The 64853-nt window shown below is 35.2% G+C and overlaps 2 protein-coding genes across 3 annotated transcripts; both read right to left on the bottom strand.

The window, feature by feature from the left end:
- Nucleotides 1–23519: 23519 nt before the first annotated feature.
- LOC110462437 (sodium-coupled monocarboxylate transporter 1-like) lies at nucleotides 23520–29865 on the bottom strand (the record flags this gene model as incomplete). The annotated part of the gene is made up of 7 exons (XM_021516387.1): nucleotides 29533–29865; nucleotides 26725–26793; nucleotides 26347–26398; nucleotides 25946–26013; nucleotides 25210–25290; nucleotides 24830–24903; nucleotides 23520–23657 (listed from the first exon to the last, which is right to left on the bottom strand). Coding segments are annotated over exons 1-7 (815 nt in total), but the record flags the coding sequence as incomplete, so codon positions are not given.
- A 13360-nt stretch (nucleotides 29866–43225) lies between these two features.
- On the bottom strand, nucleotides 43226–57988 carry LOC110462495 (inositol 2-dehydrogenase-like). 2 transcript variants are annotated; one of them, XM_021516461.1, is made up of 10 exons: nucleotides 57734–57988; nucleotides 54443–54522; nucleotides 53512–53715; nucleotides 52615–52685; nucleotides 49191–49299; nucleotides 48224–48351; nucleotides 46477–46715; nucleotides 45944–46063; nucleotides 45280–45325; nucleotides 43226–44728 (listed from the first exon to the last, which is right to left on the bottom strand). In XM_021516461.1, the coding sequence occupies exons 1-10, from the start codon at nucleotides 57857–57859 to the stop codon at nucleotides 44625–44627; spliced, it is 1227 nt and encodes a 408-aa protein (XP_021372136.1). In that variant the 5' UTR covers nucleotides 57860–57988; the 3' UTR covers nucleotides 43226–44624. The 2 variants fall into 2 exon arrangements, with proteins under 2 accessions (XP_021372136.1, XP_021372135.1); XM_021516460.1 differs by having other exon boundaries at nucleotides 45280–45353; nucleotides 45972–46063.
- Nucleotides 57989–64853: the final 6865 nt, after the last annotated feature.

Raw genomic sequence — 64853 nt, 5'->3', positions numbered from 1 at the left:
TTCTCATCCTATTTTGTTTTGAAGTAGACATCAAAGGGATGCATATGAATGCCAGTTATTGTGACGCCTTTTACGTAAATCATTTTACTTTTATATACGCATTAGTGCGTTAGCAACTCAGAATAACAAGTAAAAATATCGCCTTAAATATTGATATTTATTACATAATGTATTGATATTCTTAATGGCCGGGGCTATATACACTGTACATACACATTACGGGTCAGTTACCTGTTAATTGGAATGCGCCAGAATAGTGTGCGCCTTCAGCTTATGAAATGGCTATAGATATACAAACCGAAATCTGTATTATAAGATATTTGAGATATAACAAGGCATTTGATCGGTCAATCTAAATAAATATGTAAACACGATATACCGCCTCAAATTACAGTTGGAGTATTCCCTTATTTTATGATACGCGCGGTTAGACTCCAGATATCGCCAAATCAGTCACTACCTGACTAAAGGTTAAACATGGACATAGCCATCCCCACTTTTCTATTTTTCGTTTGTACGTAATGTGAACTTTAAATTGAACCACTTATTTTTAAGTATGGCAAATATTCGTTTTCATTTTTTTTTTATCAGAAATCATGATATTTGACAACCCGACAATGGTTTTCCCTTTATCTTAGATAGTACTATTGCAGACATTTTGTTTTATTCTTCATATCATATAATATTTCCAAGAATAAATCGTATACCCGTCCTACCCAAGTATCAAGGCAGTCATTACAAAGATAGGAGGAATATGGACATTCCTCCTTGGGTGTTGCATTTGATATAAGAACAATGGCACAGCCACAGCCTCTTTTCTTTTCTTTTCTTTTTACTTTTTTTTTACCAAAAAAGGCCACAATTCTTACTTAACTTCTAACTTCTAGGTTGTCGACAATGCTACTTTTCTGAACCTCTAGATTATCTGGTATCAATATCCAACACAAAAGGAGTTGAGAAACACCATTGGACGTTATATTGGAATAAGTCAAATTCATACGTATATCTACAGATCATTTTTGCAATTATAGCACAACATTAAAAATGCATTCGCTTAAATATTCACACAATTTTCATAATGTCATTTTTATGAATCATAAATGAATGTGTTACATGTACCTGAATATGTATTCGATAAAAAATGCCAGGTATATTACATAACATAACATATAGGCTATAACATATAAACACTCTGTACAGGAATCATATGCTATCGTATGCTTGAAAGATAAGCCTATTATAACGCATTTGGTAAATTTTCTCTTGTAATTAATACTGAAAAATGTTATGGATGAATTTTAATTAGGGTCATCTTAAGATATATATTGAATGTACGGGAATAAATTGATATATGAAATTATGATCAAACCTTCAAATCGTTTTGGTTACGTGTAGTTTATTACGAAATGCGTTGCCGATTCGATTTGATCAAAATTCGGTGCATTGATACAACCTTACAATTAGTGCATATACGCGCAATACGTAGCCAAAAAACCTCTTCAATAGGCATTTGTCTGAGGATGATGCCATAGTGTACTAGTCCTCGAAACGTAACAAATATCCATTTCACTGGTTATGCTCTATGAACCTTTATAAAAAATGCCAAACGTCACCGGGGTTTGATCTGTAAACACTTTGTCCACTGTCGGTCCTCCCCCATGAGTAAAAGCCTTCTAGGAAAATATGATAGATAGTTAACCTTACGGTAACCATATTTATTAAATTTCACTAGTTAAATATCATGAATTCACCATTCAATAAAACACATAGCTCTTATAGAGATAAAAGAAATATCATATCTTCACATGTGAAGAAGTCACTCTTAGTATTGTCCAATCTGAACGGTACATTCTTTTCTCTGCGTAGATTTTAAGTTTCAAATTTTTATGAAGTGACGACAGAATAAGTGGTTGTGTTGTCTACGCATTATTGTTTTTACAAAACTACACAATTAATATCAGTTTTGCCTAGAAATCTTACCAGATAATATCAGCAAATGGAAAAAAATGATTGCATTGAAAAACAATACAACATGGCGCTCTATGTTGTTGTTAAGCGTGAGACGTCATTAGAACTCCGCGTCAAAAAACACGCTTCAAATTCCCGCGCTTTTTTCGTGTGGTAATATTTGCGTCACGTAAAGTGAAAAATATGTAAGAAATAAACATTTCATTGTTTCTTGCCTTTTCAATACGACATATTAACTTCATTTTCAACAAATAACTAGCATTGTGACAAAATGTGTCTTCGTAGCAGTCTCNATTGACGCTTTAATCAAGAAGATGGTTGATATTTTATCCACAAATACATTGTAAAAAGTAATACTTGTAAAAATTCTGACAAAAGACATAAATGGTATTTTATGTAAATCATGTTACATTTGTATGTCCCTTCTATCTCTCAGAAGATGACGTTATTACCAAATCTTTTACATTTAAACATGCAGTTAAAATTGTTCATTTGTGAGCTGTCTGCTATAATGATGTTGGGAGTTCCGGCGGAAGTGTACATGTACGGTATGCAGTGGTACCTATCTAAAGTTGGAGAATACATAGGTGATACATTTATTTGTTACGTTATAATACCGCCACTGAAGAGGCTATACATCACAAGCATGTTCAATGTAACAGTATTTATTATATAAATCATGCATCATTAGCTCTCAGCGCAAAATAAATATTCGCAATGTACAACGATGATAGTAGGAAGGATAGGAAACGACATAATTCCAATTGTTTGAATGGGGGCAGCAGATCAATTTGGGTCTCGTCCATGTCCCCTTCGTAGAAGACACTGAAGACAAAATCCGATTCTGCAGGGGGCGCATTAGTCGCTTCTTACGATTATGTAGTGGGATACAGAAAGCCTATTCTTATTAAATATCACTAGTAGGACTGAGACTTGCCATGTGTGGCTACATGTATACACCTAATTATTCCGGCCAATAGCAGGAGTGAGACACGACAGGTGTAATTACACCTGCCAAGTCCTAGTTCTTCTGAGCAAATCCACAGCAGTGATAGACTTAATAACATATGTCATCTATGTGTTGTGAGCAAAAGATCACAAATCCACAGTAGCGATAGACTTATTAACCTATGTCATGTATGTGTTGTGAGCAAAAGATCACAAATCCACGGTAGTGATAGACCTATTACCTATGTCGTCTATGTGTTATGAGCAAAAGATCACACATCAACAGTAGCGATAGACTTATTTACCTATGTCATCTATGTGTTGTGGGCAAAAGATCACAAATCCACGGTAGTGATAGACTTATTAACCTATGTCATCTTTGTGTTGGTAGCAAAAGATCACAAATCCACCATAATTATCAATATAATATACATGTACAAACAAAGATGAACTTATGTCTTTGTAGTATTTATCTACCATACCTGTATTTATCAATACAATACTGCTGTTGATAATGTTATGCTTAAAGTGTTAAATACCTGTAAAATGTCCTTATTTTTTCAGCCAATATTAAAAATAATCTTATAAACATAAAATGTTTTCAAACAACCTAGACATGACGGAACTTTTGAAGATAATTTGAATTTGAAAAGAGAGCATATCTGGATGCACATTGTTTAATAAGGATTACACCTTTTCAGACGTTTTTTCAGTCAGAAAGGTTAAACACATGTATACCAATAAAAACAGAAACGAGACTAGGTCAAATTGACAAAAAAATTCAATTCTTATTCAGGCACATAGATACTATCATCAAATACTCTTCATAGATGGAAAGGTCCTGTAGACCTATTTCAAATTTATGAATATTTTGCTACCTCTGGATCATTCATTCCTCCTTGAGAAAGGGTTTATGTTTAGGCTAAAACAAAACAAAATGTGTTTCAGGCAACATTCCAGAGAAAAATAGGGTTGGTCAGTAAGAAGGCAAAATTTTACAACTGTAAGAAAAATGAATTTCTATGCATTTCAATGGCTATTATTCTGTCAAGAATGTGGTCAGGATCCGATAACCATAACAGGAAGAACGTGCATGTGATCTTTGCCGGACTATTAAAAGGATCTTCATGGATACAAAGTAGGTGATAAAATGTTCCACAGGAACATTTAAGGTAGGTCATGATCAATTTATCCGCACTGTAGTTTGCATGGGGACATAACACTTTTGGGTGTATTTTGTTTACTTTAAGTGGGAACAAATTCAAAGTTGGTTGGAATGACTATCATGTGACTGAATTTTGATGGTATGAAAATTAAGAACCTGGCCCTTTCCTAGGGCCTGAAGGAAGAGGCCAAAGAGGACAAATTGGCTGAAATTTCAACAATCTCCTTCTTCAGATCCAGATATGCTAGAATCAAACGCTTTTCATGGATGGAAAGGTCCAAAGTTGCTATTTCGGAAATTGTTATTTCATTACCCTCGTGTCATTCATTCCTCCTCTATATCATTTTTTTCTGAAAATTGTAAGCGATATTACCGTATGTCAGACAATTATGTACCCGCCATAAATGATAAATCAATAATATATGTTGGTTACTCCCAACATGAATTTATCTCAAGGAATTCAAAAGACCTTTTTTAGTTTATGAACTACAACAAAAAATATAATTGCATTACAACTCGATCAGGTCCATGTATCTTTTGTATAACTTGGTGAGATCACTGTTGTATATTGATCATTTCTGTGTTTTAATTGCAATGGCCCTGTTTATATCTATTGCAGCATCTGGCTTCTGAATATACTGGTACAGTGGTATCATGCTTTAGGTTCAAAATATGTTAACGATATAATGCTTGCTTACATTAAAATGTAAATGATTAAATCATTTTATCATTTGGTTATTCAAAAGGAATTGATATTGTAGCCATTGCTTCTCCAATATTGGAATATTGAGAAATTGAATGCTGGTTTAGAGTTACAAAATGGCAACTATAGTTATATATAATTACTTAATGTTGATGTAGAATCATCTCTCATAACTACTAAATACTGATTTAGAATCATCTTTGAGCTAAGTTTATTGCGTTTGCATGTCACCTGCAGACCAGGTAAAGCTTGCAAATGAGAGATGTTGTAGCATCATCAGTTCTTTATTGTTCGTCTGTGTGTACTTAGAAATTGAAAAGATTAATACACTCGTACTGACTGTGGTTGCTCCTAGGGTCCTGACACTCCAGCATGGTGACCTTATAATATTGAAATGGTTGAAACTATTGTCCCTAAATGAAAAACACCTACTGGAAATCCAAAGACAACTAGCAAAGTTTCCCCCGGGTCTGCTACCACCCAGGAATACAATCATGCTAGCCCCTTCCAGGGGTCAGACATAGCCAATATATACAACATAGTAATTAGTGAACTTTAGTTTGAAGGTTCTTTCGAAAAAGGAAATACAAGCCCAATTTATGTCTCAAAGTAAACATTGTCATTTTTTACTAGCCTGGGGCATTAAGCATGGTAATTTAGGCAAACATGTAGATTTTCATGAACTGAAAAAAGTACATTGCTTTATTATTTTTTAGTTCCCGAAGGGTTCTCGAAAGAATATAGGTTTGCACTACGTCCGTCAGTCCGCCCGTCCGTCCGAGAAGGTTGTCATGGACATATCTTTATTATTTCACCTGGAGTAACTAGATTTGGTGTATAAGGACATCTTTGGATGGCAGAGTGATGAGTGCAAGAAGGTCACTTTGAACTCACTGTGTCCTATATGATTTTGCATTTGACCTTAACTTTTGATAAAATCGGACTGGGGCATATATTCTTTACTATTTCACCTGGAGTAACCAGAGGAGTGCAAAGTGCAAGATTTAGGTCAATGTGGCGTATGACGTGACCTTTAACCTTTATTTTTGATTTTTTTTTTGTACGGGACACATCTTCTATGCTATTTTACCTGGAGTAACCAGATTTGGTGAACAAGGATATCTTGGGATGGCGGAGTGAAGTAGGTCATTATGACCTCACTCTGACCTATATTCTTCCTGACATAATTGTACTGTTTGTGTATAGAAATTCTTACCGGTGGCCATGGGAGTCTATGGATTGCCTTGCAATATTTTGCCTTGTTAATAAATAGTTTCAATGCACAATAGATCCTTTTCTTTCATTTTGTATTGAGAAAATTTTGCCCTCAAGGGATCAGGCAATATATTGAAAAGGGTGTTAAAATAATAGTAAATTAGTAACAACAAAAAGCCCTCCATAGAATGTCTGACAGGTTTTCTTAATTAAAAATTATTGAATATTGATGGTTTTCGCACTTGCGGGAAGATATTTTTCTCCGAAAAAAAGAACAAATTCATTTCGTAAAAATATAATAAACAGGTATGATAAACCGATGCATTGTAATGCTTTTTCTATTCATAATACACCAGAGAAATCGAGGTGAAAAAAAATCTTGAGATCTTCCTTTATTTTAAATGAAAGCAGATACCTTATCATATTCCGAAGTTTCAATGCGTGTATACAAAATTGAATTGGCTATATCGCATTGAAGTTAATCATTGGCAATCATTTGCATTTTGTCTATGTGGTATATTATGAAGAAGATGTGAAAATTGATAAGGCTTATGCCTCTTGTTTCCTCCCACATTTCCTGATTATTATCCAGTATAAGTAACTCCTGATGTATTCCAGAGGCTTTACTGAAATATTGCCTAAGCAGTATTTACCAAGCTTTGTGGTAATGGACAAAGTCTTCATTTTATTTTAATATCATTATCTCAATAACTGAAGCTTAGTCGTCCGAAAGAAAACAAAATAGAAACAAACTTACTGAGTACCTAATGTTAAGATTTTTAATACTTTTTGAGCTTCATGATTTCCATAATGCAATGTGTATAACTCTAACATTCCAAACCGTATCACTAAACTACCCATTGATTGGATTCAGTTACATCAGATAATAATAATAATAATATACAGCATTTATATAGCGCCCTATATAATTTGTAAAATTACTGTAAGGCGCTTTACAACATATGGATAATAGTAATAGTTATAATTGTGAAAACAAAAAACTATCACTTACTATCACTTTCATACATTTAACAAGCAATATGCACATAATTGAACAAATAAAAGGGTGGTATTTACATGACGTCTTTGCAAAGATTCTAAAATGCAGACGTGAAGAGGTGAGTTTTTATGTCCCTCTTGAACTCGGCCAGGGTATTTGACTTCCTAATAGCAGATGGTAAGCTATTCCACAACGTAGCCGAAACCTCCCAAAGCATCTGCTTCCGTAGATCACAGTACGAGATTTTGGGACACACAACAAAGATTCTGACTCCGACCGCAGTGATCTTGACGGCTGATACAGGATAACAAGTTCATGTAAGTACTGAGGAGCTGTTCCATTCAGTGCCTTGCATGTGTATTCCAGAATTTTGTACTGCGACCTGTATCGTACAGGTAACCAGTGCAACGAATAAAGCGCAGGTGTGATGTGCTCTCTCTTTCGAGTACGAGTAACTAGCCGTGCTGAAGTGTTCTGGACCCTCTGCAGACGATAAGTTAGTTTGTCAGATATACCACAGAGCAGGGCGTTACCATAATCCAACCGAGAGGTAACAAGTGAATGCACCAAAATCTTGCATGCATCTGCAGTTAGAAACTGCCGAATACAGCCGATGTTACTGATCTGGTAGTAACAGGATTTGACAATAGCGTTCACTTGTTTCTCCATGTTCAGAGAACTGTCAAAGTATAACCCTAGGCTTTTAACCGCTGGAACAGTCTCAATAGTTCTGGCACCAACCTTGAGCTGGAGAGCCATTGTTTGTTGACACTTTGGGGAAAAGACGATTAGTTCTGTCTTTTCCTGATTAAGTTTAAGCATGTTGGCGTTCATCCAGATAATGATATCTGTCAGACAAGATTCCAGACTTTCTGAGACTGTATTCCAACTGTCCTGTGGTTTTATGACCATGTACATGTGTGTGTCATCAGCATAGCAATGATAGCGAAAGCTATGGCGACGAAAAATTTCTCCAATCGGTTTGGAGTACATACAATATTTTCGTGGTCCTAACACCGACAGATAACAACTGTGGTATTGTAGGAAAAGCCTACGTGTGTCACCTCCGGAGTAAAATATATTAGTATGTATGTGTTACAAAGCTCGGCATAATATATACTTCATTATTAATGATACCTAAACATTTAGCATTATTTCAATAACTCTTTATACAAACAATCAATGTGTGGAAATATCCGCCGAAAAAGTAGATTTGATGGAAAACAAATTTGAGTGTTCATGCAATCCATAAGCAATTTGTTTCCGAAAATAAATTACCTCGTGACCTTACTTGTAGTTTTACCAGAAGTATGGCAATAACTCGGCAATATCATAACAGTATTATCAAAAGAATTTCCAAAACACGAGAAAAATCTCATATTCAATCGTTTCAGAGAATTTCAATTTCAGAAAGAAAACAAATTATGTTATATATCAAAAATAACGTATCACATATGATATCAATACCCCTTTACCTAGCAATATCGTGGACCATTGTACAATCGCAATGTGATACCTGGGTAAAGTTATATATCATTTTCTGTTGTCGTATCAACAGCGATTCCTTTTCGTGAAAAAGAAGAGGTGGCAATTATAACGAAGAGGCGTGATTTAGTTTTCAATCGTGTTTTATTTAAATCGATTAATTTTATAAATAGACCGCAGTATACACATACAATATTTCCTGAGAAACCAAAACGGTACTCCTTTACTCAAATCCCCGACCTCTGTGTCGACGTCGGAATTCTAACATCTCGCTATTTAACAATTTTTCCGTATATGATAAGTACTAAAACTAAACATTGCATATTGAACACTATAACCTATTTGCCTCACAGTACTTGTTCAGTTAAAGTACACCGTAGCAAAAGTGGCAAACAATGTGTTCGTCGAACAAATGTTTATATATTGACAACAATAGATAAATATCTGATAAGAATATATACATATATTTGTATATATATGATTGATTCTCTCTCAGCGACCATTTGGAAAATACTCAGTGACACCTGGCTAAGATTTCATGTTTTCCCCCTTAGTGAACTTCGGTTACAGCCTGTTGCAGATGTCCATTTACCAGTCGCAGTTAAAACGTGTCTGTGTATGCATGAAGGGACTTATGTGGGAATTGAATATAGGTTATTGGTAAAGTACTTAATTATTTTTAAATTTGGATAAAGATAACACTTATCTCAGATAAAAGATGATGTAACACATGGGGACCCTATCTATTAGATATTCCATGTACAATGTTTGCATAGATATTTGCAATAGGATAAACACCGCGAACTTGGTCTTATTATTTGGTGATAATAAATTAACAAGAGATCCCAGGGATCTTGGCGCCCACCATCGTATCATATTTATTAGTTCTATGTCAGTTTAATCTTGTCTCTTATCTGTTTGATCAGTTTGTCTGTTCGCCATTTTAATCAGTCATCTGATCAATCTCGAACGTTAACATGCACAACTAAGGACCAAGGAGAACCTAAACATCAAGAGAAAGATTCCTCCAGTACTTTATAAGAAATAGCGACAACAACCTTATACTGTAACAAGATGGCTGCCTGTCAACACCTTGGTTTTCAGATCAGTCCAAAAACTTGATATGCTACTAAGAACAAAGAGAAATCCTTATTTGAAATTTGAGAAGGATACCAACAAAACCTTTTGAGCAATAGCACTAACAAAATTTACTCCAAAATTCAATATTGATTTTCCAATCATCCTAAAAGTTCAAAATGCATAACAAGGGAACATGGAGAACATTCATGTGACATTTGAAAAATAACAACACTTCCTGTACATCCTGAGAAAAAGCGCAAACCAACTTTAACTCTTAATATCATGATGGCTGCTTGTCGGCCATCTTGTTTTTTTTTATCAGTCCCAAAAGTCGATATGCATAACTAGGGTCCATGAGAAACTTTCATGTGAAATAAAGGAAAATCTTTCCAGTCCTTTCTGAGTAATAGCACTAATAAACTTTAACACTCGAATTCAAGATGGTCTTAATTTTGTGGCAAGTCCTAAAAACATATATGCATACCTAGGGATCATGTGGAACTTTCATGTGAAAACTGAAAACGACATATCCAGCACTTTCTGGGAAATAGCGCTTACAAACTAAAGCTCTCAAATTAAACATGCCTGCCTGTCGGCCATCTTGGTTTTCTAATTATCCCCAACATTTGATTTGCATAACAAGGGACCATGGACAACCTTCATGTTAAATTCGAGAAATTTCCCTCTAGTTAGTTCTGAGAAATAGTGCTAACAAATTCTAACTCTCAAATTAAAGATGGCTGCCTGTCGGCCATTATTGTTTTGTGATCAGTCTTAAAAGTCAATATGCATAACTTGGGACCATGGGAGACCTTTATATGAAATTTGAGACAGATCCCTCCAGTAAGTCATGAGAAGTTTTTGTGATCAGTCCCAAAAATGCATAACTAGATACCATGGGGAATCTTCATGTGAAATTTGAGAAAATTTCTCAAGTTTTTACTGAGAAATAGAGCTAACAAGAGGTGTTTAAGGACAGACGGAATGACGGACGGATGGATGAAGGTCCACGGGCTAACCTGCATGTATCTGGGATAGCTACATAGTTATTATAAATATCTCTATTATAATATGATTATAATGAATGAACTATTATCGAACAATGATAACATTTTGTTTCATACGTTCCAAGAATTTAGTCAAATATTCAACATTGAAACAAACGTCAGCATTAGAAATATCTTTCTTTATATCAAAAGGTTAGATGTAGGTTTTGAATTTGTAAGTCTCACAAATTACCCGTTTTCATGATAAAAGAAGAAATTGGGACAAAAGAGTTACTGAGGAGCCAGTGTCTTCCAATCGTACTTTATGCCATACGTACAGGTTTCGTGTGTAATGTGTATATAGGTACATGTATTTAAAGGTATTTACAAATATATGCTATATTACATATATATGTTTATTTAGAAACACATTTTTAAGAAAAACTCGATGATTGAAGCTGTAGAGACAAATTTATTTTTTATTTTTTTGAAGTTATCACCACTTTTGTAAATATCGATTTAATTTAATTTAGTCTATTGTTCTTCGACCTACACCCTGTCTCATCAAGCTACCATAGAATCCTATCTTTATGTCATACAAATATTAAATGATTGCTGAGTGAGTGGTAACCATGTTTACTGGGGTGTAAATCCGGTTAATTACACTTTTGTTGAATTTATAAACAACTTGCCATAAACTCATAACAGTACATAATACGGGTTATTTCGATGTGTTGTCTTTCCATCTGGATATATTGGAAAACGAATATATATAAATAAATTAATAAAGTCAAATATTACGAATACATAAATAAAGTAATAATAGAAAGATTGTTAATATCACGATTGACGATTTTAAATTTTTCTTACAAAGATAGTATTTCCTGGTTTTCAAGATGTAATGACTTATATAGAAAACTAATACATAATGATAACAATGGACATTCAGAACGAAAATTTTAGGGACATAAAATGTTACAAAATATAAGATTAAAAGAGAATGTTTTTCAGTCAATTCAATTTAAGTTATATTCACCTCAGATTGTCCGATACTGTAGAAATTCATCAATTACATAGTGAGCAAAAACGTAGGAAGCTAATTGGTGCCCTTTGGTGTATGGTCTAGCGTATAGTTTGCTCCTCGACGGTGGTAGCTGTAAACAGATACGAGCCGTGAATATGCCATCATTATTTCTTGAGATTCTCTGCCAGTCGAATTAACAAAAAACAGATAATTCAGCGGTATCAAATGTATCTTTTTAAGTAACAAAGATAACAATTTAAAGAAATAAACCCTTAGCACTGCATTATGTGACTAAATTACAGTTTCTAATGGTGGAGACATTTTCATGAAATCTGCCTAATGTATCCAAATATAAGTAAAACTTTCACTGCAAGAGTTATTTTTCTTTGTAACACATTGGTTAAAAACACTTATCATCACACAATTCACTGAGGATCTTATATTGAGGGGTTCCGAATGTTTTGGAGGATTTCTGAATAGGACAATGGGGAAATGGCATATGATGTTTTGCGGCAAAAGTAGTAGAATATTATGATTATGGGAAAATATCACTTTTTATGTTGAAATGTTAAGTTCCTCAAATAAATTAAAATAATAATTATTTTTAAAAAAAATCACAAAACATGGTGAATTGGGAACATAGAAGTAGTTATATTTATAAATAAAAGAAGAAAAAAGACAATCTTCCTAAATGGCCTGGGTTAGTTAGAATTGAACCCCTAATAGCATACGGCACATATAAAACAACTTGCATATAACAGGTTAGAGGTTACGGCTCAGCTAGTCGTCGTTGACGACCTTGACAGTCATGGGTTGACCGTTATGAAAATCCTCTTCGACCTGGAAGACAGACAAAAGACTACCATAAAAACTCAACAACAATTGCTCTGTCTTTAGATAACGAGGTTTACCTGAAATAAATTATCACAAATAGAAAATTAGTTTTCAGCATTAATATAAGTGAAGAGAACACAATCATAGTACCAAAGCCTAATTGATATTATTCTTAGATTGGTTTCCACCTTTTTGGCCCAAGGAATCGACGAGGAGTCATAGAATAACGAAAACGTTGTGTAATGCAGTGTTATTCATTTAATTCTGGCATTCTGTATCTCATCCTCGGTACTCGAGGGGTTACGCTCACTTTCTCTCTTTCTGCACCACTGGAATATGACATAGCTAAATTAAAGGCTTCGTGAACGCCGCCTTTTTGATTTGTTGTAAATCAAAACAATCTCGCGGTCGTGTAACGGTAAAATGGACTGGCATTGAAGTCGGGTGTCGCTCCTGTGTTATCTTCAACGGACAGGTATCAGCTTAGCGATAGGTCAGGGATTTTTGTATCTGAGACCAATCAAACAGCTATCTTCCTGCTTTCAATTTTGCTATGACTTATTTCAGGGGTGCTATATAATAAGTATAAAGCAGCTATACCTATATTGATATGAATCAAATGTAGTATTTATAATAAAGCTATAAATATATTACAATGGGTGTTGAACAAAGTATTTACTCAAAATTAATACATATGTAGTATAAACAATATTGAACAAAAATGAATTCCATGTGGAAGTTAGATATACTTAGGTTTAGAAAGTAAGCTAAACTAGTTTGAGACACAGGCAGACTGTCCGCAGACTATTAATGTATGTATAAGTGCATAAGTAAAAAATTCAGTTGTATACTGGAAAAGACAGCCGATATTTCATATTCAGCAATGCACTTCTGAATTCATATTCCATTCAAGTGGATAGTAAAGGGTACTCACAAAGGAACCGGATATCATCATAGGATATTAATAGAACTGGGACTTAATAAACACATTGTAAAATTTATTTATTTTTTATCTCATTTCCATAAGTCACATGGACAGGAAAAAAGGCTAGGCATTTACAACATTCAATAGTTAATACTTATTATGCAGAGTTAATATATAGTATGGGGAAAGGGAGGAAACTCTTAAATCATGTTTTTCACTTACTGTTTCACAAATTATGCATGTTTTCATTTCTTCAGCAATACAATATAAAATGAAGACTTTGATTTACTCTGTAGAAAAAAATACATAATGGACAAAAATATACAGAAAAAACTAACTCGAGTTACTTGATGCAGTCATCCATACGTGAATCAAACTTACCTCGTCTTGTGTAGTAGACTCGTATTTGCCACCACAACAAAATTTCCCTCTAATTGACTCCGGTATACAGCAACACACAAGGTTGCCGACTGGTACAATCAGTTTTTTGTCAACGGGTTCATATGCTGAATTAAAACATTAAGACTTACGAAAACATATTGTCTACACAGAAAACCAAATTCAGACTACATCTATTTCCGTTATTAAAAACGTAACAATACACACCAACAATAAGATATTTAACACCACACATTTCCGATGAACATTTTGAAATAGTTTTTTTCGTAATTATGATCTACTTATCCTCCAAGTTGTCAATTTATAAAGTTATTTTAAAAGTAATACAACTGAGTAAGGGAAAGTGGCAACAAGTTTTATGAGTGATTCTAATTTGAAACAGTTTAGAACCACACCAGGTTTGTAACCTGTGGAGGATATTATAGTATTTTAAAACGGTTTCAACAACATCTGAATATCAACCAGACCAGTCTTGTTAAGTACATGGAAAATTATTGCTGCTGAAACCCTAACAAAAACACCAAAAATTAACTAGATATGGAAATTCGTTTAAACATTTTGAAACGGTTACAATATTATCAAAATATCAACCAGACCTGGGCCCGCATTCATGAAACTGTTCTCATGCTAAAACTCGGATTTTGAGCTCAAGCCAATATTCTTATTCCAGTGATAAAATAATAAAATCATACAGCTTGTCAATGTTTTGGAATAATTTCAGAGGGGCTTTAATCCGTATCCAATTTTAGTGTTAACGTATGAGGTTTCTGGCGTTTCACATGATACATGCGAATAACAAGAATATTGGTTTGCGCACAGAGATCGTGCTTGATCATGAAAACAGTTTCAAGAATACGGGCGCAAGTCTCTTAATTAAAGTAACAAACACAATGTCAAAGTTGTGGCTACAAATAGTGTCATCTTTTTATGTTAATTTAGTTAATAAAACAGTATTTAATTACACCTACCTCTTAGGCGACTGACTAGTGATCCTGTTATGAGAACAGTACAAATACCGATAGGTCTCAGCCATTTATAGGATATGGAATATAATATGTCAACGCCTTGGCTGCAAATAAGAAAATGATATTGTTAGTATAGACAGACATTGAACGTATACTAATGTAACGCTTTATCTCATTTGAGACGTTTTGCACGAAATGTTTAAAAATCAAATTTGTAAAGCATTGTGTTTACAGGGTTCATAGGAAAGTAAACTAATAAGTTACTCCGGTGGTATATCAAACAATGACAATACGTTACACTAATGAAAGGTTTTGTTGTTGATGTCCGAAATATAATTACACAGGCAATTAAGATATGTAGACTAAGCGAACAAAGTACATGTTATGAATTAATGTACGTACGGTCCTGTTGAGGTTGTGATGACTGTAGGCAATGTTGATGTAAGACTTGACACATTACTGGCTATATAGCTGTACATAGTTGTGTTTGTGATGTCTGAAATGTTAGGAAATATACAATTTTCTGTAGACGCCGGTTCAAGGTTTGCACTGACACTTGATACATCCATTATGTATCGCCCGATTGCCAACCATCCAACAATCGCACAGCTCAGAAGCCCGCCAACCAATGCCCCCTGTAATAGACACAAAATTGAGTTATATCCGACAATGATTAAGGAAATATATGTTCCGAAACAAATTGGTACACTAGATTTTGAAAATACTGAGCATTTAAGTTGCATATAGCCAGCAGAAGTATATTGAGTCGTTAGTCTGGAGTAAGTGGAGCTTGAACATACCATCGATACAGTGAAAATTGTGACGCATGATTGAACAATTGCTGTGGGAGATCAAACGCATAGTTATGGATTCCAAACTTTATTCTCTGAATTTTGTTATACTTTAACATGAAGTAAAATGACCGAAAACAGGTTATTGCAACAGTTTTAAAGTCCTCTCTTGTATATCATTTACTTCACCATATACCATAGCAAATATCTTACCAATGAATTAGCTCGTGGACAAAACAGACCCAACAGGAAAATCCCGATGACTGCACCCCGTACAGTTGAACTAGTTGTGCGAAATATCTGTAAACAGCAATAATAAACTATAGATATTTGCAAAAATATAATCTAAATTTTTTTTGCATGCATACTATCTAAATTTTAAAATGAAATAAGTGTAAAGAAAAGATATTCACTTGCTTTCGTTATAACAACAAAAACAAAAGACAAATGTGATACCAAAATTACTGTTCTGTGTTTGAAATGAATTTGCTTATTGGGAATAAACGTCCTCTTAATAACTAAGGTCTTATTACAATGGTTTCCCATGACGGTAGGCAGTACAATGAAATGTAATAACCCGGACACTGGCATGACAACCGAACCCGTCAAATTTTGCTGACAAAATGGAAAGATGCATTGATTGGTGGCGTTTATGCTTTCATATTTTTTTCATTATAATGGTTTGTCCTCGTATTAACAACAGTCTTGATGAGGGTGTCCACAGATGAACGCAACACTGATTGTTTGGCCAAAGAAGACACTAAGTAACAGTGGTGCTCCAGTTAGTCGCCTCTTACTAATAGGTTGATGTGGTGAATAACATTTCAATGCAAAGTGTACGACATTACATTACACGATCTGCACATTACTTTAAAGAAGGATCATCTACTATTCATGATATCAATAGGTTACAAGGAACCAGGACAATCATGGTCGAATACGTCGCTATAAATGAAACCGAATGACATAACAAAGGCTTTGTTATGAAATTCACATTATATACAAGAATAAGTAAATTAATTAAAAAAAATAGACACTCCCCAAACTTTATAATATACGGTATAAAATACCAGTAACATGTGTCTCGTATAAATGCATCGATATCAACATGTGTGTTTGTTTAAACCAATCTATTATCTATTTGAAATGCATACCATTGGCGACAAGCTGTGACACTTTTGACGTTGCCAGTAAAAAAATGTGTCTGTCTGATTGTTGGAGAGAGGAAGGTGTTACGGCTTTTTTACAATAAAGAGCAGAGATGGACCTACAATACTCACATCTATCATTGGTGTCCTCTGTCATAAAACTATGAAAAATATACCTTCCGGATTGCCTTTGAATTATTTATACTTTTACAATATTACTGGTTGGTGAAAAGGTATTCTCTAAAGCAACGGTCATGCATGATAACCGTACCAAAGGTGATTAGGCCATTCAACATCTACGTCATCATACGACGATGTCCACAGGCGATATATCCTATGAATGGCTATTTGAAAGTTTATCCTGAAATAGTATATCCACGAAACGGCAATAGCACTCCCGACCCCGTTAGATTGTGCTGAAAACGGCACGAAATGTCTTTTTCTTGGGATGTCACAATCGAAAATTAGGTAAAAGAGAGTGTAAAACAATAAAATGGCTCAGGGAGAGCGAAAATGCCATTCGATTTTGGTCTGCTCAAATCCCGTTACAGTAAGACAAACAGAAAAAAGGTAATATAGGGGTTAAACATTAGTTATCTCTTAACATCATTGTGTACGATAATCAATCAATAATATAACACACCTACACATGACTTGTAACCGCATGTCTGAGGTTCGTCAGCTGTCTAAATTGTATGGAGGCGATATTGATTTTTGAAAATACAACATTTTTACAATACGTACGTTTCACTAATGAAGAAAAGGCTGAATGGATTAAATGACAGCTGTTTATTTCACCTTTCCACCATTCGCCTCAGGTGACAGTGATACCCCTGGGATGACCCTAGACACTGTCACACTCTAATGAGTGTAGTATTTATATACTGTCGCATTTTGATCCTCTTTTCAAAGAATATTTATTTATTTGCACGATGTTGTTTTAACCCAGTTACAACGTGCAAGCAAAACAAAATACCTGTACGATTGGTCCCTCCAGACCAGAAACAAGGAACGCAACGGCAATGCCAATACAACCACAGACAAGGACTGGAAATACAGATAAACATATGTACACATTGGTATTGTCTATATTGTGTGTTCCTCGTTTTAGCAGGATACTACAAGCGTACATATTAAGCGGAAGATTTATTTTAGCAAGTTTCACTTGAAATACAGCGCTAAATAATAAATGCGCCAATTGTAGTAATTTGATATTTTTAACCACGCACTTTTAGAGTCTTCCTTTAAAGCTTGTTTCTTAACTAATTCGCACTTACACTTTTGCAATAAATTATTATTGCGCCATTTAAAACTTCTGTATATATTTTTCTATTAAATACTATGCAGCAGAGCTTAATTTGCTGCCCGAAGTACGCGTAAGTAGCCTGTTGGTTTTTCAAATGTTTACATATTTATCATTGAAAAGGTGTGGTAGTAAAGCGTGACACAGTAAATATTGACATGTTGTTAGCGTTAAAACTGTGGATGGGCTGGAGCATATTTATAGCAGGTATGTTCAGACAAAACATATTAAGTTATTCCGATTGTTAATGGTTACTGATTACCTTTCCATGAAATTGACAATGTTCCACATACAACCATCATGATATCAAACAAAATATCAAACAAGTTTCAATGTTAAACATCGTCATTAAAAGTTTTAAAGATACACTCATATTTTACATTGCACTTTGTGGAAAGAAAGCGTTCGAATGGATTAACGGCAACTCACCTGAAAATTGTGTGAGAATTGTAGCTTTCCTATTCGACATCGGTTTAGTATGTGGTTTTACGATGTCTTCCCAAATCAATGCCGACAGACCACTTAGTGTCGACGACATCGTGCTGTAATTAAACGTCAAGAGGGATACATATAAACTTTATCTATTTTACAACAATTATGGAACATGTTATGTCAACTTATATTAATCACTCTTGTTGGCCCGGATGTTAGCGCGCCGGTGTTGGAGGAAACCGGAGTACCTGGAGAAACCCACGTGGTCGGGCAGGTGGCCCCATACCTTTTCTCGTCCGATCTGGGAATCGAACCCCGGCCACCTTGGTGAAAGGCAAGTGCGCTATCCTCTGCACCACCCGACCACCCCAAGAGGGATAGTTTGATTAAATTGTGGCAAACAATTAAGGGTAGACGTTAGATTACAAAACCATTCAGGTTTATTAATTACTTAATTTCTTGAAATAACTACACGTTTTATTCAATTATTTGATCCAAAGTATATATATTTAAAGTAACGAGAATGTTGCTCTTCCGCCCATTCATTGATCACATTTCTTGAAGAACGTTATCAAAACCCCTTTGACCTTATGCATTTAGTTTATATACATGTGCCAAGTATGTTATCAATGATAAATTAAATAGTTGTGTTATTGCCAATAATTCATTTCCAAAATGCTTATAGTGCAGTATATACGCATACAAATAAATTTCTCTAGTACAGTAAACTTGAAAACATTGTTTATGGCGCGGATGTCATTCATGTGATAATTTTGTATCACTGGGCATTCATTTAACGTTATAGAATTTATAAATTAACAAAAAACATTTTTTTTTTTTTTTATTTATCTCAATTTAAAATAAACAATGATATGTTTTACCTCAGGGAAGCACTGAATATGGCTGCTAAAAAAAGTCCTGGAAGACATGGAGTGTTCTTGAAGATATCAATCACCATATTAGCAATCAACTGAAGAATGAGTCAAACAAAAGAAACGTTATAAAATTTAAATAAGTCAAACAAAAAAACGTTATATTGACATTTGATATAGCTTATTTGCAGTAAACTGTCAATTAACAGAAAAACTGTCAATAATTATGAGTGCTTCATGTAAAAAACATGGATTCCTCATAGATATAATGGCATTGCACATTATGTAATGTATATCTTCTTTATACCCGTACAATGGTAGTTTACTATGTAATAAGTTTGTACAAGATAAATATAAAATAACATTTGTTTTCGCAACAACCATGAACAAACTAGGATAATGTAATTACATTACGTGCGTAAGAACATTGTGTTTATATCTATAATAGGTAACTACAACACATGCTGTATGTGAGGGAATAATGATGTTTTAACGCAACGATCATTTGTCATTAAAAACAATAACTCGATTGGCGACAAAAGCGTTCTACCATCAAAATTGTGTCTGATATATGTTTGAAAAATATTTTGGTGTTACATTTATACTCTATCAAACCACACACATGTTTGAAAGATAACGCACCGATCCTTATCATTTTATAATAAACTTCCATGCTGTGCTAATGTTAATAAAATATAAAGCAAGTCACTTGTTCAAAACTCTAGTAAGTCGATGCAGGTATTGATTGTTACGTCATTTGTTTGTGAGAGTAACGTCATGAATTTTTGAGAAAACCACGTAATTTTCTCACACAAACCACAATGACGTAACAATCAATACCTGCTCACAAGAGAAGATAACTCTGCAATACGCAAAGACGGAAAACCAGTTTGTCAATTCAGTGCTAATCAGCGGTTCTAAATGTTAGAATAATAAAATTCTTGACGAAAGACTGACTGATTCTTTTGAGAATTATTGAAAAGATAAAAAGAAATTCGGCTGATGATACATTGAAAATTAAAAACATGTTATTTGAAAACATATGTTTATGAATATAAACTTACTTGGTTAGGATTGGTTACCTCCCCTGTTGCCAATGGATCACAGCCTTTTGTTTCATAATAAGCAAACATGACGACTCCTTCTAAAGCGGCAATCAAATTAATAAAAAGGAAGGCGAAAGCCGTAAACAGATACATTCTGAAAGACAAGGAAACATGTAAATATTAACACGATTTTGGGAGACTCTAAACTGTTCATATATAAACGTCCACATCATCAACACAGTGCTGTACAGGTTCTTTTATGATTTTATGACTGAAAAGACTTTTTAGATACTCACACAGGTGTTTTGGTATAGACACCAAATAAGCATTTCTCACAAAGGCTTCTCTTCAATTTCTGATTTGAAATAAGCAAAACTATTTGATTTTGAAATAAAGTTTTAGCAAAATGGAAAATTATATCCAACATAATTATACAACTTGGTCTGGGAAAATGATATGCGGTCAATTATCAATATTATGTTTCCTTTTGGAGCAATCATTTTACTTGCAATCTTTTATTTAATCGTGTTTTTTTAACTATCAATTATATTGTTTCGTGTACATGCACCTGTCTCTGTAAAACTTTTAAACGCGAGTCAAAGGAGGAAACTGATTATAATATGTATAATAACATCATTGTATTTACGACTATCCACACTAATAACAAATCAAATATAATTCGTACGTTAACATTAGCTATATGGAGTACAATTAGTCCCACATTAGACATCTACCCGAAAACATAGATAATTGATGATAGATGATACTTTATCAATGACTTTCTATGAAATCCTTGATGCCAAGATAGTCAAACATGCTTATACTTAAAAAATATATGCAACTTAAAAGGAAATTTATTGCAATGAATAATTATTGATTTATATTTTTGAAAAACAAACCACAACCAAGTTGCAACGGTTTCTTTAATGGGTGTTTTTCAAGAATTGTTAAAGACGTCAGTGACCTCCCCTTGATTCCGACAGAACATGAACTTATAGATGACGTCATGAACGATAGTTTAACAACGAAAGTTAAATGTTATTCCGTCTCATTTTAAATATTCCTGACGTCTTTAATCCAGGTCAGGGTGACCCATGATTTCGAAATAATCACACAAAAACAATATATTAAAATCGTCGGCTTTAGCTGATATGACAATAATAAAACATCAAAGTTACATAGCGCCGCCAGTAAAACTCAGTTTGAGAGATTACAGTCAAGGTATAACTCCGCAGATCTCAAAATACAGTTTGGTTAACCTCTAATTGTAGAAATTGTAGTGCACGAGCTATAGAGTATACCTTACATTTATACTCGGGCATTTTTGGAAAGACGCTCTCAGTTATTGAAGGTAATCCCACTTAGCACGCGCGTTAATAATACTTGAATAGGTTAATTGTGTTACAGACATTGCCAAAAAACATGTTCCAATAGCATGCATTACATTGTTCTATTTGTGTAAGGGTAATATTGCTGTAGACATAGTTTCAAAGTACATTGGCAGGTCTTTTATGCTTTTCTTTTTATACTTTTCGTAAATAATTCAATTGTCGCTAAATGTATCTATACACAGTTGGTGTTCATAGTGTGTCACCTGTCACTATATACCGTTAGGGTTCATAGTGTGTCACTTATCACTATACACACAGTTAGTGATCATAGTGTGTCACCTGTCATTATACACACAGTTAGTGATCATAGTGTGTCACCTGTCGCTATACACACAGTTAGTATTCATAGTGTGTCACCTGTCATTATACACACAGTTAGTGATCATAGTGTGTCACCTGTCATTATACACACAGTTAGTGATCATAGTGTGTCACCTGTCGCTATACACACAGTTAGTATTCATAGTGTGTCACCTGTCATTATACACACAGTTAGTGATCATAGTGTGTCACCTGTCGCTATACACACAGTTAGTGATCATAGTGTGTCACCTGTCGCTATACACACAGTTAGTGTTCATAGCGTGTCCCCTGTCACTATACACACATTTGGTGTTCATAGTGTGTCGCCTGTCACTATACACACAGTTAGTGATCATAGTGTGTCACCTGTCTCTATATATACAGTTAGTGGTCATGGTGTGTCACCTGTCCCTTTATACAAAGTAAGTGTTCATAGTGTGTCTCCTGTCACTATATACAGTTAGTGTTCATAGCGTGTCCCCTGTCACTATACACAGTTAGCGTTCATAGTGTGTCCACTATATACACAGTTGGTGCTCATAGTGGGTCACTTGTCACTATATACGCAGTTGGTGTTCATAGTGTATCACCTGTCACTATATACTGTTAGTGTTCATAGTGTCAATTGTCACTATATACACAGTAAGTGTTCATAGTGTGTCTCCTGTCACTATATACAGTTAGTATAGTGTGTCACTTGTCACGAGATACCCAGTTAGTGTTCATAGTGGGTCACCTGTCACTATATGTACAGTTAGTGTTCATGGTTTGTCACCTGTCACTATACAAAGTTAGTGTTCATAGTGGGTCACCTGTCACTATACAAAGTTAGTGTTCATAGTGTGTAACCTGTCACTATACACATAGTTTGTGTTCATAGCGTGTCACCTGTCACTATAAACACAGTTAGTGTTCATGGTGTGTCCCCTGTCACTATATATACAGTTGGTGTTCATGGTGTGTCACTTGTCACTATACACAGTTAGCGTTCATAGTGTGTCACCTGTCACTATATACACAGTTGGTGCTCATAGTGTGTCACTTGTCACTATATACACAGTTGGTGTTCATAGTGTGTCACCTGTCACTATATATACAGTTAGTGTTCATGGTGTGTCACCTGTCACTTTATACACAGTTAGTGTTCATAGTGTGTCACCTGTCACTATACACACAGTTAGTGTTCATAGTGTGTCACTTGTCACTATATAAACAGTTAGTGTTCTTAGTGTGTCACCTGTCACTATACACACAGTTAGTGTTCATAGTGTGTCACCTGTCACTATATACACAGTTAGTGTTCATAGTGTGTCACCTCTCACTATATACACAGTTGGTGTTCATACTGTGTCACCTGTCACTATACACACGGTTAGTGTTCATAGCGTCTCACCTGTCACTATATGCACAGTTAGTGTTCATAGTGTGATACTTGTCACTATATACACAGTTAGTGTTCATAGTGTGCCACTTGTCACTATATACAGTTATATAACGCTTTCGTTTAGAACGAGTAACATATATCTACCAACAAACCTCTTTGCTGACGACACTGTTGGAGTTGCCTTGATTCTCAGGAAAGACACTTGTGTCAGTGGCACTCCTAGTCCGGATATAGTACTCCCCACAACAAGGCTCCAAAATGTCTGTCGTAGTGTTGGATCAGGATCAAAACTGTTTACAAACAAAAGAACAATATAGTTCAGCTTTCAGCTAGTTTCCATTGTCAGACATTTAATGTTAACATTTCTTTTCTTTTTTTTATCGAAAATGAACAAATGACAGACAAAATATTGTGATTGAATGCTCAATATGACGCCATAGTAAAAATGATTTCAACCTTTGTATAGGACACACAAGACATAACCACATTTGACATTGCGATTTCTATGACACAATGTTAGCTATGACATTTATTATTATCATTATCAATACGATACAAAACAATGAGTACTTAAACGGTGCGTGAGGACAAGCGACATTCAGATAGGGAAAGACAAAAAAGAACATATTTTCTTACTCAAAATCGGTTTTCTTAAACTGATCAAACAAGAAGCAAGTCTCAAACAACTTTAAGACACTTATTGTTCTTCGTTGTTGAATAACTTTACCAGGTAGTTTGTTTCTTGTGGTATGTTTAATTCGAAAAGCCGGTTCAACAGCCAAAGTTTGTTGCTGTGGTTGTTGATGAAAAAACCTATGATGTTGCCTTTTCCAAGACCGAAATACCATGTGACTTGGAGCAGAATTTCCCCCAATATATAGCACCCTGACCCGGAACCTTATTTCCTGGTAGCACCACCGTATATACGTAGTGCAACCGTGTCACACCTTGGAAATCCGTGGGCAACCGTGAATAGTTGTAGTGTCACCTTAATGAAATCGTATTAGAAGCGGCACATACCGTGTAAGACCACAGTGCACCGCACAATATTTGGCGGTGGTCGTAATGACACCTTAGCACTGCCGTGATTCTCCCTAGTGCCGCCGGAAGTCGACATGACTCCCGAGCACGACGGTCACCCCCACATGGCAACGGAAGCTTGCACGGTGAATCTACGGTGGTTCTACGGTGGTACTACGGTGATATTACGAATTTCAACATACCGGAGGTTTTAAACATTTTAAAACGACCACCCAGGATCAACACGAATTACCCTGGCTTCAATACGGACTCGCTACGGATACCCGGGGTTGTCCCCGGTTTGCACCACCGAAGCACATCGGAGCTCCATACCGGCACAGTGTGATCAGGGCTTTAAGCCAACTCATATTTGACATACATATTGCATTTCATAGAACACATTATATTTTGTTTTATTTTCAACTGGCAAGAGCTGACATACTTGAATAGATTCAGCCTTCCTTTGTCGCTAAAGGCTGTCCATGTAGCAGCAATACCTCCTGAATCCATTGTACCCTGGCTCAACAGAAATATCAGTTTGTAAGTTTAAAATACAAAATAGAGTTCTTGCTCTTTAATTGTGTATTCTAACAATAAAATGAGAACAAATACTTCTATGTCAGATATGACATATGTTGCTTATGGTCCTCAGCTAACATTATTAAAGCTTAATGAACCGATTTATTGAGTGGCTGAATGCAATATGTTCGAACATAAATAAAAAACAACACATTATACATTAGCAAGCACCTGCTTTTTTAAATTAATATTTATAAACTGCTGTATTACAGCTTCTGTAATTAGTTGCGTGTACATTCATACCTTAATAAGAAGTGCAAAGATGCCACCAAACATTAAAACGGCTTGAACAACGTCCGACCACACAACCGCCTGGAAACCTCCCTAGGAACAAAATATACGGATATATAACAATGAACTGCTTGCCGTGAAACTTTCGCTCAGTCTCATCTTAAATCCATATTCGCCCAGTAATACTTTCGCCCTTCACATGTCTTCATTATAAATGATAAGCTGTGTAGTTAATAAACGATGTTATTATCAATTCGTCCTTTTACAGATAGCTAAACAGGCGAAAATATAACTGCGTTGAATATTTCCTGCTTTATAAAATATAAATAATAGAACCGATAAACAAAATACACTGTATCAAGGGGTCGGGGTGGTCAAGTGGTTAATGCGTTTGGCATTCTACTTCATGTACCACTAGCCCTTCACCACTGGATAGTGGGTTCGATGCCTACGTGGGTCAGTCGCCAGGTACTGGCCGAATGTCGGTGGGTTTTCCCCGGAAACTCCGGCTTTCCTCCACCACCAAAACCTAGCACGTCTTTCAATGACCATAGCTGTTAATAGGACGTTAAACACAAACAAACCAAAACAAAACATCAAGGATTTTTACAAACATTTACAAAGGAAAATGCAGCTCTATAACAGCAAGCAATATTTAGTTTAGAATTTTTAAGAATGTTCGTTAGTGAGTGTGCAAAATTAATTTCAAAAGGTAAGTAAACATTATTGTAGATGGTGCGCCACTCACTATTAGGGTATAAATGACCACTATAACCATCACGCCAACAATGGATAACCAATGTGGAATCTTCGCAACTGAAAAATATAAATGCATTTGTAAATGGAATGTTTAAATCAGCATTTTGTTTTTACTTTGTCGTTCAATTAACAAAAAATGATTTTCTTGTTAAAATTAAACTGCAAATCTATAGAAAATATAGCTTCCCTACATGCTCACATGGATACAATATTTATTTATCAAAATTTCAGCAACCGTGTCAAAAATGGTTGTCCCATGTGTATGAATATCGTAAACGAAAGAACGCGTATTTTAATGAAGCCAAATTAATGGAAAATGTGATCTGTTTTTCAAGGTGTTTTTGCAAATGAAATCATCATTTTTTTTTAATTTAGCTAAACAATTCTTACCAGCTTCGAGTGTTACTGCAGGAACAAATAGGACAGTTCCTGTATAGTTCAGCTAGAAAGAGCGAAGCATATGTTAATGACATCAAATTAAAACATCGATTTCATTTCAATTTTGTTCAGCACCAATTTTTAAAATATGTTAATGTGACATCGTTATCCGTTTTCAGCGTCATACTGTCCCCTTTCTTACGGGATAACTAGAACACAGTTGCAGACAAAATGATAGAAAATATCAATAAAACGTGTAGACAACGTAATATGTCAGTCTTGATAAGACCTTACCAGTTTACTGAGAGGACATACACATCTATTCGTGCGTAAGTACTACACTGGATACAATTGTCTTATTTTAACATAACTAGTACGAACAGTACATACCCCTGAAATGATGCTTAACACTGTAGCAAACATCCGGATACCGTGTGACTTATATCGTAGCTCAAGGTACTGTAAATGAAAAGAAAAGGTTACCGTCAATATTATAACGTCATATTGTCGTCCTCATAATATGTTTTTGTTGTGTATGTTGACGTTGTTAACCTCCCTACAACATCTTGGATAAGTTAAATGACGGTTTCTATAGAAACAAGGGACATCTCACTTAAATGGTTTAAAGTAACACCAAATATTTGGGGCTTATTAATTGTGTCTAAGAAGACACCATAGAAGCAAAAGAAAGAACGGATAAAAAAAGCTAAATGTTTTATAAATGTAACATAGCATTGTTGTTCTCAAAAAGAAATTGAAATTCTGTATGTGGTTTCCTGTAAGTCTGTCTACGACCAGGAATAGGACACAATGAGTCTGTTCTTTTTAAACGTCCACCAACATAAAGGATGTAGATGGTAAGTGTTAATATTCGCCTTTAAAGTCAGTCATGATATCCCTTAGCAATTGATATGAAATTTTTATCTTATGGCACATTCACAACCCAATCATAAAACAAATGTGTCATTTTCAATTAAATAAACCCATTTGAAAATGTTTTGTAACCAAAAATATCAAAAAGGCCGACTAGCCGCATTTTATTGTATTTTGTTTTTAATTTGTTCCTTGGTGAAAGGTGAGACAATCAGCCATAAATGAATTACACTATACAATACAGATGTTACTAGGGGTCAAAAAGGTGGAAAATCTTATTTGTACAAACTAAACAATAATCCAACTACGTTTTCATGCCGGTGTGGGTTAGTGATAATCATCTAAAATGTTATTTGGTCTTTGATGGACTTAATCTATATATATATGCTAAGAGGTCAAAGCCCCGTCAAACAAATACTTGTTTTATATTTAGATTACATTAACCCCAGCCTGATAAATCTAAACGTTCCTGTCCAGAGTAGGATTGAATGCTGTTAAAACAATAACCATTCTGAAATATTACGACCGAAGGTGGTTTTGGAGAGACACTGCCCTACACCATCGATTTTTAAAAATTGAAAAAAAACGATCGGGCGTCTGATACGATTATGTATGTAGATACAGAAGAGAACCCTTTTTCTGATGTTCCAAACCTGCAAAGAATATATCAGCGGAAATAAAAAAATATTATCTTTGCACATGAGTCTCAATTTTTATCTTTTCTGTAGCAAACCTTCTTTTATAAAGTTTTCGACTTTCGATAAAATAAGGAAAAAGAGGCGTGTAAAACAGAAGGTGATACTTTGATTCGGATTCACTTTTTTTAACATGTCGGATACATGCAAAGTGCAAATTATAAGATTAAATAAAATGTGACAGTCTACCAAATTTTGAATAATGCTAATTTAGGGGAAACCTTTGTCTTTGTCTGCATCTGAGAGTAGTGTGTACTGTATGTCTGGTTGATATATATGTATCAAATCTTTTTGAATAAAAAAACAATTTGACAAGGTTTCCAGCGCTGTCCTCACACCAAAGTTGTACGTTTGCATGTTCAAATTTAACACTAGCAATACTTAGTAAGTAAACATGTATTTCCCCGCTGTATGTACTGGTCAATGAATAGCACACAATTCTTTATAAACAGGGAAACCTATTTACATGAAATTTACGTGTGATAAACCGATCCCGATTCAAAATGATCACTGGATACTTGTTGTTGAATTAAACAGTATTATCCTGCACGTGATAGACACGACTAAAACACAAAGGTCATATAGAGTTGATTGGCAGTGGACCTGTTGACCTTGACCTGAACTAGTGTGTTGCCGGGCAATACAGATTATATCTAGCCTTGTTTCCGACATTACTCTATATATTTGTAAAACTGGGTATGTACATTTTTTATATATGGACTTTGTAAACATTCTTATTGTAACTAATAAAAATATGGCATTACGTATCTTGCCTACTCAATAATTTAACACGTTCATTGCATAAGCATAGTACGTTGTTATTTTGGTATGCAGCGTCTGGGCAACAGCCAATGTCATATGGAAATAGACACATTAAACTAACGACGGGCTCACATGTTTTTACCGCAATCCATTTAAAGGTAAACGAGAGCAGTCGGTACCAATTTGTAGAACGTTTTTTTCAAGGTCAGGGACCAAGAGCCATAACTCTCATCGCTTGGACGAACGCTCTGCACCAACGGCAAACAGCGAAGTATTGTCGTGAAGATTAGAAAGAAGATAAAATCTCACGAGCCGAGATGTTGAAAAGGGTGTAGCAAATTTTCATTTCTTGTGCATTTGGTAACAGCGGATATTATGTGTTCTTAATCCAAGATCTTTAGAGGTGTTGTATGTTGAATGGCGTTATTGTAAATTTGCAATTTGTATAATATATTTGTTAATAAAATTTGAATAAAAGTAAAATACTTATGTCTGAATATGTGAATGTGTAAAAGGACATATTTAAGAAGCACATATTGAAGATTTCAGAGTCATTATTGGTACTAAAATTAAATAAATGATAATATAAGTAGATAGTATTCCAAAATATTAGTGGAATTTTAGCTAAAACGGAAAGGTGTTTATAAAACATTTTACAACGTACAAGGGAAAAAAAAGAAATAGGAAATCATTTGGTTCAAACTTCAGAACTTATAGCATTGTCGATAACAGATATTTCAGTTAGTATTTGATGCAAAAACCCAAGAATACTTTAAACGACAAGGTATTAACAACTGCCATTACAATAGGGTGTTAAGTATTGTATTTCTAATACTGTCGAATACTTTCAACATTCAATCGACTGTACCTCAAATATACTCGTAATTTCCAATCTCTTCAGCGTCGGAACGAGAAGCTGTCGATTCAAAAGATCAGCAAAGAAGTATCCGAAGTTTGCCATGTACCACTGCATACCATACATGTACACTTCCGCCGGAACACCCAACATCGTGATCCCAGATTCGTACGAAACCATCAGTGATATTGCCACAGGAATAGCGGCCATTTGTCCACTGCCTAATAAATACTGGGTAGTTGTCTTCTGTTTCCGTCCCTTCAGTGATTGGTAAAGACCTATCCCAAGGGACATCATTATCGTTGCCGCGATGATCAGATAATCCTCCCATTTCAAAAACACCATTCTTAGGTTCGACTCTTAATATATCTGAAAAGAAATGAAAGATAAAAGATGCTGAAAGTTCTGATATCTGATGCAAATACGAAGAGAGCAATGTTTTGATAATATGTGTATGATCTTATTGCGCCACACGAATGTCTTAAAACCAACCTAATTATTTAAATAAATGGCAATTTTTTCTTGTATGGTACAAGCAGGTTTCTATAAGAGAAATAATGAATACGTAGCTTTGACATTGATATTTGAAAAACTTAAATTTGATAGTCAGGAATATGTTGAAAATTTAACAAAAATCTGAATGAAACATTCGCGAAATCAGGCTATTCTTACTTTCATTAACAGTATTTTTACAAAGTGAATAATGACACTGTTTGACCCAGACCGAACCTAATGGGAATATATGTGTTCATGTTAACGTAGCGTCACTGAATAGTATCCATAGTTACAAAAGTTCACGAGGACCTGGACCTGTGTAGCCGCTATGTATCATAGAAATGTATAGCACTCCAATAATTAGCATAGCTAACATTAAATTCCAATAGTGTTTATGTAAACGATTCATATGTTGTATTTCTGACTAAAATATAAGGGTAGAACAAATATAATCTTACCTGCAATATTTCTATATACCCGTCCCCGTAAAACGTGTGACCTCATACCACTCTGGATCAGTATTAAAACGTCGTCTGTCTCACCTCACAACTACATTGCTGTGAATGACGTGTCAGTATGTGGTAGAGGTAACAACAGGGATCGCTGGACGATATACACGCATTGCAGTGAAAACCACAGCAATACTGAAGGCTATCTTTTGCTTATTAGTTTCCCTTTGACGCACCCACCGCCACATGCAGTTTCCCTTTATTACATATATGTATAGCTTTTCAGCAGTGCTTTCATTATTTTGCAGTGAGAAGCATAACTTCACACACACTATCTTTAGGCTTAAAGCAGTATATTGTGACAGTACGTCTCTGCACCTTGTCTCTCGATGTACTATAGTAAAAGGTTAAGTTTGTTTTAGAATTATGTCCTGGTGATGTAACTAAATTAGTAAGACGCCAATCATTTGTTAATTACTAGATACCAGGTAGGTTTAATAATATGCACATCTTATGTAATCAAGTGTAAGGGTAGTGATAGGTCTTTGTGTGAGACTTGTGTCGGCCGGGTCGGTAGTCATAACAGAACTCACCCAAAAGTGTCCGTAGTAGGGTACGGAGATGTTGCGTATTCAGGGGCAAAGGCTATCAATTGATGCAGACCCCGGACACGTTACAATATCAAGTGGTTTACGTCAAGGTCACGAATTGATAAATATAGTTAAGTGCAGTTGTGTGCCCGCACAACGCACAAAAAAATAGCGTGCGCACATCGTGCATACATCGTGCACACATCATCCGCATATTGTCCACACATGGTGCGTACAACTGTTCAATTTAACAATCGTTCGCCCCGTAATGCGCTTCTCTCCGCACAAATGTGCGATTTAGGGTTGATCAATATTGCGGAATGAAGAAATTCCGGAACCCTCGTATGGAATAAGGAACACTGTCTGTATACATTTCTCATCAAATTAATTAGGATTTTCAATGCGTGTTACACATCATTACAGTGACCTTTAGACTGTCAAGAATGGGCTTATCTCCCAGGTAACAGAACAGGTAAATAACATTTTGATGATTTACCTGAGTTTAACCTGGCATGTGCCTGACAGAGAGCTGATATGTGATACCTTTTGGCCGTTATGAAAACACAACTGGATTTTTAATTTTTTATTTGCATTCGTTTTGGTCTATAGCTCCTTTCATTTGGTTTTCACACCTTGGCGAGTTACGCAAGTGCCCCGGGTGTGGAAAACTACGGTCAAAGTACGGGTACAAAGTGACTATGTTTACCTGGATACTTGACCATGTCCACATGTGTTATTTAACATGTGTCGATTTGGGTTGTTAAAAAAACCACGCAAAACACCTTATCTAAATTGAGAAAATATAGATAGAAAGATTAGCTTATATATGTAGCTAGAATATAGAAATATGCTTAAAAATCAAGTTTATATGTGTAAACACAATGCCGTATATATTTAAGCTATTTCTCAATTTACTTCAACCACGATTATCATCGCACAACGTTCGTCCATCGTCCGCACAAATGTGCGCAAGCAATAAGCGTCCAGATACATAATTGTTCGCTCAACATGCACGCACCGTGCGCACATCGCACGAACATCGCGCGCACACCGTACGTCGTGTAACGTTGTGCGATCCTACAATTGTATCTGTCCTGAACTAATGCATAAATGAAGTATTATATAAACATGTAAGATGTACCATTCACAGGTTATAAGTCGTTTTGCAGCTGACTAATCATTAAAAACCAATTTCTATTTTGTGACTGGAAAGTATCATCTACGTTAGAGGTGATAATTCATTGCAGCACCATCATTTAAACGATTTATAGTACCAGCTCGGGGACATAGAAACGAACCGACACAGTTCATCCCATTGAACATTGGTATACGGCAGAGGGTAAGGGCAACTTTTCTTTTGGTATCACGGAAGGACCCTTGATCTGCTACCTTTGCTATATTCACTTGTTTTGGCGTTACAATTTTAGCAAGTTACATGAGATATCTTGGATACATTGAAGTACAATTTAATGTATACTCGGGTATGACACAACAAAACGTGATATAAACCGCGTGTAACTAATTTTAATTTGTGTGAGCCTAATCTTATCATAAGTGTGTATCTCCCTCATTTGCCTACCTGCTTGGTTGTCTTGTAAATGATAGTATATAAAAGTTTGATTCAGATTTGGAATAAAATACACACAGTAATATTGTGGACAATGTGTAAGGCATATGTATAAGCACGAAAACAGAGATCGCTATTTCAACTTATAATGTAAGTAAGTGTTATAGTTTGCTAAATTGAAACCTACCATAAAGCATAAATCATTTCAAATGTAATGTGCTTTAAAAGACAGCAATAATGTACATTTTTTTCCTTTTTGTATGGAACTAAGATTTCATTTCCGGGATAGTTTATGTTTCGCAAGGGTGAATCCAAAATAGAATAATAACAGAATTATAAAGATGATCGCAACATTTGTCGACGTTTAGGACGAGGCTTAGGATAAAAAAATGACCCGGGAAACTCGAGCACATAATTTTATGTTCCCCCCTAATGTGAGCAATATTATACAGGACTCTTACATGTCCAGGGGTATAGATAAAGGGAAATGACATATGAGGGGTTTTCAAATTAAAGGGAAAAAAATCTGTCTATGCCGAAGGACATGAAGGAGTGTATTTATCTTATTCAAACTACCAGAATAAGCTCAGAAACCATGAAAATGCGTTTGGACTGGCTACAATCTTGAACAAATCCCCCTAAAGCTTTTTTGACGAAAACGAATTCGTCTGCGAGATTAAGCATATCCCATATTCATAAACATATTTTTAGAGGAAAAATATTTCATCTTTCTTACTACAAAAGATTTTATTTTCATCACATTGCCTTTTCGTCATTGCAGCATCGGCTATTTTACAAATTCGTGCAGTTACGTCAATGTTGGGCAATTGCGACGTTACGTGACGTAAAATTGGGTGTAAGATGGAAATTTCTTAAACCCTTTCTTACCCTGGACATCTATATCTTACACACACGGAAATGAAAGATAAGTCAATCGCATCCGTTGTTAAATACCAATATACGTGTATCACAACCTTAGCGAACATAATGGAACATGATTTTCATATTTTTGAACAAATCTTTCTTTTTTGTGATAATCTGAATCAGTGTTAAAATGTACAAAAACAAAAAAGTGAGTGCTAATATTTTAAATATACTGACTAAGATAAAAGAGCCTGACCACTAAAAGCCGAATTGATATAAAATATTAAGTAATATCAAGGCATATTGTATAACTTGAAAAAAATGCGCAATTTTAGAATTTAATTCAGATCATTATAACATAACAATTTGCGAGGAAATATATATATATATAAGTACATGAAAAATACCCAGCTCATAAAATAGTGGTAATAATCAGAGGACTAATAATTACCACTATACTACGTATGTTAGACATCTCAAACAGAGATACATTAATAATGCAATACATAATTCAACATCGAAGATAAAAAAGGAAAAACTATGGCAAAATATGATCAAATGCAAAATGTACATGGTGACCATTGGAAAGGTACATGGATGATAAGACCAGCTGTTCCTTCAGACTGTTCATTACCATGTAGTACGTATGCTGCGTCTTAATGGTCTATATGGCTATATTATGTAGCCTCTTCATTGACTAACATTGTATATGGATACTTCCGTCCTTTGTATTTGTAGTTATATTTATGTTTGGAACACTCGTGTGGCCGTCACTGAACATTTCCTACTTTTAAACATAATTATGGTGCAATGCAAGAATGCATAAACCAAAACCCAAACTCCCACAAACTATGAATTCTGAAGGATTTTTCATATAAAGGATATCCGGTATGTAATCGAAGAGGGGCGGCCCTATATGGGACATAATTATCCAATATATCATCAATATATTATCCTGCTTTCCCTACGGCAGTCAAAACGATATGTTTAATCCATTTTAAAGGTGAATCGTTAGTTATATACTATAAGGATGCGTAAATGGATTTCATTCTTTCATTTTTGTATTTGAAATAAATTCCATTAAAGAGGGATGGATACATTTTGTACGATGGAGGGTGTTTCTCCCTTTGGGAAATAAAGATGCAGTGGAAAGTAAGTTGAAGATGATCATTTGGAAATATAAATCTTTATAATAAAAAGATTAATAACCGAATTTGGTATGATGCATACTTTTGCCAAGTGGATCACATTAACAATAATAGAATAACGAAACGCAACCATAACAGTAATTCGCACTCATAATCGAGTTAGAGATAACAAGAGGCACTCAAACAACCAAAATTGAAAAACACCGATCTTCATATAAGACAAAGAAACGCCATATTTCCCGATGTCAACCATAAAATTTGCCATCAACTTCAGAAACCTGCCTCTTTGGAAACCCTGCGCTGTAAGTTTGGTCGTCAGTAGTCGACATCTATAACGAAAACCATGATAGTCGGAGTAAGCTTTTTAATTCATAATCAACTGCAACATGTTAACGCTGAACGCTTGGGAATCATGGATGTTTAATCAAGAAAGGGAAAGTTAAAGATCAGAGAAATTGACGTTGTACACAATGCTGCCAAGCTTTGATTACACATTGTCCGATAGTGGAAAGGGGACCATTCCTTAGGTAGGACCGACAATAATTTGACTTAAAAAGAGGATTGATATGAAATATTGCAGAGAATTCCAGGACACTTACCATAACATGGCGGGATATCATGTTTGCAAATGTGTCAAAACATTTCTAAACATACGAAGGAAAAATCGTTTAACGATTTAAGCCGTCGTGCCCTTTTTTTTAATTTTATTACCCCCATTATCTCTGGATCAAGTATTTTTTGACCCAATGCAACTGTCGCAAAGAACAAAAGCTTTAAGTGTATAAATATGATCACTTTTAAATATAAAGTTTATTTATTTTACAACAATTATGAAACAAGTTAGTTTAACTTATATTAACCACTCGTGACGCGCGGGGGTCTTATTGTGGGAGGAAACCGGAGTACCCGGAGAAAACCCACGTGATCGGGCAGGTAACCCCATACCTTTTCAAGTCCAAATGGGGAATCGAACCTTGGCCGCCTTGGTGAAAGGCAAATGAGCTATCCACTGCACCACCCGACCATCTGATCACTTTTGTTTAATTGTCTTAGATTAGCTAAGGACTAACAATTGCAATGCTTTATTTGGTAATACAGTAAAAGATATTTGAAGATTTTAATGTATAATAATACCTGTCATCCGCAAGCCAGTAGAATAGAAAGGATGGGACAACATCTGGGTGTCAATATGCCAGATATCTGATTGTCGTCTTCCTGTAACATCAAAGCTTGATCATATCAGGACCAAGTCAACTGTTCCGCTAATTAATTCATAACCGCATGCCTATCTTTACTCTTAGAATTGGTATCATTAAATCTTTCAAAGATACAATTGCTGATTTCCAAACAATATATACATTTTACAACAAAAGAATTTGATATATTACTTGACCGCAACAGTTGTTCTTTCTCTTTATTAACATGTACCAATATATATATAAGAGTAGAATATATCAGAATGTATTATTGTATTCCAGCTATTGAATTTATTATAAAACATTTGTGTATCAACAAAATTCAACAACGCTGATTTTATTTATTCTACGTCAATATGCATTGTTCATTAAAAGTGATGCTAACTAATAAATGTTCAACATATGTCATCCTCAAAGGTTTATAAACAATGAAATATAGATGATAATGATTGATTGGTATTAAATCTGTTGTTGTATTGTTTCTATCTAGAACGTATTTGTATATTTTACGATTTTATCGACACAGACAAAAAACTGTATGCCCAGCTATATATTTAAATTAATTCCATTTCCGTTTTCAGAAGATGCAAATTGTTCTACATGCTACTAACGTTGAAACAACAGGCTCTTGTGTATTTACTTGGTTAGATTACGTTCACCGAACCATATCACGCATTTAATGCAAGTCCTTGATAAATGTATTTGTAAACAACGACTGTCGTATAAGTAATACAGCGTGAGAAATATTTAATTCTTGTATAGTATACATTTTCCATTAGTATATGGTAGGTAATTTGCGTTATTGCAATCGTTTGTTATAACTATTATTGCTAAATTATTATTAAATGATTTTCTGACGTTTCATAATAACAAAATGATAATATACAACATTTACATAATTTGTAAAATCACTCTCAATCGCCTAATAGCATATGGATAATAGTTTTAGTTATAATTGTAAAACAAAAAATAAGTTTATTATCACCATTTTACATTAAGCCCGAAGACAATCATCACAATGTGCACACAAATAAATAAATAAAGGGTACGTCTGTGCAAAAAGCCTAAAATGCAGACGTGAAGAGTTGAGCTCTAATTTCCTTCTTGTATTTGGCAAAGGTATTTGACTCTCTAAAAGCAGATAGTTTGCTATTATATAACGTGGTCGAAAGCCTCCAAAAGCACCGGTTTCCGTAGATCACAGTACAAGGTTTTGGGACACACACCATTGATTCTGTCTCTGACCGAAGTGATCGTGACGGCTGATACAGGCCTATGTAACAAGCTCCTGTAGGTACATGGAAGCAGTTTCATTCAGTGTCTTGTATGTGTTCACATAGTTAGTTTGTCAGATATACCACAGATCAGGACATTAGCGTAATCCAACCGAGAGGTAACATGCTAATCCATACAATGGCACATTGGACACCGTTACCTACGGTTGAGAGTCAAACAATTTTGCTACGGTATAAATGCATAAGAAAGTTAAATATTAAGTTTTCTTCGAGCACAAACAGTAATTAAAGGGTAACTTTGGGAGCTTTCGAAAACGTCTATTTTCTTTGTCATTTGCATTATTTGCTGGACAAAGACATCAGACTTTTCGAAAGCTCTCAAAATAAAATTCCAACTACTGTTTGTGTTCAAAATAAACCAGCTAATCATAATTCATACCAAACATACGAATTTCATTACGAACATTCCGACGCTGACTTTGGTGCATTTTTTGTGTGAAAATTTGAGCATTTTTAAAATGTAAGAGTCCCTGTGGTGCTGCTGAAAAAAGTATTTCTAAATAGATGTCAGGATCATTGGTCCGGGAGATGTTGTGATGAACGTTTGCGAAGAGTGAGCGTTATCAAGGTGACATTTTGATGTCGGTGGTGATTCCGTTTGTATAGTTTCGTTCAACCACACGATTGATCATTTGCAATTCTCTGTTAGGCGTAGCTTGCGCAGACAACAAGAGTCTGGTTGATCGAGACTACCGTTTATACAGCGTCATTGCGCTGGGCCATTTTCAACACGATAAACGCAAGAGCATAATGTCGCTTCAGAAGAAAAGAAAAAAGAAAAAGTTCAAATGTTGGAAAGGTTATTCAAATCACCCTACATATAGCACATTAAGCACATTTTGGATATTCTTGGCCGATGCGTTGGAAATCGTCCAAATGAGCCGCCTAACTGGCAGTGGTGTGAACAAGCGTTGGCCAGTGAATGAGTTGACGTCCCCTTCCACCTTTTGCGTCGATCTACCAGTTCAATGCTACGACGCTAAAACATTTGGTTTTGCGAGGTAATAATTAAACTATACAATAATAATATACAACACTTGATAAAGCGCCCTATTTAGCTAGAATAAGGCATTCTAAAGCGCTTTACAGTACTTAGATATACAATTAATACAATTAGCGAATAAATTAATCAATACAATATATGAGGAATTCTAAGGAGCTGCTTTATCAGACGTTAGCTAATGGCCCTATGCCACCTGGCTAATATCTCTCTATATGTGTTTGCCTGCGTGTTTGCTTGATATGTTTTGTGTTCTGTTTGTAGCGGGACCGTGCTTCCAACGGCATCCTTTATAGAGATATAAAAAGAGGTACAAAATATGTGGCTCAGGAATCTGACTAGACTTGCCTTGCGTTAACGTATAATAAAACCGAATTCAGTGCGGCATCTGTTAATACGCTAATAAATAATTTGATAACAAGTTGAATGAAATAGCAACACAAACGATGAGTTAATCTCAGCTTAAATTAGTGTGTACCTTTCTTTTCACTTTTTGATTTGAGGTACTCCACGAAAGCGAGGCATTTTCTTACTGAATGGTTTTGAAATGTGCTGGAACCTGTAATATAATGTTGGCATTTTTGTGACGTTTCGTTGTTTCGTCTTTTTGACCCGATAAGACAAGAATTAGCAACAAACAAATGTCTGCTATTTCGGGGCGAAAAAACGAAAGAACGAGAAATAAGATTTGTATATGTGTGGTGGAAGGGAAACCGACGTCCTTACGTTGATTTCTGCTTAAAAGTCCTTCAAAATGTACTGTTGATAACATTTGCAGCAACTTTGAAGGATTTTCTTGCATCACTGTTTTATATAACATAATCTTGATAACATATAAAGTAAAAAATGAAAGTTATGATAAACCCGCGTAGGTTTTACTTATCGACGTTACCGTAATATACCCGCAACAAATACTTAAATAAATACCCGTTTTCTATTCTTCCTCTTTCTGAGCAAAATAACTGCAAGTATCGTTTTTTGTCTGAGGTACGCTTTTTTCAAATGACTTTCTGCCCTTCATCATTATAAAATAAATCATCAGAAACCTCAATTTACTTTAAGCATTTGTGTTCTACATCATTTTGTGATGACTCATCAAATATCATAATCTCAATAATTGCAAAGAGTAGGTGTTCTGCAATTCTACTTAGTAAAATATTGTACATTAATTTGGTCACAATAAAACAGATCTTTTATAATAAATCTTCTGTCTTACAAGAATAGTGCAGTATGCAACTAATGAACTCTTTATTCTGTTTTTCAATTGTCCTATTTTTATTTGATCGATATATCCTATGTGATAGACCGCACATACAATTTTATTTTGAGTAATGATGTACTTATTAGGTAATACATTCTAATTGATGTACTTATTAGGTAATACATTCTAATTGATGTACTTATTAGGTAATACATTCTAATTGATGTACTTATTAGGTAATACATTCTAATTGATGTACTTATTAGGTAATACATTCTAATTGATGTACTTATTAGGTAATACATTCTAATTGATGTACTTATTAGGTAATACATTCTAATTGATGTACTTATTAGGTAATACATTCTAATTGATGTACTTATTAGGTAATACATTCTAATTGATGTACTTATTAGGTAATACATTCTAATTGATGTACTTATTAGGTAATACATTCTAATTGATGTACTTATTAGGTAATACATTCTAATTGATGTACTTATTAGGTCATACATTCTAATTGAAAGCAAGCAAAACCCAGCTTCATTTCAATGTTAAAAATGATTACCAAGCATAATCAACTAACTAATGAAATCGCTAATGGCTTGATACATGTAATTATTATTGTTAAGTTTGGTAAGTCAACAAACTGCAGGTCTCCCGAGGCGTTGGAAAGTAGGAAATCAATGTGGACGTAATAAACGTACAGCTTACACAGGCCATGACATCTACATCACGGCGTATCTATAACGACACCCTTAACATTACTCTCTACACCAAAGTTCGTCATCTCCTTGATTGTGTCTTTTAATAACGTTAGGTTTTTGAACGGCTATTTTCAGTCTAATCCCCCGAACTATTTATTTTAACATTATTGACCCAATAAGTTGGGCCGGATGTTAGCGCGCGGAGGGTCTTTATGTGGGGAACAACCGGAGTAAACAGAGAAAGCCCACGTGGTCGGGCATGTTACCCATTTTTGTTCACGTTCGATCGGGGATTCGAACCCCGGTCGCCTTGGTGAACGGAGAGTGCGCTATACACTGCAACACCCGAACAAGCCCGTTGTGCCGGTAGATACACGTCTACCTTTACTACTGCTCCACTGCTGTGACCTTCATGTATGTTACTTCAATAGATAGGGACATACCGCTGTATCCCAATTACTACATAGTTTCTCGCTATATCACTCTATATCACTATAGTACAGCTATGTAGCGTGGGTAGTCGCCAGGTACATACTTTTAACTAATGACCACAGCTGTTACTAGTACACACAACACATGTTACAGCTTATCTGTCTGACATACATGTACCTGGCTATTTACCATTCATGATCCATTCCGTCTCCATTCCAGCGTCACATCGAATATCACACACAGGGTTTCTTACCTGTGCCACGTACCAAGTAATTTCAGTACTGGACTTGTAACTGAGTGCTTTTTTGCAAGTTATTAAAAACAATCCTTCCCAAACATTCATTTTAGAGTAATCTTGATATTTTTTCTGCATTACTGCACGTCTTTCCTCATGCGTGTAATTGCACAATTTATAATTGATGAATTTTGTAGAAGCAACATAAAGTTACAGTATCTACGACATAGACGCAGATATTATTTTATAGAATTCTTTCTCATCCTTCCAAAGTTTTCCAAACAGATTTCCTAACTTCCTTTCTTCTATAGCTTATATATCTGATAACGATATTTTGATGAAAACATAGAAGTGTTTTACAAGTCAACTGTTAATCAGGCTTATTTATTTTGGGCACACATACATTTTAAAGTTAGATTTGATTTTGGGTCTGATAATCTTGATTTTTTTCACGTCTAATTGAGTAAGCTCACATTTCCACGAGGTTAACCCCAGGTAATTTTAATCAGCACCCTCAAATTGACTGAAATCATCTTCCAAACCTTAGTCCGGAAAAAACGGTCACGGGACTCCATTGTGGAAACTCTGCTATATCTATTTAGAACTATTTTTATTTGGATACAAAACCTCGTTTTTACAAAGGTCGTTGAATCAGATAGGATAATATTAGCCCATGTGTCGCCACTCATTCCCTTTCAAATAGTTTGATATACCACAATAGCTATATAATTTGATATACCACAATAGCTATATAATTTCAAAGAAGAAAACGGATGTCTATCTGAGACGCGACACCATTTCCTGCCGCTATAGCGTCATTCGATTACAATTGTCGACAACATGTCACACCAATATTCACGCCTCTGTTACACAATATAGTTATACTGTCTGACTAAAAGGCTCTCGGTGTCCTGTGGATTTTACTTCATCCGGGCCAGGAAGCAAAACTTATCAACGTGCTCGCTTTCATAAGGCAAAAGAAAGGAGGTACAAGGGCCCGTATTGATCAAACCATTATCAAGCTCAAGCACAGATTCTGTGCTCAAAACAACTTTCCTTCAACTCACTTCAATCATGTAAAACGGTGAAAAGTTCAGATGTCAATATGGAAAACAGTATTCTGCCTTATGTCTCTTTAATTTGTTTCCAAATCATTGACAAAGTAAGACTTTTACATTAATGTATAACCGGAGCAAAACAATAAGGCTTGAGCAAAAACTCCATACTTGAGCGTAAGAACGGTATCATGAATACGGGCCTAGGACATGCCCTATTTAATTAGACAAAGTGATCAAATGTGCTCAACTTGTACGATCATTCAGTTTATGAAACGGGGTTAAATTTGATGTCGAACTCTAAGGAATTCAAACTGAGCGCCTGTTCAGATGACTTTACACATGTATTATTCAATAATAGATATTAATCATTTGTAATGTATCCCTGCTCTTTTACAACCTTTACTCTTCGGCTCTTCGCGACAAAGTTAACGCTTATACTGGAGGCCAGATGACGAATCGTCCGTCCGTAGTCGAGCAAACTTTTTGACGCAACGATACTTACATCTCAAGCATTGTGTATGACATTTGCTACCTAAGGTATTCATATGCTCAGGTTTATCTTTTTAGTAATATTCCCTATTTTGATATCATCATAAAAATACTGAAAAAAGAAATGAATTGGAAATGTTGTATTGATGAATTATTAACAGGGTACTAAAAGCTTGAGATGATGTTATCTCTAATTTATATAGTTATATTATAGCATATTTATACAGTGACCCTCTTATCACACTCTATCCATATTAGTTAATTATAAAGGTAATTAATGTGTGTAATGTTTAACATCTGCCCTTTTATGGCGTTTACTTTTGCTGGGCCGATAACGACTCTACAAACTAATCTTAATTTGATCTTTATCACATTATTTCATTGTTTGGCACCAGGTTTTCTATATGTATCAGAACGATATTTAAATACTTAGATGGCCTGAAAGGTTCAGTAACTATTAGTTGAGAACATGTGTCTGGTTACACTGTATAACTTCACAGTTTGCAACGAAATGTAACATATACTTAATTTTTGAAACGTTAAATATCAAATCTGCATTTTCAATACTTTTAATACCACTTGCTAAATATCATCCCCGTTTCATTTGCGATTTACAAACATCGATAACTCTTTCACTCAGCTAATTCCTTATTCACTTTATCACTTACTCATTCAATCAATCCTAATCAATTGGGTGTCTCGGTAGCCGTAATCGCTAACGCGCACAGTCATACTATTGTGTGCAATCAAGTGTGAGCTTCAGACCACTCACTGTCGCAAGAATTTCGGTTCGATCCCCAGCGGTGGTGGAAAAAGAGAGTGATGTCTGATTAGGTTAGTTGTTATCCCTCCGATGGCAGGGTGTTTTCCCTCTTGGGTTTTCCTCCATCACGAAAACAACATTTGTTCCCTGAGCGGCGTCGTAATAAAAGCTCTACAAAGCTTATGCTTAATTATTCAATAACTCAATTATTCCGTTACTCATTTAATTACTGTATCACGTTTTATACCTTTTGGACGTTTTTAGAAGTGTTACATGTATTTACCAAATATTTCCGCGCGCTGTATCAAATGTTGTATATTATCAGTGTATAGCATGACTTACATATTATACTATATTACGATTGTGCATGCTTCAGTAACCTCCTACACTAGACTCTCCATGAAAGCAGTATGTATCATAAGAATATCTAACGAGATATAAGATGGTTTCAGATAATATCAAGTCTGACGTACGGCGGTTTATACAAGAACAAAGTGTAGACATTGTCATTGTTTAGGTCATCAATGGCTTGACCAGAAGAAAACATATTGGCAAAGATTTATATATGTTTATCATTTTTTGAAACAAACGCAGTATAAATGCAGCGTCCATGGTTATATTTTTATCTGTAGCAAAAAAAAAAAGAAGCAAACGTGTACATTATTTATGTTTTTATAAATGCTGCGTTTAATGTATTTTTTCTCATTTGTAGCAAAACAAGCAAAAGTGAACATTATTAATATGTACTGAATATCTGACCAACTGGAAAGGAGAATGTAACGAAGCGTACCAGTTCCCGCTTTAAAGGTAATCATAGGTACTAGTAAGTTAACTCAACACCTGTATGTCAAATCGATAAAATATTGCACGGGTTAAATATTTATGACTGCGTCTATGACCCACTCAACTATAACAATACATATCGTCAATGTACCCTCTATAAGTTATCGTAATTCTTCATAAAATCAAATATCAATGGATCATAAAATAAGGATATTATTTTTTAGACTATATGTCACTATAGAAAAGAATGATGCAGCTATAAATGTATATTTATGTGCAAGAGGCAAACCGGGAAGTAGTGGACAATAGGAGAAGAACGAAACGATAAGTGTACATGTTCAGATATGCCTTAACGATATATCGATGATATACATTTATCCCATGAACTGTGTTATCCAGTGAATGTTATATGACCTATCAGCCCTGTGATTAGTTGTAAGTTTCAATTGTGACGTCACGCCTAGGACAAGTACATGACGTCACAGACTAACGCACTGGAGTAAAAATGTCAGCTTTTTACATTTCAAGGTTGCATAAAATTTGTCGTTTTACACGAACAAATGCTACAAATCTTGATTATGTGATAAAAAAGGGTCTAACAGTTGTTTTCATTTCATATGAAATTAATGAATCTCTTCACGAATCTCTTCACGAATTTTTCATTTTAGCTCGCCAGAGGCTCGCTACGTTGAAAAATTCTAAGAATCATTTCATAAATCTCATATGAAATGGGAACTCATACAATATCCTATATGTGTGGTATAAGGGAACAGATACATTATCAGGACATGCTACTTGTCTATTTTACTCGGTACTTTCTCCGATAGCATGTTTATAGATATGCCACATTTCCGGTTTTGAATGATTCCACTCCTTTCTCTACTATTTCCATAGTAAGTAGACATTCTGCCTTCTTTATCAGTGGTGTGTCTTTACCTGCAAAAATATATACAAATTATCGGAATTAATTGTTATCAGGCAGCGGTAAGTAACAATAGATATTTTATTCATATAAAATATAAATCTGTTTGATGTGGTATTTACTTTGAATGTTTATCAGTTAACGCTCTTCCAATAAAAAAAAAAGCATCGTATAATATAGTATATCTTGCTTAAAAGAACAAACACTTTAGCAATATATGTAAACTATGATACGGCAGGCTCATGACATGTCAACCAGGACATTGGTGGCAATTATCATTAACAAATTACTTCAACAATTTGCCCGATAATGAACTACATTCAATGAGAAAACCTCTTGTATATATTCTCAGTGTGCTGTTTCTCCAGCGGGTTGCTTCAAGAGCAATGCACTTTAAAAAAGAGTGAATACAAACAGTGAATTGAATTTTAAAAAAGTAGACTTAATGGAAAACGTAAACATATCAAAATAAGTGAACTGAATGCAAACGGTTCTAAATATAAACAGTATTACTTTTCCTTTCAAACACTGTTGTATTAACAGGACCACTTATTTGTCAGCTTACCATCCAAACAATCAACAAAGTGGTCTATTTCTTTTTCAAATGCTGCCTCGAATCTTTGGGGAAATGAGTCGTATNAAATTCAATTTTTAAAACAAGTCAATTTTTCACGGGAATAAACATATATAAGCATAAAGTTCAAAATCTTCCGCTGGATTTAATGAATTTTTGCACATGATCAAATAAGTAATAATTTTCCTCCAAAGCCAACAACTCATTTCCAAATAATAGTAGTTTTAAACTTATTTGTGTATTTAAATTACTTAAAACTTGAAACATGTCAGTACGAACAGTTGCATAACGTTGGCACTCAAAAAAGAAGTGATATGCGTTTTCACAATGATGTAAACAATTTGGACAGTGTGAGTCAGTAACTAAGTTTGCAAGGAATAGGTCATTATCATTAACACATTACTTCAACAATTTGCCTGATAATGAACTACATTCAATGAGAAAACCTCTCGTATATATTCTCAGTGTGCTGTTTCTCCAGCGGGTTGCTTTAAGATCAATGCACTTTAAACAAAGAGTGAATACAAACAGTGAATTGAATGGAAAACGTAAACATATCAAAATAAGTGAACTGAATGCAAACTGTTCTAAATATAAACAGTATTACTTTTCCTTTCAAACACTGTTGGATTAACAGGACCACTTATTTGTCAGCCTCGAATCTTTGGGGAAATGAGTCGTACAGCCTGTTTAGTTTGCCACCATTTTGAACGTCAATCACGGAAGCAGACTCTCTAGGATTTTCAGCCAGCGCCATTCCCTCGGCCCCGAAAATCTGCATAATGTTTGATTTGAACCACAGGTAAACATTAATTTTGTAGAACTATATTTAGCTACATTTACTAAAAAAATATATTAAAATGAACTTCATCTATTTTACAACAATTATGTAACAAGTTTTTACAACTTGTACTAATAACTCTTGTTGGCCCGGATGTTAGCGCGCGGGGGGTCTTATCGTTGGAGGAAACCGGAATACCCGGAAAAACCACACGAGGTCGGGCAGGTGACCCAAACCTTTTCAGATCCTGTCGAGGAATCGAACCCCGGCCGCCTTGGTGAAAGGTAAGTGCGCTATCCACTGCGCCACCCTAATTACTGAAAATAGCTTTTCAATTTTTTTTTATGTTAATGGTCACAACCTGGATTTCGGTTATACTCATTTTCATTCAACCCAGTTTAACCTACCTCTACTCTCATATCGTAGCCATACGGAGCGTATCTATCCGAATCTATTATGGCCATTAATCCGCTTCCGTACTTCAGCGCCAAGGTAGCAGAATCAGGCTGACCTATCTCTTTCATGATTGGATCATGCATATGACTCATTGTATATACAGATATTGGTCTCTCTGCGGACGTCAGCCAAACAGTCATATCTATGTCGTGGACGGCCATGTCAGATATTATGTTACATCCTCCCATATCTGAAATGAAGCAAATATCGTAATGAAAGCTATTCTTTTTTAATGATAATAATATAATAATAATAATTCGAGGTTCTTATATACCGCTTTATCACAAACTAGTTCGTAAGTCATCTCAAAGCAGTTCACACATTATTATCCGTTGTTATAGGGCCTTTGAAACCAGCCAATATCTTACTCAACTCCCCGGGGAGCATACAACCGGTGATGTCATTTCGGCTTTCACAGCTAGCATTCAACATTTCTAGCACTGCCCAACTACATACTCATTTGCAGCTTAGTACAGACTGGAACAAGCGGAGTACAGTATATTGTTCAAAGATAAAACACAGTGCCGTGACGTTAACGTTACTCAAACCCACAACCATTCGGTCACGAGCCCGGCACCCTACCACTAGACTACCGTGCCTCCACTAGACTACCGTTAGTGTCTAACGTCTATATTTAGCTTAAACTCGTAATTGCAGTCATGTTCATGAAATTGATGGATAACTTATTGACCTATTTCTGCTATCCTTTTTTTAATAGAACAGGTGAAGCTGATTTAATGACGCGTGATAGCATTTCAGTCTTATTAAATGTTTAAAACATAACACGGGTAAGTCATACAAGCCTGTGTACTGATTGATAATTGATAAGAGATAACCCCGATTTTTCAAATATGCTTTAACTTAGATTAAGAAATAGCTATGTGTCATATATTCATAACACACATAGAAATAGCATTTCCCTGCGATATGCTTATGGCGACTATAAAACTTGTTCATAGTCCTCGTCAACCTTCATTATTGGAAAGCCCGCGTTGAAGTTTAACTTTTAGCATTTGACATCTATCACGGAAGTCATGGTAGTTAGAGCAAACTCGTGAGTACCGAGTCAATTGCGACATTTAGGGAACATTTCCCCATCCTAAAGGTGTCTTCGATATTAGCTTTATTTGTCATTTGGGTAGACATCTTAACGACAGAAAGTCTTCTGAACCCGTGTTCAGGTTTTAACGTTCCCGTTACATAGTACACTAAAGGACATTTGAGTGACCACGTCATCCTTCCAATCTGTTTCTGTTTCAAATTGCCTTTTTCGACAACATGTAAACAAACGCACAAAGAAAATTGGCGAAGGAATTTGCAGATGATGGTACAACTGTACTAAGGAATATTAACACTGTCACCTGAATGAATGTCATAACTTACAAGCATAATTAGTAGCGGACATATAACCTTAGATGTGTAGCAAGAATGTAAAATAATCAATGAACAAATGCCAATAAGATCGCGATCATTTAAATTCTTTTCAGTGGCGCGTTTTATACAGAGATGTATGTAAATATGACTAAAAGATTGACAATCTAGCATTTGGATGATTACTTCTTGTTTTCGTTTAAATCCATACCGTTTTCCCTATTATTTAGTATCGTCTCAAAGGAATGGATATATATATTTTTTTTTATCTTTTGTGATATCACGAACCTCAGTTATTGAAAAAGATAACCATCATAGGTTTATAACCTGTATTTCTTAAAAACTCGTATGACGGTCTAGGTGAGTCTCGACCGGTAACTCTCATGAATTTTAAGTCTCCAAGTGCTTTATCTCTTGTGGACTGAAACACATCACGGAACGTTCTGTCGAATCTCCTATAGAACAAATAAAACAGGATAAAAAAGCCAATAATTATTTTATAAATATCACTATACGACGTGTAAAACAAGCAGAATTGTAATACAGACAACCAATAATTATATTCTAAATATCACTTTAGAACGTGTAAAACAATTGCAAGTCAAACAGTACATTGTATTACAAACAGCCAATAGTTCTTTTATAATTATCACGATATGTGCAAAACAGATAGAAGAGTGTTACAAGCAGCCAATTATTATATTATAAATATCGCTATACGACATACGACATAAGAAAAAGTATAACAGTATTACAAACAGTCGATCATGTTTTTATAAATATCATGATACGGCGTGTAAAACAAATAAAATAGCATTTCAACACCAATGATCCATTTATCTTCGTAAGGTAGTGTTTAACTTGACTTTGTTGCTGAGTATATACTGTCATCCTCGATATCCAGGGGTTACACTCACTTTCGCTCTCTACACCCCTGGTATATGTCATAGCAAAATTAAAGGCTCAGTGTGCGCCACCTTGTTGATGAGACAATAAGACTAGTTCGATCCTTTGATATATATCAAAAGAATCTCGCGGTCACGTAACGGTAAAAGTTGACAGGCTTTAAAGTCGGGCGTCTCTCCTTTGCGATCTTCAAAGGACAGGTATCAGCCTAGCGTTTGGTCTGGTTTTTTTTTTACCTGAGATCAATTAAACAGCTATCTTCGTGCTTTCAATTTTTTCTATGACATTTTCCAGGGGTGTAGAAAGCGAAAGTGAGCGTAACTCCTGGATATCGAGGATGATATAATGTATAAAGAAACGAAAGGAAATAAGTCCATTATAAACCCACCTCTGAAATCCTGTGAGAAGAGGTTTATTAACGCGTTCGGCCATGTCGTAGCACCTTTTTATGTCAGCGTATGTTTCGCCACAGGGTTTCTCCGTCATAACGGCCTTTCCTGGATGTTTAATATTGAAAAATCACAATTCAAGTTATCAATCGAATTATTCACGTCGGATGCGTTATTTTGTATTTCTTATAGTTGAAATAACCGTGCCGCAATCTGTCGGAAATACTGCAGTTAAAATAAAAGTCAACAAATTTCAAATAAATATAATAAGTATATTGTTTTGAAAATATTTAAAATTATAATGATTTGTATTTATTTTAAGTATTAGCAAGCGAAGCCTTTCCCAGAATGGTACCTATCTCACCAAGCGCAGGGTTGCAGTCATGTTTACGTCAGTATCAACTAAATGTATGCTTTTTTATCTGCTATATATACAACTGTCACTGTAGGAATAATATTATTCATTTATTGCAAAATGTTGACGAGTATTTTTTTCAAATGATATAAGGCTCTATATATTTTTTGTATTATAACAATTATTAAAAAGCGAATGCACGGTATGTCACGAGAGCCGATTACAAAAAGTGGTGACTATGAGTTCGATTGGGTCAAAGGTAATGTTTACACAATACTATATGTTCGACAGGGTCAGGGGTTCACACTCAATAAACGTGTTTTCATATTAATTGATAAAGATATAATACAACTACACCACTTGGATTGCTAAACGACATTATCATTCGCTTATAAATTATAATCATCAAAATATGATCGTAGTTTGAGGAGAACCGTGCCAAATTTGACACGAAATATCGTCATTTTAATGGGGTCTAATTTGGGCATGCTTGGTATTTTGAAAATTCTCGAAATCTTAACGGCATGAAAGTAAATTAAATTAGTGATTTTTTTATACTTGTTATGCAAAAAATAATTTGTATCCTACTGATAAGCAAAAAACGAGATATAGGTAGTGGCACGGTACCATTAAATATTTGTATAATGCTACCTTCATGATTCTCAGAAATTTCATTTTTTATATTCTTAAAAATGTCTACGATATCATTTTAAATGTAATCAGACCTGATTCCATTTGCTATTCCACTTCCACTTACTAAGATTTGATATGTAATTTTGATCTACATTCCCTGTAAACCTAACATTTTACCAGAATATTTATGCATGTGTTGGTTCTTGGAACTATCTTGCGTTTGATACCGAATAGAATTTTGTGCTGAACGGTTATTCATATGTTGATGTGAGCAAATGTTTACTCTAAACAATTACATTGCCTAGAGTTGTCCTTGTGCAAATAACAGAACCATGCTAGTAACATATACTATATGCATTTGAATATTTAGATGTACGAATTATTGAACCATTTATTAAAACGTAGTGTGTCGAAGCAGAAAATCAAAATTTGAAACCCTTTCCAGCAATTTTTTCTAAACATTTTCTTCAGGTTGGTAAGTATGGATTATGAGAAGGGTTTTTTTACACAACCAATACAAGTTTCTATGTGACGTTTTAATGACTAGTACGATATGTACACTGTCACCTTCATCAGACAAATGACCAAGAAAGCGTATGCACACAAAGGTGTAAAATGTGAACGAGTTGTCCATAAAATCGATGTCGATTTCTGCTACGCTGGAAACGTTTGTACAATAGTTGTTATAAATGTACCGAAATGACGCTGCCTTTATCTGCTGCTTGAACAGATGGCTCTCTCTGTCCAAAACTTTGGAGTTATCCCAGTCAATCACATGGTTTTTCTGTTTGGCATGGTCTGTGATTGCCGATTTATTTATCTGGGACTCCGACTGTTTTCTTTCGGATCTGGTGAATTTCCTACCTTCTCGGGTTTCTGTATCGTTCCGGTGTTCACTTAGGCGGACCCCAAATCGCCTTCAAGTCTCTCCAATAAACTCTGACGCGTCGTATATAGTTTTGTACAGAGAGAGCAATATGTTCAAGCGGCAGATAAAGGAGCCATCTGGATACGCCGCAGTGGGCCAGTTTAAAATCGAGACGAATGGGGTTCAAAGACTCTCGACATCGATTTTATGGACAACTCGTACACTGGNACTCAATAAACGTGTTTTCATATTAATTGATAAAGATATAATACAATTACACCACTTGGATTGCTAAACGACATTACTAAGATTTGACATGTAATTTTGATCTACACTCCCTGTAAACCTAACATTTACCAGAATACTTATGCATGTGTTGGTTCTTGGAACTATCTTGCGTTTGATCCCGAATATAATTTTGTGCTGAACGGTTGTACAAGTTGTCCATAAAATCGATGTCGATGTACAAGAGTTGTAATATATGTACCGAAATGACGCAATTCAGCTACGCTTTGATAACACTTGGTCATAGATGTGCGAGAGTCTTTGAACCCCCTCGTCTCGATTTAAAACTGGCCCACTGCGGCGTATCCAGATGGCTTCCTTTATCTGTTGCTTGAACAGATTGCTTTCTCTGTCCAAAACTTTGGAGTTATCCCAGTCAATCACATGGTTTTTCTGTGTGGCATGGTCTGTGATTGCCGATTTATCTATCTGGGACTCCGACTGTTTTCTTTCGGATCTGGTGAATTTCCTACCTTCTTGGGTATCTGTATCTTTCCGATGTTCACTAAGGCGGACCCCAAATCGCCTTCCAGTCTCTCCAATAAACTGTGACACGTCGTATATCGGAGAGACTTGAAGGCGATTTGGGTTCCGCCTTGGGGTTCAAAGACTCTCGCACATCTATGACCAAGTGTTAACAAAGCGTAGCTGAATTGCGTCATTTCGGTACATATATAACAACTATTGTACATACGTTTCCAGCGTAGCCGAAATCGACATCGATTTTATGGACAACTCGTACACATTTTACACCTTTGCGTGCATACGTTTTCTTGGTCATTTGTCTGATGAAGGTGACAGTGTACATATCGTACTAGTCATCGAAACGTCACATAGGAAATGTTATTGGTTGTGTAAAACATTTAGGACATCTCTGTGTTACTAAAGGCCTAAAGAAAGATAACTCTTGTTTAAAGGTATCTTAATATCAATGTGATCAGCTATTTTGTAACGATACTAACGTACACGTTTGTGCGACAGCAATTAGGAAACCTGAATACGATTGTTTTAAATATATTCATCCGCTTCACTGTCAGTTTGTCTGTCTGTCCTTTATATTTCTGTCTTTTTCTGTCTGTCTGTCTGTCTGTGTGTCAGTCATTTGTATTTCGGTTTCTATCCGTCCATGTTATCGTGTGTGATAAAATGAATAAATGAACAATGTAATCTGAAACCGTTTGAGTGAGAGATAATTATGTAGATTGTCAAAATTATTGATGAACTTAGAAAGAGAGAAATAAGGCTCAGTTCAATGTCTTAATTGATAGGTATGTATTCTTACCTCTGCTGAGGCTTTCGCATATATAATCAGCATGAGTGTCTGTTGGTGTAAAAACAAATACGGCGTCCAGACTGTAAAGTAAAACATTGGTGCAAATCACTAATATAGTTAAAAGATATTAGCTGTGAACATATATTTGTTGTATACACTTGTATTACTTATAAAATGTAATATTGTATGATTTTCTAGAAAAATACACAACAAGCAGACGTGTACTTTTTCCGGCAAACACGTCAGTTGTAACCTTGAATTTAAACTCTATAAATAGAAACAGAAACCCCTCTTGCAGTGTTATGATTTTACACAAAAGTGGAATTTGTATATTATTCCCACATCTGAAGGAGAAGATTGTATTCGGATTTTTGTAGCGCTTTCGAATATTTGCCAGTAGTACATATTTTTCTATAGAATTTCAGGGACATTAGGTCCGAATCGGTCTGCTGTATCTCACTGAATGATGGTTTATTGTACAGGACCACACATTTTGGTCCGCCTGTAGAATCTGTAGTTTTCTTCTATGTCCTTCTTAAAGGAGACATTAAAATGACCAAAGTAAATATGTATTACAATACTTGATATTTTGTTTGCTTGGTGTTTTTTTCTACATCATGTAGTGTCACTTCTGGAACGCCGGTTTTTGTAGAACGTATACCTTCATTTAAAATTCTGAAAGCATAACTTTAACCAATAGGGTGATACGTTATCGGTACGTTATCCAGTGAACAACAAATGATGCATGTACCAAGGTTAGATCCTAATTAGATATACAAACATACTATTAACATTGTATTCATATTTTGAAACTGAGGAAAAATGGTTCCTAATAATGAACTGTACGAGTTAGTGAGACAATAACGTCTATTGAAAAGAAAATGTGCTATTTCATTTAACTTATACCTTTCATCACTTAAAAGTGATTCCCGGTCATCGCTAGTGTAAAATGGAGTGTTGTGTAGATTTAGGAGATCCTTGCAGCTTGATACAGCAGCTGGGGAGTCATCTAGGATCCACTTTAGATTTAAACGCCTATTCTTCAAAATGTTCCTGATGTGAACTGAAGACGCTATCCGTCCAGCACCAAGCACACCAACATTGTAATCTCTGTAGATAAATCGAAAGTTTTGTAATGTAGTAACCTGTCTATAATCGCCTAACTGAAACATAAATCAATCAAAGTTCATCCTAATGTAGAACCGACCTATATCCTTTTACCAGAATATGAATTAGTCAAATATTTCAAAAATCCTAAAGTAAGAAATGTCTTAAGGTAAACTTACTAAGAACAATTATTATTCAACAATATAGAGTCTTTCATAAAAGGATTTGATACTTATTGAGTTTCAATTAAAACATATTATAATGCTGTTCAGAAGACAAAGGTAAGCAATTGCAGTACAAATATTTGAACCATTGGAAGTTTGTAAAATGCACATACGTTTATCTTTTCATTACAATCTCTTTTATAGAATGTGTCATTTCTGTATGCAAGGAGGTTCCTGCCGATTTTTAACAATAATAAAATCAATACAGTCATACTTGCTCAGATGAACTCTTCGTTTAAGAGACATTATTCAACGGAACTGGTATAGCTTCATAAAAGTTATATTTAGCACAGAATCACCTGTTGGAAGAGGCCACCATATGGATTTACCGAAGGTGATATCTGTATACAGACTTGACCATGAGAAATTAAAATGCAAGGAGAACATTGTATTCACGTTCATATAACGTTTCAATGTAGTTCATAAAAGAACGCATAATTATCAATTTGATTTGTTTAGAAGACCCTTGATTTCTTTTGTTGAATACAACTGTATATCAATCTTGCCTCTTTTTTGTTGTACTTTGGACTTTCGGTGTTGGATCGGTCGACACTCCTGATGAAGTACAAAGTGAATGCCGAAATATCTAAACAAAACAGAATAACCAATCAGATTTCTATAAACAGGGCATGTTTTGAATATATCATTATTATTCGCTGTAAAACGAAAACTGCAAATAGTGTTACTTGTATTTAACATTAGAACAATAACCAAAATAAACACTAATTAACTAAACAAGGTTTATGTATCATGGATAAGAAAAGCGAAGGGGCCGCGGTGGCCAAGCGGTTAAGGCGTCTGACAATCTTTTACCACTAACTCTCTAGCATTGGTTCGAGGGTTCGAGACCTAAGTGGGACAGCCGCCAGGTACTGGCCGTCGGTCGGTGGTTTTTCTCCGGGAATTCTGGCTTCCCTCTACCACTAAAACCTGACATGTCCTTGAATGACCATAGCTGTAATTAGGACGTTAAACACAAGCAAACCAGAAAAAAACGATTTTCAGAAAAAGGTCAGTGGTATCAAACCTTAAAAGTATAATACCATAACTATTATGAAGTCACCAGGCAGGCTATCAACATTGCACGGTTATGTATTGTCAGTACCATGTAGCGGTCACTTAGGTTTCATCCAGGTAACCACAAATTTAGACCAACGCGCGCTAATGTCCGGACCAACAAAAGTGATTAAAACATGTATAAGTTGGAACATGCGTTTGCTATTTAACGAAATGATATTATATTTTAAGGGATATAAATCAGATATGGTGCATAGCAGCCGCCATTGTCATATGACACCGATCAACCTACAGATACCGAAGTATAGAACACCGAAAACATAGGGTAGATAGGTGTCAGCATACAGTGTATGTCATAACGGGGGACAGAAACAGCGTACAAAAACGAAACCTTGCAGTAATGTATAGTTGTTCTTGAACATCATTTATCACCACAATATGTATATTTAGAGAAATGGGTATTTAAATGTTTCTGTTTATCGTGGTTTTTGACAACAGATTGCAATATTCGATGTTTATATATACTTACCAGCTCTTTCTACCTGGACATACATTCTTAATCATACACCTGGTCTTTATGAGAGACGACATTAACAATGCTTCGGTAAATCCATCCCCGATATCCAGGGGTTTCGCTCACTTTCGATCTCTGAACCTCTGGAATATGTCATAGCAAAATTGAAGGATCAGGGTGTACCACCTTGTTGAGACAAGAAAACCAGTTCGATCCTGTGATGTACATCAAAAGAATCTCGCGGTCACGTAACGGTAAAAGATGACAGGCTTTGAAGTCGAGTGTCGCTCCTTTGTAATCTTCAAAGGACATGTATCAGCCTAGCGATTGGTCAGTTATTTTTTACCTGAGACCAATCAAACAGCTATTTCCGTGCCTTCAATTTTGCTATGACATATTCCAGAGCCAGAGGTGCAGAGAGCGAAAGTGAGCGAAGCACCTGGATATTGATGATGCGGTAAATCTTCTCAGCGCGCATCATTATCAACATTTTATGAGAATATGAATTTATCACAAACTTAAGTCACACTTTGAAATTGACAAAAATACGCACATGCATATTTGTTTCTTTAATTAATTTACATTTAATTAGATTTTAATGCAAATAAAACGCAGTAGTTTTCTTTTCATTGATTTAACGAGATTTGAATATTTTTTGTAAGAATCTGCGCATATATTCATTAGTCCAAATTCAATTGACATATCTACTTGTTTAGCTTGCCAAATAAATTTCAAGCTATATTAATGTTGAACAGTAATCTCGTCGGGTAGGTTGTTGTGTAACTGGCATTAGAAGGTTGGTCGAATGTGTTTGTTTGCTTTATATCATTTTAAGGTCTCATGAAAATATTGTCTGCAGATCATAAGGGTCACCCAACGGTCACTTAAGTCTAAATATATATCACATGTAAGGTGTAGGTTACAGTAGGATACATGAAATTTTGTGTTTCCAAAAATAAATAGGAGATATAAACATCTTTATCCAAAATACAATATTACAAAGTATAGTATCCCCAATATCTGTCACAAAGGTACTAAAGGTATACACTAGTGCTTCAGTGTGGACTATGTTTACATTTAAACTAGATATACATATATAGCTGCCGAATTTACCTGTACGGGTCATATTTAAGATAATGTGTGTATAGTATACCTTTGTAGACAAAATAGACTTCACGGTTTCCTCTGATAAGCTAAACGGCATGGTCTACTGTAACCAAAGCGTGTAATGACAAACACATCCACATTCATCTTCTTAGCATAACCTTATTCACTGGACTACCTTATTCTACTATCAGAATACACCTCAAACTAATTTTTATCATATAAAAAAAACACGAAATGGCAACAAAACGGTAATTCAAACCTTGTAATGTTTAATCTAGGGTTACATATAGACAGAAAAAGTATTTAGAAGGTGGGAAATGTATGAGGGGAGTAAAACCAGGTGTTCAAGAAGGACAAGATTCTTCTCCATTGACAACTCTCACAAAGTAAATGTTAGTCAACTTCACGTAAGGTAACGTCCAATGAAGGGAAAACCGGGATAGTAAAAACCAAAACGTGGTTATTTTATTTATCAACCTGTACATCTTGAAACCCAGTGTTGTATTTGTCATTCGGTGTTCAACGTAGAGGTAAACAAGACAACGTATTATATTTCTCTTCGTAACGGTTTAGCCAAACACGCGGCAAGCAATTGTATTTAGTTTTCCTGCGTTCGCGTCACGTACATACTGTGACTCGGCTTCAAATAACTTGTATGCTCCATGTGAATATAAATCACATAGTGTACCTGTTTATGTAGCCGTGCCCTTACATCTATGATGTAGAATAGCTATTTCTCTCATTTCCCTGTGTGTAAGATAGAGCAGCCCAGGGTAAGAAAGGGATGTAGGAAATTTCTATCTTACATCCCATTTCACGACGATTATAATACAGAGAAAATGTATTTAGTCAAAGTTCAATGTGTATACATGTATCATCACACATCTCAAGACCAAAACATTTAATTCATAAATCATATATGTTAAGATAGGTTTTGATATGTTGCCTTAACAAACTCCTTCAACGCCAAAGAAAAAGGTGTCGATTACTCCGTCTCCATAGGTAAACATTACTGATAGCCGCTGCCCGTGAATATATAGCAAACGACTTTGACTGGCGGACGGCTGTACGAGTTGACCTATTGGCCTCAGTTAGGCTACATAAACTAGGATACATGTACAAGCGTCATTTTAACTTCATCCAGCACGTATATACTTACATAGTGTTTGGAAGTTTGCTTGCTAAGGACACTGGATAAAACACCCACTCTAACGTTATGGTAACGTGCACCAGGTAGAAAGCTACGTATAGGTGAATATGCTATCCTCTTCACTATTGTCGCCATATTTACCCTCTCTATATTTAGCAAACGTTGTAGACACCTCTCCGTGACCACGCGAACAATATTGACTACACTGTGATAGAAGGAGCTACCTTTACGTGGAGATAAAACTACCCGCTGTCAGACCCAACATGTTATGATAATCGTTATGTTCTGCTAGATAAGAAGAACGATAACAAGACAAGATATAATGATGTTCTGTTACAATGGTGTAGATATTTTTTTTATTTACTTTCTATAGTTTACATGTCATACACATGTATTTCATTTATTTTGATGCAATTATTTACCATAATCGTTATAGAAATTTGATAATTTGGGTAACTCATTTGCAACGACGAACATCTTCTTTCTGTTATAGTCTCTAATTTTGGCATGTTTTTGTCCAAACCACACCTTGTACACATGTATGGATATATGCTGATTAGGAAAGGAGTTCGGTTCTATTGTGATCAATGTTTAAGCCAGGTAACAAATCTATCTTAACCCTACATCACATAGTATATAGCCTTTGTTTTTTCTCTTTCTCAAACTCTTCATTTATTATTCATCGTTTTAGGCCTAAGCCCTTTCCCCGTCTATGATCTTTTCTGATAAACAGGATTAGTATCGATTCGTTACTAAACAAATACAAAAATCAAGCTTATATCATGAAATACTGTATTTTTTATCGATACCTTCCCCTAATGAAAGCATCTTGAATGCATAACGACTGGCAGGTGAGATTCTGACCATTAAACACTAAGGACGTCGTTCCGTGGACCGCAGCCGCTGTGACAGCCTGTCCGCATATGAGTAACTGTTCGACCCCAGAGCGTGATCCTAGGGCCTGGTAAGCGGGAACTTACCTTCTCACGTCGACCGAACACCGACTTTGTCAGTGATTGTAGATGGAAAACACCTAAACCAACCAACCAACAAACAAACCGCCATTTGGTCATCCTGTGATTTCCATCAGTTGGTCAAACGTGTAAAGAATGTGTGAAGCGTAATGTCGGTTGGTCACTTTAGAGTTCTCCTATTTGGTAATGTAACATAATTTGTATTGAAATATTGAAGCATCTCCCCTTAGTTCAGCATTTAAAGTCAGTGTAGCTAATAATGGAAGAAGACACGTTTCTATTAACAGAAACAACACTAAAGCTCTATTTGCAATTTCACGTTGCTGCGAAATGTTAAGAATTTTAAAACAAATTAAGTACACATGTTTTGGGTCATGAAAACATTATCAACTGTATGAGTATCCCCAGCCGATATAAACTCCGAATTTTGATTTGTTTACTGCAATTTACTCAAAATGATAAATGCATTTCAATGCTAAACATGTTTAAGTAATAGAAATCCTTCTCTTGTGGCTATAGCATTATCATTCTGATATAAACATTGCCAATTGAAATATCAATACTGATGTTTTGTATAATTGATTATCCCTTAATACTAATGCAACACTTTCCGTACACCACATGCAAGCATCACTCATTTTTATGTTTAATTAATGGACGGTAGAATATTTCCAAGTCCGTAAAAATAGTAATGTAATAGCTGATGATTTGCATTGCACACCCATTACGTATCTGTAATATCACTACATATCTGTAATTAATCAACTGTATCTTGCATTCCTCTTCCCCTATTACAAATGAGGTGAATGACGTATACACGTATCACCTCTACTTAATTTAACATTATTTTTTCATACAAAAATATCATTCCAACGACCAAAATTCCAGGAGAAATGATGTTCAGCCGAGTCACCAAGGTATGACCTGCAATCCATCAGCCGATTTGTCTGTATATGTGTTTATGCACTGGATACACTTGCAGTATGGCGAAGATCTAAACTTGATACGTTTGTTCATTTGAAGTGTGTTCGTCTACACAAACATATCGTCCATATCCATATTTTATTTGCAAATGGACGGATCCAAATTGACACACACTCATACATACATTTACATTGTCAAACACCATTGTGCAGTTACTGTAGCAGTTTTAAATCAGTACTTAAGTATCAGAGCTTCTAAAAGAGGATTGTGTTAGGAGTGATTTTTACCCGTCTATAAGTGATATCATCAAGGGAATATTTTATGCATTAATTGCTTGATGGTCAAATATTCATTCTTTCAGTTAACGGTACGGTGTGGTGTAATGTTTGAATCGCTATTCACTGTGCAAGCAAATATTCTGCCTAAAATGTAAAGAGAGATTGTAACCGATTCACGTTAAATGTCATGCATATCATTTATTATTTCTTTCATTGCATTCTACAGTCGAAATGAAACAGACCTACACATGTGTCACCTATGTTTAATTCTTCGGCCCATGTACCTTCACAAACCAATATCACACGTGTCGGTACTAGTGCGCTCGCTATTTACACACTGTGGTGTAGTGCCCCTTTGTTTACATTCACTGATAAGATATGTCAGGTCACCAGGTAATGTAATACAGGTATAGTAGATTGAACAACTGTCCAACATAAACGGATCTGTGGTAATATAAAACCGCTAATCTCGAAATAACAACTTGCAGCATAAATTATTAAATAACAAATAAATGCCACTTGAAGGTTTATAGGCTGACATATTAAGATAAAGAGTTTGATATATTGACGGGATGTAATTCGGAAGATGAGATTGCGTATGTGTTATTTGTAACATCGCTTATTTGTTATCTTTTAGTGTAAATAATAATTCAGAAGCAATGTTGAAAAGCCTGGCAACTCGTGTCATGTGCAAACATAATTGTTAGTCACAACTTCGTTCGTAAATTTGGTTGTAAAGCAAATGCAAATTCTTTCCTGACATTTTCTAATTATAGCTCATAAAACCTTTTTTCAGGACAATATCATCATAAATTTCTCCGAGATATTTGTTTATCGAAATGGCGTCGAGTCTGCTTATTTTTATGAAATATTTATTGGCCAATTTTCTCCATTTTAATACTGGAAAGATGGAAAAGGACACAAATCGATTTTTTCATGTTTTACATCCTCATCTTGTTCATATTATTAAATATTGCGATACCGTAGAACGACATAATTGAACGTGCAGACGCTGCACTTATAAAGTAGATTTTTTAATGTGTAGTAATTTAACTACCATAACATGATATTTTTTTAGCCATTCCAGCGGTTTTAGATTAACAATTATGAAACTGTTACCTCAATTATGAGGTAACACCTTCACTAACATTTATTTTAAATCTTAGCATTAAGACAGGTACATTCTCTGAACAGTGGAAAATGGCAAGGGTAACTCCTTTATTTAAAAGTGATAGTTCCACAAATATTAGCATTTTAGACCTATCTTGCCAATTGTATCTAAAGTACTAGAGAGACACGTTCATACCTATTTAAATGAACTCATTGTTTCATCCCAGTCTGGTTTTAGAGTTAAACATTCATGTGATACAGCATTATTAAATATTGTCAACGCCAGGGCCAAAAGTGTTGATGATAGTCTTTTTACAGATGCCATCAAGTAACCATATACAGTTGTGGGATCGCACAACGTTACACGATGTGCGGTGTGCGCACGATGTGTACACGGTGTGTGAACGGCGTGTGCACGATGGGCGAACGATAAAAAGCTGGACGATCATTGCTTGCGCACATCTGTGCGCACGATGGACGGACGTTGTGCGATAACAATCGTGCTTGGTGTAAATTGAGGAATGCCTTAACAATTTATACGGTTTCGTGTTTAAACATATAAACTTGATGTTTACGTATGTTTCTATATTCTAGCAACATCTATAAACTTATCTTTCTGTCTATACATTCTTATATTTAGAAATTGTGTTTTCTGTGTTTTTAAACAAACTAAATCGACACATGTAAAATTACAACACAATCCCGTATACAGGTAAACATAACCACTTTGTACATGTACCTGGACCGTAGTTTTCTCCCCGCCTGGGGCACTTACGTAACTCGTCGGGTAAGGCCGGGGGTGTGAAAATCCAGGTGAAGGGGAGCTATAGGCAAACGAATGCAAATAACAAATACTATTCATTACGGTCAAACGGTATCGCATATCAGCTCTGTGTGTCAGGCACTGGTCAGGTAAAACTCCGGACACTCATAAAATTGTTATTTACCTGTTCTGTTACCTTGGAGCCAAACCCATTCTTGACAGCCTAACGGTCGCTGTAATACTGTGTAACACGCATTGTGAAATTGTATAATCTTGATTATTGTGATGAGAAATTACAGATATAAACACAGTGTACATTATCGCATACAAGCCTTCCGTATTTTTGTCATTCCGTAATTTTGATCTACAAATGATACCAAATCGCACAGTTGTGCGAAGAGAAGCGCACACCGGGGCGAACGATTGCTAAATCGCACAGTTGTGCGCACCATGTGTGGACGATGTGCGGACGGTGTATGAACGATGTATGCACGGTGTGCGCACGCTATTGTTTGGTGCGTTGTGCGGTACCACAACTGTACTTATATTAAAGTAGGATGGAATTGAAGTGTTATTCATTGTTGAAACATTTGTCGACATATGTCACAGTGATCATTTGTCTGGCCAGTTTTAGCCTTAACAAAACAGAGGCGTTTAAAGAATTACAGCACGTTCGCATTTATGATTGCTCAGTTTTTTGCATATTTGGTCATCACTAATGTGTGCGTACATTGCAGTGATTACCTTGACATTTGGTAAGTTGACATCTTGTTTGATTATGACCAATTTTGTTTCATTATGTCATAACAAAATGCAAAATCTGGCCTTTTGAGGGTCATATACATGTAATGTGTTTTTGACAGTACAGTCCCACTGTTCAATTTTAATAACAGCTATATTGACTTTAACCTGATAAAATTGTGAAACTCCTGACCCTTTGAACTTCTTTATATATCACACTGTATTACTTTATGAAGTTGTAGAAATTTCGGCCTTTCGGAGTCCCGAGATAATCTCCGGAAACAAAATTGCTGACGGACAGGCAGAAAGACACTGTGATTACTATAGGGCACCAACTATATAATAAAATCAGGTTTGTAGAACTAAATATTGCCAGTTGTTTGTTAAAAGTATAATAAAAAAACATCAACACACTCTCTCTATGCAAACTTGTCCAAAGATGCTTTAGAACAAATTTGGTTAAAATCCTTTAATATTAAATATAAGAATTGGACAAAATCTACCCCAAAGTGTTTAACCTTCAACAGATGACCCTTTAGTAATAAACTTGTAAAGGTAAAACCAAAATATGCCTAAAAGTATCACTTCCTTATATAAACTATAGTAAACTACATGTATATCCCTCCCAAAGGAAGACCTGATGACTATGGGGCATATTTGATAAAACATCTAGGGGCCTTTCTGTCCATGAACACTACTTGATACTAGTACATCTAAATCTGAAAAATATTCTTTTTTGAAATATACGTCAATTTTCCCTTGGAAGCCTTATATATCCTAACCCCCGAGGTAGCGGCAGGAACTCCAAATTTACAATTTGATACCCTCTTTCACAAAGAAATATTCTTATAAAGTCTGAAAAAAACATACCTTGTGTGACTTTAATGAAAACATTATAATAAAAATGAAATGAACAAGATATAATAAAAAGTGCAGGGCTAGTCCAGGATGTTAATCCTAGGCTTCAGATTGCACTATTTCTATAGCAGACTGATTGAGCTGCATGATCACTGGCCCAAATGTGCTTAAGTTATGTATCCAAAACAAAATTAAGGGGAGGCTAATGTTTATATAAATACCAATACTTTAGCTAGGTTTATAAAATCCTAAACAAAATGAAGGGGTAGTTAATATAAATATATGTACCGATACTTTAATTAACAATACAATATCCAAAGAATAATTCAGTTAAACCACTCAGTCTTAGAAATAAATATAAATATAAACACCATACACACACCATTGTGATTGTCTATGGGTCTTAAGTGTGTCGTAAGGAGTCTGATACCAGTTGGCATGAGCTGATAGAAGAGCCAATGATATAGCAAATAAATAAAGTAGAAAGATACACAAACGCGTCTTAACACATTTACAAAATAGGGAGTCAAACATTGTCATTGCGATAACATAAAAGGACCTCAAAAACAACACAAAGAACACAAATGAAGAACAAGCAGATTCAAAAGTTTATCTTAAAATATAAGTGCAATCATTCACAAATAAGTTTGAGGGGAAAAAGGATACACTTCGAATTCGTTTTTACATTAAAGTGGAGTTCGCCAACAGGGAATTAATTCCATTGTACTTTTTCAATGGTCCCTATGTAAATCTTTCCTTTGTTCATATTTTGCCCTAAGTTAATCGATTCCTAGATTGAGTTGCATTTTGTTGACACTTCGGGAATCTTATGTTGTTTTCCATAAATATTTGTAAAAAAAAATAAAAAAATACTACAATTTCAACTCACAAAAACAAAATGTTCGTTGAAATTATATTTTGTATTGACCTGTTGTTTTGTTGCGAAAAAGAATTTAAGTCCATATAAGATTTATCGATTTGGAAATATGTATAACAAAGTTTGGCTTTATACACAAAGTACGTATTGAACGTGTCGCACCGTTTCAAGACCCACTGTTCCCTTTGTCACGTTATGACGGAGTATGCCATTTGTATCGTTTAGCTGTATACCGATGTGACGAAGGTTAGTTAATCTATATATAATACACACAAGTGTGGTTCACATTTGCCATTGGATATTTCAATTGATTAATTCGGTTCAGTTGTTTTGGAGATGAAACTACGACGGACGGCGACAGAAAACGATGTTTGTTTTGGTCTCCGGTGTCCTAAAATTCACACAAAGCTATATCGTTTACTGGTATCTCCTGCATGCATCTCAATCCTACACTATTATAGAGATATATGTACTACGTAGTTTTATAGACATATACATCATCGTTCTTAAAATAGATTTGTGCTACGTATTCCTCTGTTCTGGTTTTCTATTTACATGCATCATTGTACGTAGATCTCAATTAAAATTTAGTATAGACACGAAT

The sequence above is a fragment of the Mizuhopecten yessoensis genome, unplaced genomic scaffold (genome assembly GCF_002113885.1).
Source record: "Mizuhopecten yessoensis strain PY_sf001 unplaced genomic scaffold, ASM211388v2 scaffold10797, whole genome shotgun sequence".
Lineage (NCBI taxonomy): Eukaryota > Metazoa > Mollusca > Bivalvia > Pectinida > Pectinidae > Mizuhopecten > Mizuhopecten yessoensis.
The sequence above is the reverse complement of the archived record's forward strand: the minus strand, read 5'-3'. Positions and strand labels throughout refer to the sequence as shown.

Bases quoted from the DNA above. Each gene is read 5' to 3' on its own strand.
- LOC110462495 (XM_021516461.1), bottom strand. From the start codon at position 57,859: ATGGCGACAATAGTGAAGAGGATAGCATATTCACCTATACGTAGCTTT. The intron at 53,716-54,442 runs GCAAGATTGATA...ATTTATCTACAG, and splicing joins CAAAGTACAACAAAAAAGAG to AGATTACAATGTTGGTGTGC. The intron at 48,352-49,190 runs GTGGGTTTATAA...TTTGTTCTATAG, and splicing joins CTTCTCACAGGATTTCAGAG to GAGATTCGACAGAACGTTCC.